General features: G+C 42.4%; 1 protein-coding gene across 1 annotated transcript; it reads left to right on the top strand.

Annotated features, from left to right (window-relative positions):
• Positions 1-690: 690 nt before the first annotated feature.
• On the top strand, positions 691-49,365 carry LOC111272424 (N-acetylglucosamine transporter UNC93A; the record flags this gene model as incomplete). Its single annotated transcript, XM_022853874.2, is given in 6 exon segments — positions 691-934; positions 8,338-8,557; positions 9,117-9,287; positions 33,007-33,162; positions 40,169-40,448; positions 41,819-49,365. Coding segments are annotated over 6 exon segments (1,301 nt in total), but the record flags the coding sequence as incomplete, so codon positions are not given.
• Between the last annotated feature and the right edge of the window lie 9,844 nt (positions 49,366-59,209).

The raw sequence follows: 59,209 nt of genomic DNA, 5'->3' as shown, positions 1-59,209 counted from the left end.
GCAGTTTTGTACATCCGCACACAAACGTATATATATATATATATATATATATATATATATATATATATATATATAGTATATTTTCAGCATTGGCTCGACAAGCTATCGAATAGCTAGCTATAAAGCGAAAACCCAAAACGAAAATTGATCATGTTGAAGTCGACAAGCCAGCTAGTCCGGTAGAGACACCTGTGGTATTACTCACCATTTAGTTCCGTAAGTCAAGTACGGCTTTCGGAGTACAAATGGTGGAATTTAGTTAATTACGGTTAATTAAAGAGAGCACGCCTTTAAGCTAGTAAAATGTTTCCTTATACGTACGCGTACTGCCATGAACTTCAGTGTCTCATATGTAACAGTCATTGACATCTTGCAGTAACGAATTGGATAATATGTTGACTATTTTCGAGTCTATACGAGAAAGAAAACAGCATTTGATCGGTTTGGCCATACTAGAGTTTTACTTTTCAACCGAAGTTCCTATCCCTGAATGTCGTAACATGTACACCGCAGCTTCTGACGCTTAGTACCATGTGCAGCCCCTCGTACAAACACCATGAACGAATACGTTCTGCAAATCCGCTATATACGTGAACATAGCAGGTTAGCTGCATTGTCTTCGTCATTGTTCTTGTTGTTGTTACTAACGACAGAATGAACTTTTTTTTTGTTGATCTTTACTTGGAGCAGGTACAACCAGTTTAGCTCTGTTGTATGGTACGGGAGCCTTGTCCTGCTGGTACGCGCCGGCATTTGTACAACACCTCTCGCCTTCGTGGGCTATCGTTGTCTCATTCGTGACGCAAGCGGTTTACGTGTCGACATTCTTTTATCCGAAATCCTTCACACTGTTCCCGTCTGCCGTGCTAGCCGGCTCTACGCTTGGACCCCTGTTTTCGGCGCAGACGTCGTTTTTGATGCATCTCGTTTCCAGGTTAGTAGGAAATGACACTGAAGTATAACATGCTAATTGCTTTATCAGGCCATCCCAGAGACGGTGGTAACGGCTGGACAATGGATGTGTCTGCAGCAATAACTGTTCTCAAATAGACGTGACTAAATATAGCTAGGAGAAAGCGGGGCCTCTGTAGCTTTATAAAGCAAAATAATCAATAAAACGAAAGCAAGCCCAGCTTAATATTCTTATCTTACTATTCTATACTTCGTTACGAAATTAATATGGGTACTATATACTTACGGTTCCAATTTTAACTTGCATAAAAGCTTTTTACTGGAAATGACGTGTCTGAGAAACATTGGGTCTGGGTAACAAACAAAGATGAAATCTGTCTAAACATTCTAACGCTGCTGAGCGTTCTTGCTACCAAATACCGTGTAGTCCCGCTGCTCCTTTGTAGCCCATTAACGACAAAATAGAAGTTGCATATATACAAATATCATATATATAATCGGTTACCGGTGGCTAACTGAAGGAGTAAGTTTTCTAATTTAAAAAAAGAGACACATGCAGAGGCATGCATTCCTTCTTCTCTCTCATTTCACCCTTTGCTGTTCCGACGAGAAAGCGTGTAAAATCATTGAAGACGGTAATGCTTTCACGTTTAATTATAAAAACCGAAGCTTGTATTTGCTGTTTTCTTTTTGTAGAACCGGAAATCTATAGGTATTCAGCATTAAGAAAGTTGAATTTCATCAAAGAAACATTTACATTCACAGACGTTGTTTGAAGTGGGGCTTGAATGGCAGACGGTAAAACTTGAAACATTTAAAAGTGTACATCCACGAGGTCATATGATCATTCATTCTCAATTCAATAAATCATTTCTCAACTCAATAAAACTTAACAAAGTCGATAAATTTCGCAAGTTAATATTTACGACCCTCTATTAACCTAACTACTAATTAATGCCCACTATTAATTCTAATCAGATCGCGAAGCAGCTAAATTTGGCTTCAAGCTGTCCTCTTCAAATGGTTTAATAACGAACCGAAAAGGTCTTTTGTGGGACTTCGGATCATTGGATCATGATTAAGGAAACGTCTAAAACGACTTTTCTTTCACTGAGGGTAAGCTAGATCATGGCTCTGCTTATCGTTATCGAGATATAGAAATGACAGTCATAGAATTTCATTTTAGAAGATAAAGGATATAGAGAAGCACTTCGTGTTCAAATCTTTGTGGGAGGAACTTGCATATGGCGTAGGTACTTTGAACTAGCTAAACATGGCAACAGATGCCAAGACAAGCTATCGGATAATGAAATGCAAGTGTTGAAAAAAACCTTTCAAAAATGAGCCATCATTATAGAGTGTTATATACAATCTAACACTTGTAAAATAGCTTTTCAATAATATCAACTTTAGCCACCTTTGTGAAGAACTTTAACCCGACCAGATTTTTTTCGCCACTGTGCAAGACAATGTTAGCCATGGCTAAGGATCAACTGGGATCAAAGAAGCTGTTTGCTCACCAGAATCTTTACTAAAAGGCGCCAAAGAAGACATTGAGAAGGTCCCACAACCGAGGATAGAACACATTATCGAGAAGAGTGGAGCGACAGCCTACGTGCAGGCGGCTCAATCGACCATCGTGTTTTTATACCTTTAGTAAAAAATAACATTCTGCTATTCAGCATAGGTGTGGTAGTGTGCGGCAAATATACCTTAGAGCTGAATCTCGATTTACCCATATAGAGACATTCTTTAAGCAAACAAGAGCCCGAGACATTTTGACGTTTAGGTCGTTTAGCTAGTAAACTTTTGGCACTATTTGCCAAAGACCTATGAAGTGAACTTAATTTGCAAGTTCAGTTAATGATATACTGTTTACGTACAATTGTGTCGGTATCTGCCCATTGTCGCTGTGGAAAATCATATGTTTATTGCATAGCTCACGGGTATTATAATGTAAAGACTGAAAAGCAATGTCGCATAGAGAACATTTTGTTTTTTATATTTTCCGAGACGGGACGTGCGGGCGCATCCGTAAATCTTTTTGCAAGAAATAAAGCGAAAGCTCTATGGACTATGTATTTCAAATCGTTTCTACGCATGTATGACAGAACTGATGATAATGAAGTACCGTATGAACATTACTCAAGAAGTACCTGAAAGCTTTCCTTGAGCGTCATGAGCCTTCTAGATAATTTGTAGATCAAGATCCTATTGTACAAGCCGACGTTGATGAATGGCGCTCTCATAAACTTCAAAATGGTGCTATATTTTCATGTCTAATTAAAATATTTAAAAGCGCCGAACCTGTATAAAAATGCGAGGTATTAAAACCGTTACCAGCAGACACACTATAATTCTGTGCATTTATCGCCTGGGATTCAGGTTTAGGTTTTTCTGCGAAAAAAAACACCCCTTCAGAGTAGATAATGTGTTACTCTGTAAAGCCATACACCCAGCGGCCGTTAGTAGCCTTAAAGGTTTTGTCGATGAAAAACATAATAGCTCAAAGGCTATGTCGAACAATCGAGAAATTCGCGCACTCCCGTTTATAGAATTTCCGATACGTTATTCCTATTTGGGTTTATATCAGACGCTTTTTCAGGGACAGACGTTTTTGAGGACGAGTCTAGAAATGCTTATAGCTAGGAAAAACTAATTCTGGACCATCGCTAGACATATTTTCAGGAAAATCATTCTCAGCTCTATATTAAAATTTTGCCGAAATAGACAAAGAAAACGGACTGTCTTTACAAAGAGTTTTTATCTTGATTGAAGAACGCTTTATCTGAAGAAAGAACGCTAAGTGTTAAAACTATTACAGTTATACTCTAGACAGATTGGACCGTTTACTACATTATGAGTTTATCGTGATATCAAGCGGAACACTCAAACCATTTACTGCCGTTTCTTTCCATGAACCGTATTTCTCTAGATCATATCTATACTGGTTTCCGAGAGAGATCAGCAAACAAGCAGAAGTGATCTGAGGACTTCAAATAATTTTTTTCCTAAGTGATACAAGCTAGGCGAACGTTTACGCGTTCCACGCTCCATATAGCATTGACGGTCCTGACTAAGAACCTTTTCAATTGATTTACAGAAGGCAGCTACGTCTTGATTTTTCTTAACCATTGTCGTCCCTTAGGTTGAAAGAACAATCGAAGGTCGAGAAACTATTATAACGAGATTTGTCTAAAGAAATGCTACTTGCGTATGAAATTGCGTCAAATTCTATTCACGCCAATCTTTTTCGATCATTGTTACCTTCATAAGTGTGAATCTACTGGATTAGGTACATCGTCAACTTACTAGGCAGATAGGCAGGAACGAAATCAAGGTTTATATTCGGCAAGCACACCAAGGACGCGCAAGGAAGTCTTTTTTGCAGAAGAGCGTTTCCGTAAGAAAGACGTTTTCGGCACTACAGTAGACTAGCCTTTCCTTTCTGTCACATAAAAGTTAGGTGGCAAAATGGAGGTAGTGAAAATTGTAAGGAGCATCCTAAGATGGCTCTAGATAAACAACCACAATCAGTGGAGTTGCGCTTCGACTACGCGCAAAAGCCATAACACGTATAGCAGTTCACCAATATTGACCAATTGATTGATTGATTGACAATAAATACAGTTCAGTCAGAGAAAGGAGAAAAACATGAAAAATACAGGTGTTAGAAGCCACATTAATAGCGGGTAGGCATGTCACATGTTCAACTTTGATATTCTACTTCCAAGGACTCATTAGTATGTATAGTATAGGCGTAACACGGTAATTACAAGATGATTTCCTCCTTCCCTAAGCCTTCACACCATGTTCTTAGGTAACGTCTAGTTCTCTTCCGGCCTTTCTCTCTTTGAGGTAAAGTTCGATTTTTCTCTACAGTAGCTATCGACTTAATTTACACAAATACTTCAGTCATGTATCACTTAACACCTGGCCTTCTTTATACTGGCAAATCCGTAACAACCAGAGTATTAAAAGGGGGTTGGGGTACTCATCATCACGGAGGAATTTCCTCTGGCTTGCGTTTGCTTACTTTTCCGGAATTTGCGTGCGTTTTTGTCCCATGGAAAAGCCGCATTCCATGGCTTCTGCCCATGTTCCCTTCGCCGCTTGTTGCTGTTGCAGTTGTCGCCAAACTACATATGGGTGCAGCCTCACGTCGCGTCATGGATAACTAGAACTTGAGGCGACACAATTAGATCGCATGATAACATAGACAGTCGGGTTTCGAGTTGATCTTGAACCATTTCATTTCGCAAATTCGTCAACGCGGAGCAATTTTGGCTGATGCCCCAGGACCATTAGCAGCCACATCCTCTGCGAGCAAAGACCTTCGTTTTGCTTATACCGACACAATAGCGGGTATTCGTTGGAGCGGTGATGATGGGGGAGCCTCTCTTTGATCAAATCGTGGGCGTAGCCCGTGGCGACAATATCATTGCCTTCCATTCATTACGTCTCATAGCGTCTCCGGCGCTACGAAGAGCAAGAGCCCCGCGATAGATTAGCGCCGAGGCATGGCAGTATGATATAGGCGAGCCCAGCCAATTCGACCCTCACCAAAGAAACGCAAAATATAAGTGTCGTAGAAATGGTAGTTCCCATAGCCGCTTGCTGCCGACATCGCCGATGATGTAGGCTTAGGCATTGCCGTAGTGGCAGCAACACCGTGTTTGCCTTATACGTATGATGGTACGAGCAGTACAGGCGGAAGAAAGCCGTGCGTGTCCGGCTGTTTTAGGAGCAGGAAAGACCGACCACTATCGCAAGATAAGGCTACTACTGCTAGCGTGACGGTAGGCGAGCCTTCGTGCGTCGCCTTCTAGCTTGGCCGGTTCTCCTCAGGCAGAAGCGAGAGTCTGACCAGACAATACTAGACTAGTTTTGTCTGGCCAGAAGTCCTATGTGAGCTTTAGTATCACAAGCCAGCAACATGCAGGCCCATTTGCTTGATTCTGTCAATGATGATGGAGTGGTAGACGCAGTCTTTTGGCCCTATATTAAGCCGCTTAGCCGGTGGATGGACGCTATTTATTCGGCATACACAAGTCGCATGTAACACTCTAATTTTTTATTGAAAAGTGCGCTGACTTATATAAATGGACACGTTGGCACGCTTAATTCAAGATTATTTTAATCAAGTTATCTACAGGCGTATACCAGTTGGCATTCCATGTGTGGTTCCCTTAACAGTAATTACGAGAAAAGAGCATAACAGGATAGTTCCGCAGACCAATATTTGTATGGCAAATATATATACATATACCAATCCAGTTGTTTTCGGAAAGCATGTAGCTGACCTTCCTCACATGTAACGCGTGCATATATACACAAGATCTGTTCAAGCTGGGATTTTCTTTAGACAAAAAAGATATTTGAACGAATTTTATGCAAAAAGCTAATTCTAACGTTCGTGTTATCTATCCGATACAACTTCTATTCAATTCGATTAAAGCTCCGATTCGGGGCCTACCACTAAACCACTTTTAGGCTAGTTTAAAAATTCTTGTTCCAAATATGTGAAGGGCTTGAAAGCACAAGTGAACTAGACCACGTTGTTAGACCTCCGTTCAATCGGGTTCGATCCATCGTACTCGAACGGGCCTAAATCTGCACTGTACGACGACTGTATTAGCTTACTCCAGAACATGCTCGTAGTTGAAGACGCGCGGTCTCCCACAAACCGGTTAGTATGAACAGACGTACTATCCTATTGGAGAGAGATATGACCCTAATTTGACGCTTCAGCTTTCTACGGTCGTATAGCAGTGCGTAGAACATACCGGCTAACTTCTTCAACGATGCGTTCGCGTTCGTGAAAAAAGCATAATGACGTGGCGCACTTTTTCTGTGTGATACCACACGCGAAACACGACGTTCGGCCGGAAATTTATTTTCACTCACGATAGGCCCATCCTCTAAATTTTGACCGTGTCACCGGCAGGTTGATTTTTGCATTGGTGACGAACATTTCTCCGTCAAAGAAGAATCAAAGACGATTTGCTGTTTCATCCTTGAGGGAAACGAGGTATAAGCGACACCAATCCAATTTCCTGGTTCTATCGCTTTCGAAAAGCATATAACTGGCTGTCATCACATATAACGCGCAGCCGAGGTTTTTCTGAACAATCAATAAGCCTGGTAGGCGTACTCACACGACATTGCTCTTGAGCGACCTGGGCAAAAGGAAAATAATCCAAGAATATATTTTTGCAAGGTGTAGGTGAATTGTGAAGTCCGCGCTGGCCTAAAGCCTGCTTGTGCTATTTCTACGGCTGTATACATGTTCGCGATGCAGTGCACTATCGATATGGAGTAACCATAGAAGTTGATAATTTCGGCGGTGGTTCGGCCCACGTCGCGAAGAAGTTCGCTCGTAGTTGATTCTCTCGTATTACAAGAACAACGCCATATTGCCCGCCAGAGCTGCAAATTTATTTACATCCCCCTTTGAATGAGCTTTTCCTTAATAATACCCGTTCTGGATGAACGCGTTAGCCCAGACCTTCAACGACCAGTTAAAAACATCCCCTCTGCAAGTTTACCATCCTGCGTATGTATATTGCATATATGTGTTACTCACCAGTGGAAATGAGATTCAAGACTTCGCAGCCCAGTATCGCAGCTCGACAAGCAGTGACTGCCAACGTTTCGAAGGCAGTTGCATCATACAGAAATAAACAAAAGCGCATTATAAGTTCCGAGTAAGCATGTTACTTTTGAGTCTTCTAACGGCATATCGCGTTAGTTTACTTGATTGGTTAGACTCTGGTTAGGGAAACCCGTCGTCACTTTAAACTACTATACTCTATGTATTTTAAACTCACACCATTGTATCATTGTAGAGTATCTTCAAGGTGGCCTTACCTTTCCCTGGGTGAAGCTCATTGAAATGAACTCTATCTACCTGTAAACAATGCCTGTTGACAATGCGCGCCTAACAACCTGCTGTTTTGCGACCGCACTTTTTAAGCAAATCGGTTTATGGTGAGGTCAAGCAAGCAAACAGTGTTTCTCATTTTTTCTTTCGTCCTAATTTCTAATTTTAGCATTTATATTTTAGTTATCGAGACATTCGAGTCCTATTTAGATAAACCTTTGAGTGTCCTGGATAAAAATTTAATTGTGAAAGATTCGCTGTTCTGTATTCCTATAGGACTCGCATAAAGCAATAGCTACCGACATTTAAGAACAACCTACCAATATTCTATCGTGTTCTAATAATTTCCAGTACTAATATTCGATCCGTAGTAGGTGGTCAGATTCTATATATTCACGGCAGCATCGAACTGTGCAGTACGTAAGGCGTGCTTGCTCATCGTTTTAGGCCCACACCTAACATTGAATTTTGTCACTGTCTCCGTTTTTTTGTATTAGCAATTGGTGTGTAATTCACTCTTTTTGGTCTGTTTGCACGTGCAGGGTGAGCGCCCTGACGGACGGTGCTCGAACCGGAGTCGAGCGCCGATTTCTGCGAATGTTCTACGCGTTAGCGAATTGTTCCCGTGTCATCGGAACCGTGTCGCTTTTGTTCATGGTCGCGTGTACGGCGGACGTACAAACATACGAACGTCCACACAGTCACACGGTGCACTCCGAGTATTTCAATGACGTCAACGTAGAGGCAGGAAGAGTTAGCAAGGTAGGCAAAAAGAAAAGACACTAGACAATTTTCCATAGGTTTGGGATTCGACAAATACGCGTAGACTGAAACAGATCGAAAATGATGAATGAGTGCTGCATTTAGTTGGAACTAGCGTTTGCATCAAACGAATGCAACAAGTTGAGGCGTTTTGTTCGTCGAAAAGTTATTTTTAATAGTATTCCTTTTTGCTGCTGCATTTTGCTGCTACTCATGCTAATATGGATTTTGCCTACATGTTTCACATAACAGGTTTACATCTTGATCGCGTAAAAACCACCGTCTGGTTGGCAAACGCTATCATTTAGGTTACTATCCATTATTATTATTATTATTAAACGACGATAAATTTAGCGAAAGTGTAACTATGTGTGGCTTAGCCGTTGGTTAAATACATAGGTTTCAATTATACTTTCGTCACGATCATTGTGACAAATCGTGTCACCATGAACCCCGTGTATCTGCATCGCAGTAGTCTCGCTGTCGCATTACTGTGCATACGAGCATATACTAAATAGACCTTTGCTGTCTGTCGGTTTCTCCTGTGTGCACGTTGCAGGGCTTCGTAATGTGCAGTTCATCGGCTTGTCCATCGGGTCGAGTGGTGCGGAGTCCACCCACCTTTAGCATTTCACTATCACCACTCGTATCGCTATTTGTTGTTTCCGTCTTTCTCGGACTCGTTTTCACTGGCATAGCTCTCGTCATGTCGTTACTGGACAAGTTTCAGGTAAGTATTAAATCTCGTCTTACGAGAGGTGAAGACGCAACTGCTGGGGTTCTGTTTCTCTGTTGTAGCCTTCACACTTTTCTTCTTATTGTCCCCAATGTGGGGCCGTGGTCGATTCGCAGTTCGCGCATTCGTTTGTTAGCCACGAGACTTCGCGGGACTGACATTGCTACCTTAGGCGCCGCTGTCCAACGAAAACGTCTTGTTGCTAAAAATTTGAACCGTCGTAAAATGGATGACAGTCACCTCGATTCTGCTCCCCGCTGAAGGCACAATTGAAACGACTTCTTTCCCAGTTTCTCGATAGCAGCTCGCTTTCTTCACATGATGTACTCCTTTTGCCACCCCTGCTTCATGGCGAGCCCAATAGTTCTTCCAGGGTGTTGCAGACCTCTCTGATGGCGTCATTGTGGCGCGGACAAAAAGGCAGCCCTGAAGAACCATACTTCCCCAGCGGCGACTAGTAGCTATCGACAGCATCATCAATGCAGCAAGCCTCCTGATTCACAGCCGCTCCTTCTCCGGATCGCGTTGTATCTCACTTGGTCAGGTCGCTTCCCATCATGTTTTCGATGGCGGCCACGCTGAGTCGAGGGAAAAGGACCGGTAGCGGAAACCATGGAAACTCATTCCGTAGAGTTGGGGTCGAAAAAGGGACGAAAGCATGTAGACAATCGGTAATGCTTTGAGGACCTTGTCCTTACAAGCCGCAAGTAAGGGAGGGGAAAAACGGAGAGAGAAAGAAATCCCGAAAGAATCGTCTATAGAAGAGCAACCAATAACAATCCGCTACACATGGTGGTACTAAGTTGGGTTCATCTTTGTTGAATTATTAGAATAATATTGATTTAGCAGTACCAGAGAATTGTTGAAATAATGCTCGTGTTTTTGATTAACCTTAAACACACGTCTATGAAGTAGCTTTAGGCAATGAATGTCACCAATGATTGAAATGGGTCTTGAATATTTCAAGAACAAAAATTCTACTTAATTTTACTGCCGGGCGTTGTTTTTTTCCGAACGTTTCATTATCCTTACTCTGTTACTGCGGTACAATGAAAACGAGATCGCAAGTCCTCGTATGGTCTCACTTCCTGTCACACTTAACTAGCGGCGCTTTCCTTCAAAGCATTAGAGAGCCCATTGTGGATTTGTCCGCCATTTGTGGCATCGCTTTGATTACATTCGTTGCAAAACCCGATACATTCTGCACTCTGCAACGTTGTGGATTGTAGTGCGTATCAGTAGGCAATATCTATCAGGACAGATAGCTACAAATTACCAAATGGACTGCCACCTGCAGGTTTGCTTTAAGTGAATACATATTTAAATTGCATGCAGGTGTCTAGTCAAAGTATACGCCAAGTCTAAGTATAGACCATATCATCGCGTTGGTGGCGGCATGGAGCGCGCTCGGCTGGTGCGAGTAATATTTCTTTATGATGAGACTGTTGCTCTACCCATGACTACCGCTAGCACCGTTCCCTTGGCTGTAGTCCCGGGCTTGGCTTGAACAATCCACACTGGAATCTTCATATGCGAGCAGAATGTTGCGCGAGAACAAATTTTCCCGCCCGTGAAACGCTCACACATGCGCAGTCATTACTGTGCGACGACGAAACGCCCCCTTAGGTGCGTTGTTATGTGGGAATGCAAATGGAACGTTAGGGATGCCGCAGATATCAAGTTGTTCCATTGGAAAAGGCCGTCAAGAGCTTGAGTGAAAACCTGTGGGCGAGGTAAACATGGCAAAGCTAGAAGTCCGCGCTAATAATAAGTTTCTCTCGTTGGTTTTCTTCCTTCTTACTTCGTCATAGATATGCTTTTGGACCCATTGCACTCACATACTATTATAAGCTCTGTAGTACGCCAAAGGAAGGAACTATTTACGAAAAGGAGCGGAATGGTGGGCTAGCTAGTTGGTACGTGGCAAAAAGGCATATTGCGTTAGTTAGATTGAGCACCTAATTAAAAGAGTAACTGGAGAGGTTTCTTACTGTGCAAAATAGGGCAGCGTTAAGTATAGGCTTGCTTCGATTTCAGAATTACTTACGTGTTTACCAAAAAATGCTGACCTTTTTTTCAGAAAACAAACCCTACATACAGGCAACTATAGAAAATGGACGATAATTAGGCATAGGTCGCGTCTGGTGGTCATTACTTTAAGGTCCGCTTTAGAATAGGATCTCTCATTCTTTGCCTGTCCTTTTATAACTACTAAGAGATATCACTTGCCAAGTAGGCCTCTCAGACAAACCTACACAGGGAGCAGCTAGATGATCGAGTGACGTTAGCATGTCACCTAGCGTATTAGGTTTCGTTTAGGCGTCGACCACCAGACATTACGTGGCCCGTTAATTGACGTTCCAAAAATTTATGATTGCCTTCTCCTCTTCGCTTGTTTTGAATGATGGAACTGCCCATTACAAAGCCGCCTTCTTCAATTCAACGAGCGACCGGCGGATAAACGCCCGTCGTTGTGGAACATCGAAGCAAATCCACTGTCGCGTAGCAAACAGCTTCGAAGGCCTGGCTTGATGTCACATTTCTGCCGGCCCAACCGCCGTCCTCCCACACTCAGATTTAACATTCCCTTAAAGCTTTGTTCCTCTTGAGCCTTTCGACAACATCCCGAAGACACGGATGTACGAAACCTCCTTATCTGTGTACCCATCATTGCTGCCCCCGCTTTATCGTTATTCGCTTTCGGCTAAATAAGGCAGCACTGAAAAGGGTTCAATGCGGCATCGAGTGTAACGAACAGACGTTTGGGTTAAGCGGTCTTTGCCTGCCGTTTTAAAGGCTTTTGTCGCCACCATCTTCCTGCTTTGGCCGTTAGCTCGAAACATTGTTTCGCTGCATTTGGGATTTGCAATGCTTCGGCCATGTCTGGGTTTATTTTTCCATTCAACGGGTTTGCTGCCATTGGCTCTTTTTCCTCGTCCTGACAGTATCTCTCGTCCCCGCCAAAGCTGGTTTCCCCTGCAGTTGTTCCGCAGCAGATGTCGCTGCCTTTGCCGCTATTGTTGGTGTTAGCGTAAACGATCTTTCCTAATACTTTGGCCATGCAATTCTGATAGCTCCTCGTCGATAGTGCGTTGCTTGCCTCACGTCCTTTGCAAGCTTGGCCTGCTCGTCTGCTCCGGCTGGCTTTGTAGGACCATTTCGGGTAGTCGAAGCGGCGATGGCCTTCGGTTGTCCGTCGCTGGATCTCGGAAGTCCAGGGTAGTCGACGGAACGAGGCCAAGATTGAGGAAGCTCGGGGCAATCAGGAATGAAGGGGTGAAGTTGCAAGACGTTGTTTTGTCGATGCTGCCTTCCGTTAAATCTAACATATTCCGTCCATCTGCTCGACGTTGGAGGTCTTGTCTCTCCCCCTTTTTCAGCGTAATGGCTGATGACGTTATATTACAACTCATATTTCAACTTCGCTGAGTCAGTCCCCCGACAGTTGGGTCGGTTGGCCAGTAAATGAAATCGAGCAAGGGAAGCGCAACGTGGTGCTAGCGAAGGCACATTAAGAAGCTCCAGCAGCCCAAAGCAACACCAAAGACCGAATAGATTATTTCTGATGCCGGCAGCTTGGCATGATGGCTTTGACCAATAAGGAAACCTGGCACTAGGGGAGTCTACCCATTGGGAATTATGGGGGGATCAGAGCCCTGTTGGAAATATGAAGGAGGTAAGATGTATAGAGAAAGGCAGGTCGAGAGATGGAAAGCAGGAAAGAAATCCCTCTCATATCGAATTTTGTATGCAACCATGGGTCCTCACGTACCAATCGAACAACAACGTTGTTGATGTTATATCGATCACTCGGTTACGATACTTTAACACTGTCCAATAGAAAACGCCAGCTGGCAGCAGGTTTATGTGGGAATTCATATATATTATATAACATAATAGATTCTTACTGCTATGCCATTATGTCAGTGTCAAGTCCAGTATCGTTTGTCCTGTTTTTGTCAACATAAAAACGGAATGAATGCCTACAGCGTGTAAAGGGATCTACTATTTATCGCACAATTGTGATCCGTTTATTCAGCTGTACACTTGAAGACCTGGTACCGACAAGTTTAAGGGGTTTATATTGGTAGGATACACCTATTGTGCTACGTGTGCCATAAAATAAGCGTTGTGCGGCATTTGTCGTACACTGCCCAACTAAAGGTAATGAAAAACCATTATCCGTGATTGCGCAATTGATTGCCAGAAAACAATCGCTAGCCAACGAGTGTATAAAAAGTAGGTCTATTATTTCAACTGTCTGGAGGGTCGCTGTTTTATCACGTATTGTAGGCGCGGATAACGTCAACTGATCCAATTTTCTATTCGTTAAAAAACTTCGTAACTTTGCGAAATTATAAACATAGGTTATAAGCCAGCGTAAAGGCTATGAACAAAAGAATAACCCGTGACCCATTTTTACCATTATCTAGTTTGCCAAAACAGAGATGCCGAAAATCAACGAAATTATATCTATATACAATTGTGATTTTTTTCAATACTTGCTATTATTAAGAGAAACATCACAATACGGTGTTTTATGCAGGTGCGCATTAACAAAGTATCAGCAAATATGAAGCTAACAATGCATGTATCGCGTGCAGAAAGCGCCTCCGAATCCAATTAATCCAAATATCGTAGGCCTAGCTTGTATCCTGCATCTGCTTCGATGTTTAACTAAAACTTACGAGAAACGAAGGTTAATAACTTCCCGCCAGCCTTGCCTTCAATAGTTCGAATTTATTAGAGAAAAGCTCTTTGAAAGCCACAGTGTGAGCCTGTGATCAAGTAGTATAACAAGCTAAGAATTTTACACATCCACCATAACTCTTCAGCCTGCCAAACCAGTACTTCTCTAAGTAAGTTCTCTGTTTGATAGGGTAACTTGACTGCGCTAACGATCTCCATAATCTGAGGTAAGGGTAGTTTAGGAGCTGCATCGACACAATAAAAATTCCCTCTATGGGTTCCTTATTTAAAAAGGAGGCGCGAAAACTATAGATGAACAAAGGTTGGTAAGCTTAAAACAATACTTCAGAATAACCACAATATATAATAAGTGACCCTTCCATCAAGGAAAGGATTGGAACCAAGCCAAGACGTTAGAGTTTTGTTTTAGGCAAACAGGCAGCAAGGGAGCTAAAGGTGTAACTAGGCAGGGCTTCTAGCACATCCAGGACCAGTGAAGAAACACCGGTCAAAGCGGCACGTATCAGCTATTGCTGCCTGTACCTCAGAGCAGCCTGGAGGAAATGGGAGACAACAGAAGCCCTAATACGAGAGTGTGATCATTCTATTATGCGTCCCCTTCCGAACAGCGATTTAGAACAATTTAATCGCCGAGCCAAACACAGTTCTTATCAAAGCCCAAAAAGCTGCAACACCGTTTCGAGCGACGGACACTAAGGACCACCTTACAGTATTTCTGCTGTTGTTTACCTTGCTTTTGATTCCAAATAGGCGCGCATTTCACAGCGACGGCTCAATATTTAAAAGCATGGAAAAGATAGAGGGTTAGATAGGTGGACGGCAAATCACTAGCTGGATCTGCAAATGTGCAGATCTGGCCAGCGAGATCCTTGAAACTGTTAGAAACAGTTAGAGTGAGCAAAAGTCTCTTAATGGTTTTGCTGTGGCGGAAAGGTCTGAGTTGGGAAAGCGACGGGAAAAATGAGAAAACCGGACAATTACCGCCGTGTACCGAGCGACGCCGAAGCGGTACCGCGAAACATCGCGCGCATAATATCCCAGCCTATGGTCTGCTGTGCTAACCTTCTCCGACTACATTCCTCTTCTATAAGAGGCGGGTAGTAAGGATAGTCGTCAGGTGCAAGAGAAACTTGTTCCTGATCGGTTCTGGCAGACCGATGCCGTCGAAGCCGCACCCTTGCAGGACTTTGGTGGATTGCTGGCGGGAACAATACAGGTAGCTAGCACCAGCCAGTTTGCCAGTTGACCGGTGAAGCAAAAACATGGCTAAGAGAAAAAGAGGCAAAAGCAAAAGAAAACTTAAAGAATAGGGCACCCAGGGCAAGCACTTTGTCCCAACGAAGAAATCGTCGCACAACGGCTGCTTTTGCTGCTGCTGTAACTCTAGAGCGACGGCAGTCTGACACAATCAATTCAAAAGGCAGAGGCGTTTCCTTGACGCTGATGCAGCTTTGTATTCCTTTTCTCCTTAACCGCCATTCGTCGAGTGAAGAATGACGAAATATAGCTAAACAAAGCTAAAGAATGAAAGACACCTAAACCGCTGCCCTGTAGTAGTAACGGTGTAAAGGATACAGTACAATGACAGCGCTGGTTGATTGTTAAAATTTTTTGAGTTTAAAAAGCTGCGGCTTGACGACGGCCAAAGGAAGGAGCTAGGCGAAAATTCAAAAAAAAAAAAAGAAAAAACAACGGAATGTTTAGCTATAGAAGGGTCTTAGGAGAATACGCAAAGGGACAGGCATGTGATGGCGAAGTTGGACAACGGAACTAGGAATCGTTGCCGGATAAGGCCATAATGTGGGGCAAAGGACTTCTATCGCACGTGTTATAATATATGGGTAGCACTGGGAGACAATGGAGCAAAAGCAATACAAGCATACAAACCAATAAACAAATGGACTTTGGCAGATTCTGAGTCAGACGAATTACTAAGTAAGCGTAGATAATGTCAGTGTACAAGTATATTATTAAAAAAAATCATCAATGGAGATTGATAAGTAAGCTGAAGCAAGCCTTAATAAGGGCGATGGTGAGAAATTCCAAAGATAAGGAGTAACTAAAGAACGTGACATGGATGGACGAATTGGGTCATAGTAAACTATGCCGATTAATACACGCTTGTAGATTTCTATATAAGCGCGTCTGTGAAGTAAGTCTTTAGTACCTCGTCCTTACATTGCTGTGTCGCATTGATTATTTAATGGTGTACTTCGTTCAGGCTGGTTTAAGATGATTCTACCCTGCTACAATTTTTCTAGTGTAGTAAATAGAAAAAAGTCGAATGTAACGAATTCGACAAAAGACTCTATTGTCACAGCCGCTTTGTATGTAAATGTTTTTACAGCTTTAGCCGAAAGCCAAACGTAAGCATGTTTATAAATTTGTTAGCTTTAAACTAGTATAATTTCTAGTCCGCAAGGGTTACATCGCGGCGCGCTTACTTTTGCCGTTGCCTGCGTGTGCTGTCTCCACCGTTTTTCTTCAATCGCCCGATGAAGTCAGCATAAACTCATTACTATTTCAGGCAAAAAAGGGCTCTATAACGATGGGAAGACTAACTAAGATCTGAAATGGTTTTATAGCTCCAATATATATATCACGAATGTTTTAGCCCAAGAACCATTCAGGAGAATAATCTCACATTTAACAATAGGTCCTAAAGTTATCATGGATCTTTCGGCTTTAACAGCGCTGCCCGCTATCCTGCCTCGAGGAGATTTATGTTATACTTTTATACGATTAGAAAGAAAATAGACTATCCCTTTTAAATTTTTGTCTACAGACAGAGATGTTTTAAATCCTGTGCCATTCTATGACAAATCCAGTTCAATAAAGGTATTTATAGTTAAATTGTATCGTATAAGCATACATAAGAGAGCTTCAAAAACATCTAAACAATGTATATCATCGCGCCGTATGACTCAGCATATTACTCAGATGTAAACTGATGAATAGAGTCTAGTAATCAGGATTGTTTTTAAAACTACAATTGCTTTATCATGAAAGTGATGCAGCTGTAGACCGTGGCAAATACACGGTTCTGTAAGTTTCACCAGTTTGTCTATTGGTACTCAGCTGTGTTCTCGGCTGGTGCCAATTCTAAGACATGACTTAATTTACATCAAATCATTATCTTTATAACGAAATAATAAGGTCCGAATAAACCACTCCACCTTCTTTGTGCGCACGTCCCTTCTCTAAACATGTCCTCTTTCTGCATTTCTAAGAGAAAAAAGAGTTGATCTGAAACGCAACGGTCTTAGTAAGACAGAATGAATTTCCCCAACTAAAAGTGGTGTGCAAGGAACAGAAAGATAGTTCGTTTTCGTGGCTGGCCCATTTCTTCATTCTCCCATCGTGTCCTTTGAGTTTCTCGACCCACCGAAGGGAAACCCACCAAAACGTGTACGAGGTGTCCACCATACAGTCTACTGTGGCTCGCGATGTGCAAAACCGCCCGGTCAGGTTAATCACTACCGACTTGCGCTAATGAGCGGACGCCAAACACAGGCTCTCCTTCTGTTCGACCAAAACAGCAGTCAGCGTAGAAGACGACGGCAACAGTGACACTAAATAGGACGACCTCTTCGCTTGCATGGATTAACCATGCAGCAGCGCCAGCAAGAGTAGAATTGTGGCGCTGCAAACAGAGTCATAGGGGCGATAACTGACGCAGTGCCCGGAAAGGTAAAACCGAGTAGGAGCAGTGGCAGACGCTGCTCGTGCCGCGACCTCAAGCAGCCAAAAAATAGCAGTATGCGCTGTGCTGTCGAAGTCGCCAGCAGCGCCGCGTCGGTCTGCGTTATCGCAATTGTTATTGTTGTTCTCGGTTCCGTAGCATATACACCCTCAGTAGCAGCAGTGACAGCTACAATTAACGAAGGCAGCAGTCAACGGGCTAGTCGACCATTCGACCAATTGCTATTGTCAGGAACACTCTCGTAGAAGTTTAGATTGGAGCGCATTGTTGGCGTCGACGTTCATTCTCTCGGCAAGAAGTGCCCGACACACAATTCAAGAGGGGCCATCAACCATCCATCGCATGGAAATCTTCGGGTGGTGGCTGCTTCGGCCCACCACGCAGGTCACTCCCCCCAACAATAAAAAATCATCCCTGTTCGCGGCCTGTGGCAGGGGAAGTAGCTCTGGGCAGCACAGGTCTTTCTGCTTCGTTCGGCACAAAGAGTAACGAAACACGGCGCGTACGATACCTTTATTGCTTCCTTCTTTCTGGCACCCCCAATTGCTCTGAGAGACACGCCTGCTTGCTTTGCTGTGATTCGTGACAAGGGAAAAGTGCGCGAGGTGGAACGGGCTGACGTACTGAAGACTGCGCTCGCAAATAGATACGGTTCGGAATGGGGCTACCGGCGAAAGTAGGGCTGCTGGTCTTGTGGCTCGGGGTAAGGACATAGAGATGTCGGAGGAAAGCAAACGTTGGGCAAGAAGATCTAGTTCGTTTTGATTCGTCCTGATCTTTCCCTTTCTCTTACAGTTTCGTCTCTGTTGGTCGGCGTCTCCTCAATTCTGTCGACGTCTCATTCCTTCTTTAAAGCGGACGGGAACACACTTCTGCGCTTTCTGTGGTTGGATGTGGAGCAAACCGGACAGAGCTCAGGTGACTCGGCTTACGAGCATCACGGCGTGACGTCATTTAAAGACTGGGTTTTTGGGGGCAGTACTCGGAGTGGTACAAGCAGGTCAAACTCAATATGTTTGAGAACGTTGATACCCAAGGGTTGCTTTAATCAGCAACCAACTACGGGATTGAGAGCCCCACAACTTTGCAACTGGACAAACTTGTGGGGCAAGAGATATTTACGGGAGAAACGCTATAAGGACGAAGAGAAGTATTAGAGCCAGAAGGAGGTAGGGAGCTGGCATGGATATGGAATAACTCTAGAAACTAAGCCAACCACAATAAAATTCAGTTGCGTTGTTACATTATGTAGTAAGAGTCATGGCCTCCAACTTTGCTTTCACCTCAAGCTCAGCTCTGAACTCTGCCCCGATTACTCTGATTTGGTGGTAGAAGCTGATTCAGTCACTGTTTCTTCTACCTGTGACTGTGACTAAGTGGGTTAAAAGCGTTGAGTTCACCGTTGAAGTGCTTAGTTAGGAGAAAATGGTACAGAGGTAGTGAGGGAACGAGAACTCACCAAAGCAAGTGTATAGAAAAAAAATATAAGTAAAAGGGTTAAGAATAAACCATGTGTATTTGAGCGAGTCTTGTATGACTGAGGAAATAATGATCGCTCAGACACAGACAGCTCAGTAGTGAATGGCATGCGGCCCTAAATCTAATGAATATTGATTAGTCTAGACGACTAAGTTTTAGGTTGACGAGGCACGTACAAGCTGATTTACAGATGAAACGAAACACACGTATTTATTTTATGCACCCACGGAATGAGAAACGGAGGGTAAAAATTATATTTAATCAATAACCCGGTATAGAAAAAAAATATTTTCTAACCAATTTATTTGCCTAATTTTCCAGCTGCTCTTAGTAAAGTGATAACACAAAACTGAAAAGCATCAAAGATGCAGTTAGATTAAATGGCCCTATAAAGGTGCAAGGCAAAACAGAATAATTTTTTTGTCTCAACGCAGACCGCGAACTCTCTGTTTTCAGCTTTACAGTAGCGGAGCCTTTTTTAAAAGAGAAAAATACACTTACTCGTATAAAACTATTCGTATTTGGCTTTCATCTTTCAAAGGTGGTCTATGTTACATTCAAAAGAAAGGGCGAAGTTTTCGTCGGAACGATCTAAATAATGGCATAGCGGCATTGGTTACCGACAAATAGAAGAAAGTAGGTTGGGTAAACGGAATGCACCCCACGTAGCAGCCTCCGTCCTAGCTAAGGCCTTTGTTTTTATTTGTCTACTTTTGGTTTGAATTGGTTGGCCTATTAGGCTATCACAGCTAATCCTGCTTTGTTTACCAGCCAGCAGCAATTTAGCTAACTGGCACGGACAAAAGCCTATTCATATTCTTCATCATTGGGATAATGAGGTACCGTTCAAAGCAAAGGCGCTGCATTATCAAACTACGACTACGAAGTATTTTCACGAGGTATAATTAGACCCACAGAACTGTCGCAGTTACCGAAATTCGTTCAGTACTTTTTTTCTCGAATGGGAAGATTTGCAAGACATCACTTTAGTTGTAGAGAACGCCAGAAGTGCTTCTAAATCTATTGCGACTGATTCAAAGAAATTCTAATGAGTATACATCAACGAAAGCTCTGAGTGCAGAGATGTTATGCAGGTCCAATCAACCTGTTATGTTTTATCACGTTTTTACAACAGTTGTTTCAGGTCTTGCGTAAGTAGCTACCCATATACGTTTCCCTAAAACCAACTGCCTAAAGGAAAAGTTCAGTATATATAACTGTTTATTAATTAGTCAAATATTTCCGATCTACTTTAATTTTGAGAGACACTCAACGCGACTTCACATGGAACGTAAATAGAAAATACTAGCTTATTTTGTCCTCCGAGATCTGTTACAGGCATATCACATAATGTCTGTAAATACGTTGGAACACGCCGCGGGCAATGAGACTAGAAGAAGCATCTTCATACTTCAATAACATCGCGTATGCCTATCTTTATATATACATATCAGAGCGATTATGCAGCGATCTTTATTTAGTTTAATAATTTACTTAGATACGCGAACAAACCTCTCAAGTTCGACGCATACAGTGCAATCGCAGAGCGAATTTCGGTGCCACCAACTACGGCAACAGCAAAGCCCACTACCAAGAAACCATACTAGCTGAATAAATGATAATGAAGATATACATATATATTGCCCCCAAGTACCACACTAACTTACTAAACATACGTCACCAATGTGCATATCTGGGGCAAAGCAATACTTTGCAGAATGTCACCTTATTAGCCTGTTCGACATTAGAACAAAAACGAACTGCGACCGATCAGTCACAAAATATAATAGATCAATATTGATTATAACGTTCTCTACATGCAGAAATGACGAGGTGTGTGTCATCGGCGGAATTTAAGGCAGTGCCACTTCACTTTTTCAAGTAGAGGTGTTTGGCCGTGCAAGCGAATTTCGAATTTTTACCCTCAATTTTCATCGTTGAAACAGGTTCATTTCTTCGCACTAACCTATACCCGGTAAAGTTTAAAATAATAACGGAAATCTCTATTGCGTTGGAACGACAGCTGACATGGCTACGTGTTTGGTTGAAAGCGTGGTGAGCCTCCCTCTTTCTCAGCCGACGCCAGTGGCCATTACTAAAACCGCGCAAAAATCTAATGTCAAACGAATTTGAGAACTACTCGACACGTGGGCAGACAATATGCCGCCGGCAAAATGGAAGCGAACTAAAGCAAACTATATAAGCCGTAAATTACGTCAACGGATTCGGGTGTTTCTCTGCAGCTTCCGTATTTCTATCACTAAAGTTTTCACGGTTCGCCTCGACAATTCAGATACAACGGCCTTTTCGACCAGATCATAAAATCTTAACTGGCGAACTTTTGTGAATTAAATTATGAATAAGTAATTATAATTTTTATCTTATTCTATATATTATTCTTATCTACATTATTACATATATATATATATATATATATCATTATAGCTCTAACTTTATCTAATTAACCGTTGCTGAGGGACTCCCGAAGTAGGTCGATGTTTAAGAATAACGAGTACCGCTGCTTTTTTTAGAAAAATAAGAGACACGTGAGCATTGCTTTATATCCGACCTGCTATATACTGTTGCCAGAAATAAATGCGGTTAATTACTTTACATTGCGGAAAGCATCTCTGATTTTAATTAATATGTCCTGACCCTACGTGTATTCTTTAAACATCAGGTTTTTCGACTTATCCATATACTATACAACTATATATACAACTAGGGACCAATGGAATACCTGACACTAACTAACCTATATAACATTCAGTTTTAAAATACGCTTATCTTTTTTGCTGAGGAAGTTCAACACATGAGCTTGTCCGCGCTGTATTAATTGCGGAAAGTCTCCAGGGGAACGCCTTGAAGCGATCTACGTCCCGTGATGACACTTGACGGCGGCGAAACTGCCCCCACACACTACAATCTACAATGAGGCCAAACCTTGTTTTTCCATGTTTGAGCAAGAGTTTCCGTTTCGTCGATTCGGTCATGTTTTTGCCTTCGCCCTTGCCTCTCCTCGAAACGATCCTGCTGCCTCTAAACAGGTCCCAACGGGCACTGCTGATTAAAGCGGGCCACGTTTGTCTGTGCGAGGTTCGCGATGTTGACCGGCCGTTCGTATGGGAGGCACCCAACTCGCAAGAGCCTCTCCCGCAAGAGTCCTACCATCGCTAACTTTTTCCAATTCTGCGATCATTTTGCAAATACAAACAAAGAATCGTGGGGGGGATCCTCAGATGACTCGGTTGAGCTCACATCATCTTTTGCCTTTCTAGCACCCGACGCCTAGGCTACGACGCCGACGGAAACTTGCTGAAGGTGCAGACAAGAAGAAATTTAACAAAAAGAAAAGGGAATTAAACGCTGTTACATCTAGTCTCATTCACCTGCATACTTATTACATGGCTCAAACAAACCAAGTTGATTCACAAGTAGTAAAAAATATTGAGAAAGCTCTCAACGACTCAGCGGCTTAGTGCTGACATCATAATTGTACAATTCACCTGTTTCTGTTCGTCTGAAGGCATCCCAGTGCACTGCACCGAAGTCCTGCAACTTTCGCCTAAAAAAGATATTTAGGCGAGCTTCGTGTTGTTGCTTAGCATGTATAGTCGCACCGCCAAGGCCAGTCAAACCGGCCGCCTTGCGTTGGTTCTTCAGGTTGCGCAACCATCATTACAGTTGCCACGGTCACGCAGTTAACAGTAACGGTAGCTCGAAAACTCCAATTACATAGGTAAATTATCGTGCGCTCAATGGGTAGCCCTACGCGGTGCTAATGTCCCATGACACTAGAAACGCTTGGAGGACCCTTGGTTATGTCACAGTTTTCGTGTGATTTACAGAATGAAAATTATCACACTATTGTATATGGTGGTAGCATATTTAAAAAGGTACATAGTCGGATTGCAGTTTGCCTGCGGACCCTGCGAGCTCCTACTACGTGAATGAGCTGCGTCGCGCAAGCGAGCGAATGTTCAGGTGGTAGCACGATGCATGATACTGCTATTCTATATGATATAAAATATCCAAAAAAATGTACGATGCGCATTATTTGATTGGAGAATCAATATTTAAGACAAACAGAAGCTCACAGATTTATCCCAACCGGGCTGGTATAAGCTGTATAGTGGATTGACGAACCTGCTCCCCCCCCATCAACCTTGTATCGGTGCAGCAGTTGATTTATTACACCAGTAGCCCCCATTTTTCGCTACTGTTCTCGTCGATTTAACTGGCCACTGGTAGCAGTTTTTGCTCAGCCAAGCAGAAAGGCTTTTCTTTCTTCCTTTAAATATAATGATTTGCCTTTTGAAAGCGCTGCACGGCTTCGTCCCCAGGTTCCCATTGCCGTGCCAGTGCTCACCGACGGCGATTGTAGGCGCAAAAGCTCTCTTGCGGCTAGCAGCTTTTCCAGTCATCCTCATTTGAAATCGTTCCTCGTTCTCGTCGGACGCATTTCTGGACCTCCTGTCCGTCGGCCACTACCATCGCTATGGCCGTTTTGGTGCCGATACACACCCGCTTTTCCGGAAGTCAGCTTCATCATCTTGTCAAAAGCGTGTTGTCATGAAAGAATGCTTCCCTTCTGTAGCTCTCTACTCGGCTCCTTTGCGCAGTCGCCCTTGGATACACATCCTACGGCGGCGACGACTATCGGCGAAGCTCGGCAGGATTCGATGTTCCTTTTGCTTGTCAACTATCGACATTTTCCTTGGCCATTAGGTGTTTCCATCCGAAAATTACCCTAGCGTTTCGGAGCTTCATTCAGTGAGATTCGTTTGTTGAGGATGAAAGAGGAAGATACGTACGTTGCTCGTGGGTCGTTGAGGACAAAGCAGTCTACGGAACGCGCTGGGCTCAATTGAAATGCTTATGTAGAAGACAAGATTACAACAGAGACAAAGCGGGAAAGTGAGCGGACAAAATAAAAAAATAGTATAGGGAAGAAAACGGTTCACGGAGTCCTATACGGCCATGGCTGTTCAAGCAGTCCTAGCTTAATTTATAAACCGGACCCACGTCCGATGGGAAGGCATGAGTAGATTGATATTAGTGACAGATTGATGTATGCACGTGTGTTTGACTACGCCACACGGTTGTACCTGGAATTCTGACGAGACGCATTGCTTGAAATATGGCATAAATTCATTAGCGATCACTAATATGATTTGCGGTGTGTGTCATCTATAGAAAGCTTCGCTCAGAAGCTTTATGTAAAGGATACGTGAGCCACTACGCTTAGACGTGATAAAAATAGATAAAGTTTGTTTCACTATGCATCATATAATGGGCGTTTTTTCTGGAGACAATCACCCTTGCCATATAGCATATTGTTTTTATTAAAAATTAGAAAGGACAACGTCAATAGCCCTGTTGCATGCCCGGCAGCTGTGGCCTGATGTGGATCAATTTGGAGATGTATTGTAGGACGTATAGAGGGAAGTAGTATGACAATTTACTACTTTACAATATTTACTAATTTTTATGGACAAGGCCTCCAATTAGGCCTCAAAATCGCTAATTGGCAAGCAATAACACTTACATGATTAGAAAATGATCCTGGTACGTGCCAGCGAAAGCTTCCGTTAAGTATTCCTAAATATACAATATATCTCCATTTGAACGGAAACGTAGAAATGTCTATCAAAGAGACACTGTGCTAGTACCATTATGATGATTATCGTCGGAAATAACCGTAATGATCTTGGATAGAACGTTGTTGTCTGCCGTCATTGGATAAAACCTGGGTCCTATCTCACGACACTGCCAGTGCGTTTGCAACGGTTTGCTTTTCGCAGATCCTTTTTTTGCAAGTTTATTTGTGTGCTTATTGATGCATGCGCCAAGGAGTAATACAGTTCCGTGCATTTCAGTCGACTCAGACGTCGAGGTAGTCAGGGATCTGATGTCTTTTCGTGGCCTTCTCTCTTTCGTTCTCCTTGTGTCAGCGATTCTGCGTGCACTTACATTAAACGTCGGAAACGAGGGGTCTCCGAATACTCCAGAACTTCACACAGTAGGGTCGGGAGATAGAGTACAGCTGGCATTTTGGGTGGCCAAACCAAAGACTGTATTAGAGAGGTGTTCGTATGGGATCAAGACCATGCCCCGACAAAACATAGTCCAGCGTTCGCAAAAACACCAAAACCAGTTTGTCCGTTCAGTCGTTGGTATTGGTGCCCGCATAGCACGTCTTATGGTAACCACAATAGTAGTTGTGGTAACCACCGTGATACTATTTGTGTGCTTTTGCCTTTCATTTATCCCCGATTCGACAGTGGACTAGTAGGAGCGGCGAAGTTAGCTTCGACGGCGGCTAGAGGCATTCAGTGGGCATTGCCACATAAGGTGTCGGCCAAACAACCGGACCAAGGCAAGGCAAGTTTGTCAACAATCTGTCCTACAGACCCCACGAAAAGAAGGGAGCTGCATCCTTTCACCTAGCTTCACCGATGACCGCATGCAGGCTTGCGGCTTTGCCGAAGGGAGATAAAGAAGCAGGTTGCGAACCACCGTACGAAATTCTGCTGGCTAACCTAAGAGTTTGTTGGGCTTGTATTTCCTCGAGTAACAACAGTGCCTGAACAATGCTCAGTCAGTTGCTCTGTCTGCGTGTCCCATCCAGTACTACCGTACGGCACAACGATGGGTCGGTATCGTACGGCCTATTACTACTTGTAGGCGATGCGCGACCATCCTCTCATTATGATACAAACGTGTCCTAACATGATTGACACGAAAAAACATCCAAGTAACAGTGAAAGCCAGGAGATTGCAATATGTAATACATATATAGAAAGATCTACTTGCTTACGGATAATGGCTGATGTTCAAATACATTAAACAACCTTTGAACCTACAGAACACCTTTGAACGATCTGCGGCAGCTGGTTGTTTTCGCTGTCAGGAAACTGACAATTGCGTTAGCAAGTTAATGAGCAGGTTTACATTATAATTATTCTAGGTTAAAAAAAAATCCTCACACTGAGTTCATTTGTTGAATTATTTAATGGCCAAAGTTCCTAATTGGTGGTTTAGGGAGCGTTGAGGCCGACAAGAGAACGCGTCGTTCGATTAATTTTTTTTTTTAATGAAAGCGCCTTGATTTCTTCAATTGTATACGATCAACTCAATCTTCAGCTTCACCCTACTCTGAGCCGCTGTTTTAATAACGAATGCTAGCTAGCTTAGACGAGTCCGCATTGCAGAATGGTTCACGGACTCATTAAGACGGCTCGTTCCATCTGGGCACAAGGCGCTGCGGCAGGTATAGACTAGACTGTTTTCAATGTTAGTTTACGAGTTTGTTCTAACAAGTTTTGTAGATACTAAGGGCATACAACTCATGTCGACCATCGGCTCTCTTAATGTTAGTTTAACACTGAGCAGAGATACCGCCTGTCAATTGACCGTGTTATCGACATGTGAACGACAGCTTTGGCTAAAATCGTTGACTGCGACCTCACTGGAGAATAAAACTTACACTAGAGCGACAAATTGCATCGCTTGATATAGGCCCACAGAGCGATTCAACATAGAAAAGATCTATACACACGTTTTTATTACATATTATTAAAAGTATGCAGTACGTGGTTTTCACTGCGCACACTCCCATACAGGCGTATTGATTGGCTGAGCAGGGCCTCTAATCTTTCGACCAGGAGGTTCAGTTAAATGAGTATTTACAGCATAGGTTCAAATCACGTGTAGACTTGCTGTGTGTTACAAGATGAGTCGTAATGTGAGTCAGTATCAATTCGCGTCTTGCTTCTTTAGCATTGATAGGCTCCGTGCTGACGTGCGCGCACGAAGGTCAACGCGTACACTGATTACGGCGTCTACTATCAGCCGGAAGAAAAGAAAGAGGCGCAATTTTTCGAGGGCAGGTGCGCGAAAATACCCACAGTTCCGTTACAAATTCGAAATGCTAGAACATTTATTCGCGTTGTTTCGTCTGTGTGAATACGGTTGGACTCCACAATAAATTCCAGTCTAGGCAACTATGAAGAAATAAAAACTTCAACCTTAAAATGAGTCTTACAGTATTGCTAAAATGTTTAAATGGTCGAAGAAATGCGTCTGATACAACAGATATGAGAGACCTTCAGTTGGTAAATAAGTTATACAAACCCAATGTAACTGCGAAATAAAGCTTCATAGAGTAAAATCTAGTAGAGTTTAGAGGGTAATGTCATGATGTAACGCACGAACTGTGTCGCAATTGTCTAGTATTATAGCGGCGGTAAACGATTCGGCCCGCGTTCCATCGAGTACAGAATCACAAAGTTGTCTAAATCTATATAGTTGCACGTGCTGTTTCTTGAAGCGGCACGAGGGCTCCTCTCACTGGCCGCGTGGTTTGCTGCACGGCATATATACATAATTTCAAGGAGACATATGGTAACCTACAAAGGTGCTTAAGTCAAAAAACAATGAAGCAGATATTAAGCAATAGGGTGACATACATCCCACACTGATTATCAAGAAAGCCAGCGTCTGTATCTGAACTCATGCCGTTATCACTATTACCCGCTATTACCATACATACATCGGGAAAGCTATACACAGTTGAGCTAAACTAATGTACTATCTTAGATATAGCTGTCTTGCCCGCATATGTCTCGAGTTGCAATCGATCGTTAAATAGCCTTTCCCATTGGCCGTTGATTGGGTAATTACCAGCTAGGCTAATTTAAGGTTTAACCAACAAGATCCTAGCTTTCCTGCACTAAATATCGATTGGAGGCCAAATGTACTGCGCAAGAAGACATCCTTTCGTCTTCAGCAAAGTCCTCCCCTGTTGCCTTTCCGGCAGTTGATGGACGCGACGTATCCTGTCTGTATGGTATCAAAGGAAAGGGCTCATATCCAGCAGCCGTGCTTTGTGTCACACGACGGTACACGGCCGGATGAGCAAGCGAGTATAGACACAAACGGCTTCGTGGTAGTGCGGTGTTGTTGAAAGGGGGCGCTGAAAGGCTAGTGGGCTTGCTCGTCTTACTGGCCGGCTAGGAGCAGGCTTTGTGCACTGGACCTTTGGGACCGTTGATGATTGAGTCATTCGGTTCCGCGTCAAAACGAAAAGTCGAGGTCGTCTATCGTCATGTCTGGATGTCATTTTCCGGAACGCAGGCAACGACGAACCGGGGAAAAGAGCCAACGGTAAATAGGACACCTAGACCCTTGATCTTTCTCACGGCCACACAACTGCTAGTGCTGTTCTCACAAGGACAACAATTCTTTGACAGTTCTGCAGGACTTAAAATCGTCGGAACCGCTGGACCTGAAGTAAGGAAAGAATTTACTTTTCGCAGCCGCTGCTGGTATGCTGTTTCTATAATAATAGGATGGTCAGGCGGATAAGAGTTTTCCCAGCAGCATTCATTTCCTGGAGCCCGCCCATAAGAAAAACGCAGGGGACTCACGCTAGAGGAAAATGTCTAGACAGTAATAGTAATAGCAATAGATGTAGTTGGGGTATTAAGCTGCCGTCGCGTGCACACGATGAACGCACATACACTACAAAAGTGCCGACGTCAGGGTCGACGAAGCCTACGCGTTTTCCGTCAGGCGGTACTCTACTCTGTGCAGCTTCCTAGAGTAAGTCCTACACAAAGCTCTAGAAAGATGACTAGACGGCGATCAATCTATGAAACTACGATGCTTTGTGGCGTTATGTGTACGTCGATGTCAACGTTGTCTAGTATCGACTCGACCGACTAAGGGGTGAACTAACATGGGGCCACGCTTTCGTATCATGCTACACAAAGGACACAGGAGGCTGCTTGTGACGCAGGCAAAAGGCGCCTCAGTAAATTATCTTAGATCACTTATGGAGCATAACGCACAACGGTGTCGTTCAGTTCCGCTTGTGGAGACTTCGATACGAACCAGCAGGCGTCTGTGTCAGGCTACAAAGAAGCAAAGAGCCTAAGAGTTGCCCGACAATAACTTGGCGCTCTTAAAGTAGTGAACAAAGTGGTGAAACCAGGTGACGAGATAGGAGGCAGAGATAAAATTGCACTGGCGTGAACCATCAGAGTATCACATGCTGCGTTTTCTTCATAGAAAATTAAGAAGAACTTATATAGATAGCAAGGAAGTGCTCCACAGTGCTGCAACGGCGGCGTCTCACGCCCCTTGTGCGTGCTCAGTATACAGACGTGGCAGAGATCATGCAGCCTCCTGGTACTGAGAGGTGTAAATTCCGTTATAGCCAACTGTTTCGAGAGTGCTTTTGCCTTCCTTTTGATGCGCCTAGTATTCAGAGCAGCATTCCTGCTTGGTATGGCATGCGCCCGTTCTGGACATCGTCACAAAGCCGACCGACCTACTTTTGGGATAAACTGAGTCTTGTGCTTAATTGCCGGGATCTCCGTCGTATCGGCTCGTGTATGCATGGAAAACAGGCTAGGCAACGTCTTTCATGTGTTTGGGTGTGTATGTATAAAGATACAACGGGTTAAGGCAGTTAAGAGCCAGTAGGCTTAAAAGCGACAGTAAAGGCAAGATAAGTTCTTGCCTCGTATCATGTGCAGCGTTTCCAAGGTACGTTATCCTGGTAGCTCTTTCGACTCTTAGCTGATCAAGAAGTATAGTAGATCAGGGCCGATCTCATCTATAGAAGGCTGAACAAAACAACCTTATTTAATCAGTAGCTGGCAAGGAGAATAACCGTGGTAAAAACTGCAAGGACAAAGAGCGGACTTGCATTACCACTGTAGACTAAATTAGTGGAGTAGACGAGATGAATGCTTTGAACAAAAGGCTGTTGTGATAATCGACAATAGAAAGACCAAATTTATAAAATATCACATATATGATAAAAAAAAAATACTTGGCAAAACTTGTTGCATTGGCTTACATGTACGAGACAATATAGGACAGGTGACAGATGCAAACATCTCCTTTCGTGGATGACGAAAAAAGCTTTATCTCTCAATTAAATTTCATGTAGTTAAGAATTAGCCTTAAAGTCGGATCAGGGCTGCATAGGTCTGAATCTGACATGGTGGGCGAGAAATTGGCCTTCCTTCGAAAGTACTGATTCGTTTTTTCCCGAACTCTTGTACCCTTGTCGATCAAAGCTGACTATTCTTGGCCAAGTTGAGTGCCCGAGCCGTAACCATGAAGAAATGTATTACCTTCACATTGATGGCCTGCTAACCACTAGGAAATACTGTATTGAAATGGAGTTTCAGTAAATGCGGATTTTTCTACGCGCAAGCTCGAACTTTCATAGGATCCATGCGTGAACACTTAGATTACCCGCAAACCAATTTAACGCAGGCGATTGCGGTACGACTAACACCTGAAGGTGGTCGGGCAGTGATGAATATCTACGCTTTTTTAGAGCTCGATTAGCGTAATACAAAAAATATATCTTACATCGACTCATTATCTGTAATAATAAGCAACACAATATTTAACTTTATTTCGTAAGTTCGCATCTGAACAAACCACATTGTTACCTAATAAAAACAGGCAAACTTATTTATTTTATTGTAAAAAAAATTTCTATATGTAAAGAAACACAGGTAATTTGTTTATGCTATAATAAAATTAATCCATTTGGACCCCGAATTTAGATGTGGCCATTTATGAAGTTGACCCACCAGACTACTTCAGCTATCGATGCGCACGTAGAAACAACATAGCCAAGAAAAAAGAGATTTTTTTTAATAGCGACAAACTCGACAACGGATTACTATATTTATGAAGTTAGCTTGTCGCAGGGAACAAGATCCATTAACAAGGCCACCTACTGAACATATATATATATAATTGTCCTGCTTTACAGTAATATTACTAAGCTAAATATACGCCATGTTAAGTGATGACCTTTTACCATTTTTCTGATAACACTATAATCCAATCATTGTAAAAATTTTAAGATCTTTAGATGAAAAGTTGTAACGAATAATTTTTGAATTCCTCTATTAAAACTAAATGGACACCGTTAACGAGGTTCTATGGAAACCGAAAGAAACAATAGCCTAAAGTGTATTATGCAGCGGACACATTGAAATTTCCCATCGAAGTCCTTTCAATCTTCGTCAAGCTACGGACAATATACGTGGTCTAACATTGACATGGTGGAAGACGACACCTTTTCTATTACTGGTTCCGGTCAATTTTTAATGACGTTTTATAGAAGTCTGAAACGCTCATTTTGCCAGTTAGCAGCAAATCCTAATTTATGATTCCTTTCAAATTTTACTGAGTACATAGCATACATCTTCTTGGCGTCAGTCCGCACAATGGCACAGATTTATAATAAGTTCCGTACAATTTCCGTATGTGACCCGCTTCTTACTACCCATAATCAACCACTTTAGAAATAAGCCGATTTCGTTGCGTTGGCAGATTAAGAAAACGATCGTGAGAGTTATTTTGTATCAGTACCCAAACATGAATTTTCTTTTTATAGCCAGCTTTCTTCAACTGGCTTAAAACTATTCAACGGTGAAAGTTTACCATGGCTCCTGACGCGACGGTTTTTGTCGGCGTTCTTCGTAATTAAACAACACTACGAAGAGCATTTTTTACATGAAAATTTTCAGAATGAAAGCGACAAAACCATACTCGAGCCATCTCTTTCGAGGGCGCACCTTGACCATAAAGCATTTTTTACGGGCCGAAGCAGCATTTGTGCCTTCATAGTGATAAAATTGTAAATTGCAAGTGTTATAGCAAGGTTTTGCATAAATTTCAATTTACTCTATGTTTAAATGACGAAAATGCAACAATTTGGGACATTTTCTACTATCAGGCTTCAGCTTTCAAACGACGCCAACACTGACCTAACGCGAATCTATATGACCCCACATATATGTATATATACGTGCTGTACCATTACATATACTATATATATATATATGTCTGTGTCGGCAATTAAGCATAGAGCTAAACGTGGTAGAACACAGGAATGATCCCTTGCATGACTTTGTCCATAATAATCGACGGTTGTAAGTAAGCCACACCGGTGTTACGACGAAACAGTGTAACCCAGTATTCTGTAGGATTTTTCTAATTACGCGACTCACGCGAAAATCTCACAACGCGACTAATTACGGTGTTCTGTACCCTGCACGATGCAAGACACAGCTTCACAGCAAGTGGTGTTAGTAACGAGGGTGAGACACAACGCAGGCGCAAATTTTCCCACCGCCAATGAAAAAAGCAGCTCCTGCATAGAGTCTTAGTGTATTTTAACAGCGTTTTGTGTTAACTTTGCGCTGTGTCTTTTTTCGAGAGGACGCTTGTAGCAGCTATAAGATAGCGGGGCTCAGAAATGCACTTATGGCACACAAGATATCCCTTATAGTACCCAACTAAGTTAAGCCGATTCTGTGCGTTAAGTTAACGATCATTTGCATTTTTGGAACAATGCCTTAAGTAGGGCAGCTATCTAGTAGTTATAGTTGCAGATGATTCTAAAGAGAGACTAAGAGGATTCAACAGGTTAGATGATTGTGGTCCTTAGCTCTTGGTCCTGTGATTCTATCGTTCAATACCGCAACCGAAAACTCTGTTATCTTTAGATGAAAAGTTGGCAGTTCGAAGTGCGAGAATTAGAATAAGGATTGGAAAAAAAAAAACGAAAAACTAATCAGCACAATGCCGCTGGACTTTGAAGCTGCAGTACAATTAGGAAATTGGTTGCAGGCATCCTTCTATGCTACCTTTGGTGATTAGCATAGTGAACATATATTCACTTATATCAGCTGCACGGGTGTGTTGTGATAGTAGATCTGTTATATAATGCTTTTTTGATCGCTTGTCTTTAATGCCTGTGTCTTTTCCCGCTTGTAGATGTTCGAGTATCAAGACCCACTGGAGCGCGCTGTATGTGGACGTTGGCTACGCGCCGTCGCACATTCATTGACAGAGTCGCGCCTGAGACTTCTGTTACCGATGGCATTTTTCAGTGGTCTTCAACAAGGAGTCATGAATGCTGACTTCACGCAGGTGTGCTTCTATAGTACGATAACAATAGATCAAAAGGCGCTGCTTCCTATATATAGTATTCTCACGTCGTTATAATTTACAAACGTTTGCTTAAATAAAGTAGAGAGCCTTTTGAAACTGTTGCTTCTGATAGCAGTCGCTTCTGCGTGCCAGGATTCGAACTACTGTTCACGTTCCTTCAAAAATTTACCTCGGCCTTCATGCACAAATTATGAGGTCAGCCATTACATTTCTAAGTCTATACATGTAACCAAGTGTTTCTATTCTTATGTTCGGTACTGTCTCTAAGTGCTACTTACTCTAGTGTATATATATATATACATAATTGGCATTATTCTGCATGACCCTTAAGACCCTCATCAAGTCTGTTGCCATTGAAGGTCACTTACGATGATATGCTTGGTTCTTTTATTTCAAGCCTCACATAATCATAAACATGACAAACTCGCATAAACATATAGAACACACATGTACCTATAAAGCACTAACGCTATTGGCTAAATATAATGTTTAATTCTCTTATTTATTGCATATTCACATAATATTATATACAAATATATATATATATATATATATATATATATATATATATATATATAAAGAGTAAGCGATTGGAATCCACCTGATGGTGTCCCTCCCTATAGTCTATTAGGGTTATGGAGACGTGGTCAGCCAGCAGCTCTTTTCGTTTTGCAAAACTTAATCGTTGCCCTAGCATCAAGTTAATGGTCAACGAAAAATTAGTAGATGACCGCGCTACTGTCTCCATCAGAACCGCTGCATTATCGTGCGCATCGTTGTTTCTATTGTGTTTTTGCTGTTGTTGGTGGTGACAATATCATTAGAGCTGTTACCAGCATCGGCCATCCCTGACCTAAAACTGGTATTTATTCAAGTGCAAATGGCGGCTAACTCGGGTCGGCATTCAGTGAGTGACCAGCGAGCAACGGTAGCAGAAATCATGGCAAAGTATTATGATTCATTGCGACGGCAAACTGGGCTGCTGTTGTAAAGCCCGAACTTCCAGTCGACTTCATTTGCGATTGACGTATAGGAGGAGGCACTCTCACCTACATTGGTTTCAATATTCGTTCAGAATTGCCTTAAGGAACAATGCTGGGCAACGATCCCTGCAACCGCGTGCGGACCCCCAGCCACCATCATCTTTGTAGGTGGCACATATTTCATGCCGATCAAGTTCGTAGATGAACTACCTTGCTAAGTGACCATAGGTGTGAACAAGGAAGCGTGTTCGTTTTCGTAATGTAACATTTAACATCGCAATAGGTAGTTGTCCGAACGGACCTGTTGCCAGGAACAGGACCATACAAACTACTGGCGCGGCCAGCCTAGAAACTTTCGTTCATTGGTTACCTTGAAACGAATATATGTAATGGGTTTGCTGAGAGACATACAATTATCGCTAGACAGTTTTAGACAATATTTGATTTTTGTAAAAGTCAAACGTGACTTGTGGTTGCGGTTGAGGCACCAAACGCATTTCTCTCAGCTCATACGTATTAGCGGCAAGCAATTAAAAAACTACTACGAGGCCAACGAAATCTAGAATGAGCGCTAAACAGTGTATGTTTTTCGTTATCGAACTAGTCATAGCGTCCACAAGTCCTGTCTCACACGATCGACTTTCGTTTACGGCTTTCTCGGATTGCGTCTCATCAAAAAACCTCTAATCTATTCCTACGGTCTACCAAATTTTCGAAAGACCATAATTTATCAGAATAGGAGAGCCGTCGGGCCCAGCGCTTCGTCTGTTTCTTTGCTGCTGAATTCCATTAATAATTAAAGGCTAACGAGCAGTGGTCTTTTGTCTGTGATATATTATTGCTGGGCCATCCTCTTTAGACGCTCTGAGATTTTGCACCGTCTTAACTCCCTAGACCTAATGAACTGATGAGGAACCTCAGATGATTGGACAAGCAGCACCTTTAATTCGTTATCCTGTCTTGTTAAAGTCGAGGCATGCACGCGAATATTTGGAAGCGAGCGGAAGAGCTAGAAGTATCATTGTAGCCACATAATGGCACAAGAACGGTTAACATTAAACTCCTAGCCTAAAGCAAAACGATCGAATATGAGCAGAAGATATCCGTACTCTACGTCGAAGTCTTCTGAATTAGAATAGAGAATAGTAGTAGGCATTAACAATTTACCTTGTTACTACATACTGCTATTAACATGCATGTGACACGGCAAATAGGGATCTGAAACATTTCCAGAATATACGTATTTCCCACTTTCTGAGCCCTCAACCCATTCGTTTCTTGCTGTTGTTTGGTGAATATCAGCGTAAGCAGAATACTCTTTGGTGTAACACGTGCGCCATGCCTTGGACACCTCAGATAAGTCAATCCATTCTATTCTAATCGGAACCTGATGGTTGTACACGGCCACGAGCTGAGTCACGCGTCTTTTACGTCGTGCGTCCGAACCTAATATATAACCGTCCGAAATAATGCGACATCTGAGCATTTTGCCACAGTACAATCCCAATTTTAAGCTCACTAACGACTTGCTCAAAAATAGCACAGAACTTTGGGCAATCTCGAGCTTGCTATCCTTATCAGTACAATGCAGCGTTCCCGCGCAGTCTGTCCGGGACTTGACAGGGAGATTTTAAAGTGCGGCTCAGCGTTCCCTGGACTCCTTTGATATCCAGCGTAGGAGATGTTTGGCCGTTTCTGATTCAAAAGTAGCCTCTCGCTTCGGCAAATTCACCATGAGATCTACCGGCTGCAGAGTCCAGCCCCGCACGGGTGAACCCGAAGCTTTGACCTCTCGAAATCAATCGAACAGGCAAATGCACTAGCAGACGACAGTGGATAGCAGATGGTGCAATTGCACGACTGAAACGCATGCGCTATCGTCCTCAAGCGTTTTTTGAACCTGTATGCGCATGCTGTGTACCTCTCCTGGGGCGACGTCTCATGCATCAAGTGAAACAGCTGAGGGTGGACGAGGCAGAGTGGCCTGTCAATATCGTTTAATGATGCGCCTTTACCCATTTGCTAGGCTGGCCAATCCAGTCAGTTGTAACTAACCGTTAAGCTCGATCTCTCCTTGACGATTGACATCCAACATGAACTGCTCTGCCAGTCAATACAGGTAAAAACTATTCGACCTCATGGAGCCATTCGACAGAGCCTAAAGGACAACAAACATAAGTAGATAGAAAAAAGAAATTCGACAGGAACACTCAACGTTACAGGGCATAAGCAGTGCAGTAGAATTTTATGAGAAAATAATTGCTCCAATCGTTCTTATGCAGACGTTTGTTACCATGTAGCATTTATCATATATATTAGCACTATGTTTTGTCTGCTACGTTTTTAGTGTTGGATTGTAGCGAGACTAAAATGTTCGCTATTATTTGCTGAGCTGAATCTTTATCCTTCGTTTCCTCCTCGTCACTAGGCGTCTTGTATGCCGCTAGGAAGCAGCTCCGTTATCCTTTTTGCTTGAATTCTCGACTTATACGCTACTCTCTTATATATCTAAAATTTCCAAGAACATAACTATTGATTGTGAATAACCTCAATCTTCAATCGTCATTTTACCAGATTCACTTGAGAAATTAACAACAAACACGACCTGTGGGCGGGAAAAAACAAAAACATTAAAAGAACGAATAGGTAAACAGCGACCATAGGTGACAACATCTGTGAACATAATATATATTCAACATGACCCTACTCTCTTTCTTTCTCCTAATATAACAATAAGGTTCGTAAATGTTTCTGTGCATTTGCCACGTTAGTGATTTACTCAGATTCGAGGCCTTAGGAGAGAGCGTTGTCGATGAGCCCATAATTATTTTCTGATTAGGCATCACAGGACAGATTTAATCAGAAGCTAAAGACCTAGAAGGCAGCCTAATCAAGGCCGTGTTGCAACCCCTCCAGGAGTCTGCTGCCGCTCCACTTTGCTGGATAAGCGATGGTAAAGAAAGCGATGAAGGATACGTTCATTCACTGCATAGGACCACCTTTTTGTTAGGACGATGTTTCCTTTTGGCTGGGTCGGCGTTATGTGCTATTCGTAGAGACAAACTATTGTCGCTGATTGAATCTAACTAAAATGAACATTGAAACCTGCATATAAACAACTGGTACGGAAGTGCAATTGCACTCGGACCCATCGATATAAGTGCTTGCTTTACCAGGAACGAAGAAAATGGGCAAATAATGTCTATTTATAAAGGAAGCGATGTTCTTTTGTTGGAAAAAACAAATTTTTGCTTCTTTGGTCATTCTAGACTGATGAATGAGAATTGTCTCGAAAATTGGGGGACATAGGTTCTTGTGTTCTACCACCTCAAAGCTTGAAGCCGTATTGGCAGGAATAGTTCTTGGAGGCGTTGGAATCGCAAGAACGCGAGCGGCAACGATTGATTTATCTTTGAATGTCGTGCATTAACGTAGTCATGGGTGAGTAATAATGGGCACAGTCCTTCTTCGACATTGAAAATGAAGTAAGGGCCATAGAATGCAGTAACAGTGAGACAAGGTTGCCCTTTTACATGCGCGCACTATGTCTGTGCGCGCAATATGTGTTTCATCGTTTTTGTAGCTACTACGTTTTTACAGATAACAAATCTGAACTGCTGACCCTGACAGAACTTACTGGCCAGTTATCTTTGCTCAGATGTACGTTTAACTCGCATCCGGTGTTCTATGCATCCAGTTAGACATGTTCTTTTACCTAGGATAGGAGCAGTGGCACTGATTGCGTGTCACGCTTCTTCCTCTCTTTACATTTCTTTTATTTCCTCCCTTGTTCCTTAACTTGATGAAGAGTGCAGCATGACACACGCCAAATAAAACGGCAGTGGTGGCGGCAGTAGCGAGATGGGAACGGTCAGCAACGTAAGGCACGAAAAACCGTTGTCGAGGAATTGCCGCGCAGAGGAATCGTGCCTGCTGTTGGCGGTGCTGGCTATGCACGCACGTGCTATATGATTGCGATCGTGTGTACACGCAAATAATTTATGACAATGCGAACAGGCAATGGCCTCTGGCACAAAGCTAAGACTGCAGTAAAGCGGGTCCCCGTTGTAGGTTGGCGTCTGCGCCGACGTCGCCCGTTCTACCTGGAGACGTCCCAAGCGTTTCTTAGGGGCTAGACCGAAAACGACACCTCAGCAGAACGAATGGGACTCAGCACACTGGGCAACAGTGTGGAGGGTATGAAAGTCGAAAACTGTCCACGGGCTCCCACATGGAGCTTAGCTATATACCGTGGTCGTTGTCCTTTCTGTCGGATAACAGGAGTCTGTTGTGGGGAAAACAGTAGCTAGTGAGGAGGCTAATGCACAGGTATGAATCGCTATAGCGGCCTGGTATAGCGTGGTATTGCTTGTTTTTTTGTATGGTGTATGCTTCTATTTCTACCGACTCCCTTTACGTGTTTAGTTCGAAGACCTGCATTGGCGGGTGACACTGATCCTGCTACATTAATAATACGCATTGGATATATTCTGGGCTATGTCGACATCAACGCAGAACCCAGATACGAACTAGGTATCGCCTTAACCAGCTCCGTTTGTATAAATAATATGTCCACTTAGTACTGCTGAAAATTACAAACTATTTGATAGCCATTTTGGCTAAATATGCCAATCGGTTAGCTTACCGTTAAATTCAAAAATAAGTACAAAGGTTAATAAATGACCGGGTCCTTAAAAATGCAAATAATTATTTTTAAGCGTACATAATTTCAAGTTAGTCAAATAATCGACATTTGCTGATCTCATCTCGAGTAGGTCACTTGTCTCTATGTAATTTCAAAGGAACTTCAATTGTGGTAATAGGCAAGTTTGGACGCGGTCCATCAGTGTGGTCACTGGGCTCCTCAAAGCTACGCCATCTCTGAAAGTATCAGCCTATATTAGATATAACGATTTTCAGTTAGCAAATGTGTAGCAAATCGAAGAAAACGCTTAGGTCCATTATTAACTAAATGCAGATCAACACACAGATTTGAATATGAGTTAAATATTTTGTTGGCATTAGCATGAACTTTTCAATAGTTTCGTTCAGCTAACTTTGGATGCTGCCAGGCTATAATGTCAATTTCAGATTACCTCAAGAATAAAGCGTGTTTCCAATGTAGGCCGAAACGACAGACGTTTCGCTGACGCAAAACTATCAAAGCGAAACGTAAAGCATTTCCGAACAACTCCCGCCGACAAACATCCTGTTTACGGTGACAACTCGACGATACCCTATCCTTTCCGTTGCTCATCAGTTTAAATCACGCGCGTCTCAGTAGTAGTCCATGGCAAAGCTGCTTGCTGTGCATACTGCGTATCTAAGTTCTCGTCACGAATATCAAACGTAGATCTGTTTTCAGAAGTATTCCGTGATGGTAGGCATCTGTTGACAAACAGATTAACGTGACCGGCAGAACGAACGGGACGCTCTGCTGAAGCTTTGCTTTAGTGGCTTTCAGTGTGTTGACCTTTTAACGCTGTAGACTGCCGTTCTCTCTTGGATGTCCTATGTGAGCACAATGGCACCACATTGTCACTAGCTTATATTTCACTTAGTGGCTTAGTAAGTCTATTATGTAAGCTTATACATGGCTTTTAAACAATAGTGCAAATAGGAGAAAAATGAAAACACTACGCTGCCAACAGCCGAAATTGTCAGTGATAACGACGACGAAATAAACCAATTTTTATTCTTTAATAACATCAACTAACCTATTAAACACTATGTTCCCTCCCCTGCTTCTTTTCTCCGTCATACTCCACCGGGCCCTTGGATATTTCTCCTCTGTCGTGCGCTATTTGGTTCCGCTGTGTGAATCGTCATAATCTACCCGTTTTTATCAACCATTCTTCTCACGCTGCTGGCTTCACCACGCCGACGGCGTGCTTCACCATCGTTTCGCCGCTGACGCCATTACCGCTTCTTGACACGCGGGAATTCAACCAAATATTTGCTTTCGTTCAACACGGTGATGATGATCATGATGATTACATTAGCTGTATATTTCATGTGCTCCATCATTGTATGCGTTGTCGTTCGTCGTCCTGTTAGCAGCTGTTCTACATCTACTAACGTCGCTGGTCCTGTTATCCTGTCCGGGCCTAAATCGGCCGGCTCTCGTGTTCGGCACCCTCCTTCTCAACGCACTCATGCTTCTATTGATGTCCTCGTGGAGTCCACAAGCAAGCGAACATACAGCAGCCAGCAATCCGCTCTTCTTTATCGTTTCGTCACTGTGGGGTTTCTGCTCGGGCGTGTGGGAGACTCTTATGATCAGTAAGTACTATGGAAAGGTAGATATGCAGACGGTAAAGGTAACTTATCTTGTGCATGCCCGTTACGTGGCCTGCAATACTTGGTTGAGGCTGTAACCTTATAGACCAGGATACTTTTTACTATAACAATATAAGCAGAGCACTACTCTTTTGTTGCTATTGCTGTTATTGTATACCTTATACGTAAACTTCGGGCTACGTCTTAACCCGTACAGTATCTCCGTGACATGTGTATATAGGCAACCTTCACATTGGCGACCGGTACGAGACACGTGCAATTACTCTGTTTGCATAGGCCTTTTCATGATTATCCTCACATGTATATGAGGTTGTAGAGCTCTAAGTAGATGCGAAACATGGCTCGCATGGGATGAGCTACCATTCTGTTGGGTTTTGCGTGCAGGCTTAGGCCTTGGATGTGGCCTGGGCAAAAAAGAACTAGGCGGAAACTTTTTCATGCCGCTGTGAAGATGCTACCAAATAAGTGTCTGCAAACCTACTCCTGACGTGAGGCGTCACATGTATGATTAGAGAGAGGAGGGCACAGGGCGGGAGAAGATGTGAGAGTACATACGTTTTTATATTAGCCGTGTTCAAGCAAAAACAGAACTATAGGAGCATGTTGAATCGTCGTCAAGTCATCTTTTGATATGTAATTCGTCTGCCTGTGCAGCTTGCTGATCAACAAGATGCCAACAGTGCGGTGTGGCTATTGTGAGATAGTTTTTACCCGAACCAAAGCTACGATCCTGTTTCTCTTTCAATAAATATAATAGTGTAAATCAGTCCTGATTTGATGATCATGTATATTGACAGGGAGACACGTCCTGTTTGCCGTGTTGGCACTTAGAAACACTATCCAATGCTTGTTTTGTGAACATAGCGCTTACAATTATCATTATACATACGTTGTGTTCTACAAATCAGGTAACAGGCTGTAGTTCGTCCTGTGACGCATTGCTGTATACGTACTTTAGTGTTCAACTTTCAGTGCCTTTGAGCTTCATAAGTGATCGCTCGTAACGTGAACACGTTGCTCTCAATAAAGAACAAACACGTGCACCTCTGTACTATGTGACTGCCGCATTGGACCAGTCAGACTATCGAACCATCAAACTTAGCGCAGAATAGATCGCTGCTCATCGGTTTTCTAGGCACTCTTCCTGTTTCAGCCGCTAACATGGCAATGTGCATGTGCATGCGATGGGTCGTTTCAGTATCGTAAACTTAACCACAATTACTAATAGCAGCCGTCTATTCATGTCGACCAGACCTGAATCGCTATACTAACTAACCGTTCTTATTTGACCGTTTTCCTTTCCGTTGCTTATCTTCTTTCTTCTTCTTCTTCTTTTTTTTTTTTTATTTCAGCGTATCTAAGCGGATCATTTGAGTGGCATTGGGAAGCGCCGTTCTCAGCAATGTTTATGAGCCATTTTGTGGGTATGACCGTCGCCTTTGGCGCCTCGTCGACGTTGTGCCTTTCCTTCTCGCTCCTTGTGCTGTCGTTTGTGCTGCTAGCCGCTTCGTTACCGTATGCGCTGCTCGAGAACAAGCATCATCAGGATATGCTAGCAAAGCTAACTGTGGCACATCTTTGAAACAACAACTAGCTAATCTTTTCAACGTTGCTCGATGAATTATGCTCCAGTAACCGACCGTAAATATGTTAGATAAAAGTCATCAACACAATTAACCTTACAAGATAAGGAGTATTTAGGGCTAATTGGTCTCGCCGAGAGACTTGTCTAGGTTGTAGTCTGCTACGGATTAACTCTCATGGTAAATGGCACATAACAGATAATCATACCGCAGAGTACACACATATATTGAACACAGGAAAGAACCAACATGTATTCTAAAAGCTTAACGGGAGAAGGATGCTTTTGGAGGGCGCGTGTCAATGGTTCAACGACGGTAAAATCTACCGGTCGAGACGCTGTCACGTAAGTTGACGATATTGGACGGTATTGGATATATGAGGACAATGATTTTCGGCAAAGGTCAGGAAAAATGTTTAAAGATTCGTGCCTCTCTGTGACTCCGGTCGCCAAACTGCCATAAAAAAAGTAAAAAAAAAAAAAAAAGGTAAACACGACGCAAAAAAAAGACAAAACGAGATAATATAGCGAAAAAAAACGTCTGTTCGAGTGATTAACATTGCCATGGACACGATCCAAAGGAATGAGAACGAAGAATACATTTGCCATTTACTTCACTGGCGACGACGCGATGATCTACGAAACGCAGACGAATAATATCTCGGACATCAAATGCATAAAAGTAGAAACAAACGGACGGAAAACGCCGTACGGTGGAATAGCTGACAGCGGTGAAAAAAAGGAACGGGAAAAAAGGAGAACGGCGAAGAGCTTTAAAGGACAACGAAGACGAAAAAGGGATGGAGTAACACCCTAAACCTCGTAATGTCTCACGAGGCATTTAGCGAAAGCTAGTCTCCTAAAAATACAGTATGTGATTATGAATATAATAATGGCTTGTCGGTGATGGCAAGAAGGCTGCAATGACGGCGGTCAGGGGCATGGCAGACAAAGTGAGGCCGAGCATGGCGGACAAAAGCACCCCCGATTCGCGCAGGTACCAGAGGAACTGCGGGTTGATGACAGTGGTAAAAGGTCGAAGACTTTTGGTAGAAGGAGGTTCAGGGCGCCCTCAGAGAGTGCTCTGGCCCTCGAAGTCTGGATTGAAGTTGAGCTGACAGTGCTACCCCGGGGATGGACGAGCAAACTGACGAACGTCCTTTTGTTCGCACCACCGTGACACTAACGAGCTACTGATCCGACCGTCGGTGGATGTGAACGGTAAATGGTGTGACGGTAGTATAGTCAGTCCCCACTCCAGCCAGCTGCTTGTGTGCCTCTGGGGTTGTGAGTCTTTGTCTGTATGTACGTGTACAAGTGTGCGTGGCCGTCTCTAAGCAAGCACTGAGCAGCGGACCTTCACTAGCGACGGTGCTACCGAAACTGCGGCCTGCTGCCACCTTCTACAGCTTCCAGTGATCTGTAGCATTGGAGGGTCCGTTCCCGGGCGACCTTAACGCCACGACTCACGGGGTGGGCACTAGAATTCGAGAGAGAAAAAAGAACGAAAGAAGCCGACGTTTACGTCGATGAATCGCCGATTCGACCCACGTCGCATCATGCTCACTCTGACCGGCTCTTTCGGTGCTCCCCAGTCGTGTGGCTTTCTTGCCGCTAGCGTCGGTCGTATGGTTACGAGACCGGCAGCGCTGCCCGAACGGTTAGAAGAATACGAAATCGGGGACAGTCGGAGAGTAGGATTCTTTGTGTAGGCGTATGTGTACATAGAGTGAACTGGATGAGAGCAAATTAAAGAAGGGTAAAGAGCAAGGGGGACTGAGAAAAGCCCATGGAGGCAGTCGGTAAAGCGGCTGCTGCTGCCGAGTGATAACAGCCATAGGAACGTTACTATTGGAGAAGTTGTTGGGAAACAGTCAGGAACGTTCCTATGGGAAAACAGAGCGAGCTAGTTGAAAGCGGTAAGCAGTCTTCGCGGTAGCGATAAGAGAAAACCAACCCAGAAGCCGGCCAACGCATGGCCTCGGTGACGATATTTTCAAAGACAGCAAGGAAAACCCACATGGACATCTTCCACTCGTAAAGTCAACCAGACACAGAGCGTCTACAGGGACGAATAGAACATTATTGTAGAGCTCTAGTGAAAGAGGCTTTTGGCGAGCAGGTGATGGCTCAGCCGCCGCAAGAGTTGCTGCCTGAACCGACCTCGCCGGCCGTTTCGTTAACATTAGATGAAGCGTGAACGTAGTCCGGTCATAGTCGGTGGACGCTTAAGCAAATGGACGCTCCGTCCTAACTAGATAGGCCTGGGGCTTGGCGCTGTTACTACCTTTTACCTATTTATTAACCTTACTAGGATTACTATGACACTGATAACTTTTGCCGCGATATCTGAGTGCTAAATTGCAAAGGCGCTGTCCGCACCAGGAACTGTAGCTATGGCAGTCACGGCAGAGGCAGCCAAAGGATGAAAAAGACATAAGAAATGAAGAGCGTCCTAGAGCAAGTGACGTAAAAATGTAGGAGAAGCAATCTAGAAGTACTTGAGCCGAAAGACGCAGCGCAGCATCGAAGGTCGGCGCCTAATACACTGGCAGACATTGAATGAAGCTCATCTACGGCTCCCCATGGAACCACCGCAAATAACCAAGATAGAAAAGCAAGCAGGCCAGGCTGGCTGACCGAGTCGAGAGTAGCTCCTCTGAATGTGACTCGACAGAATGGGCGGGGGGCTTGCCGTTTACTAACCTCTTTTTTATGCGTTATTTAAGTCCCAGTGTCACAGCGGAGACCCGCCCCCGTGCCCACGCGTCTTAATACGAGCCACACTGGTTGACGGCTGTAAATGATAAGGTCTCCTCATTTTTTTGCTCAATTCGGAAATAGCCTTATCAAGAACTCTACGTTGCTGCGTTCAGGTTCTTTTACTCGAATGATGATGATAAACGGAAAAAGCCAGTGGCATCTTGTAAACGATATAGTGATGGGTGCTGCATCATGACTGAGACGATAAGGATTTAGGTCAAAGGAAATGAGAATTCAATCCACTAACTGCCCGACTAGCTTCTATATATAGCAGCTGGATTTCCTGGTGCAGTTATGGATGTGGTAGAACAACATCGAATCGAACGCGGTGGGCTGAATACGATTAAGAATACATAGTGCCCCAAAATGTATATATACGGATTAACGGGTTAAAAGTTTCTCATTGTTCATTCTCTTTAGAATGTAATTCATTGGAGATAACGAGCGGACCAAGATTAACTTTTGAAAAAAGAAAATTTATTTTATTGAAGGTATGAACATGTAGCGTAAGTATAAAGACAATATTACAAGAAGTTTCAGGCAGATCCACATACGATTAATCAGACCAAAGACAAGTCTAAAACGGAACGTTTATAACCAACGTCCCGAAAGAGCAAGAACATCGACGAGCAAAAAAAGTTACGGCAAAGTTATCGCGGCGACATTTCCAAAATCTGTAAGACAATCAAAGTGAGCTTAGCGTCGGCATATCAAGTGTCCATCGCGTTTTAAGACGTTGTGAATAGAAAAGTTACATTTCAAAAACTATGATCCGGACCAAAGAAACTAACAGTTTTCGGGAAAGATTACTTGGAATATCAAGTTACATTCAAATTGATTCGCAAACGAAAGCAACTATAAGTTCATACGTTACACGAACCTTACGTAAATTTCACAGTTTGGTTCCGCAATTTTCGGTGAAACGGACCATTCCTTTTCGGTAGTACGATGATTAACGCCAATGAGCTTACTACAAGAATCTATTATACCACGTATTCGGGAAGACTTTGGAGAACATGGCAAATTTTATTTTCAACAGAACGGAACGCCTGCACGCTATTAACGTGATGTAATGATGACGTGATGAGAATGTTTCAAACAGAAGGGTTGAATGGAAAGGTCTCATCAAATGCCATGCCTGTTCCCCGGACCTGACGCCAATAAACCTTTTTTTTGTGGGAATACCTCAAAGATGAAGTCTACGTCTGAAAACCAACGATGTTCGAAGACCAGGAAGCCTCAATGGAGCAAAAAAGCAAGTAAAGTTTTTGTTGAAGTTTGTGAACCAAGAGCCCACCGTCATCAGCAGTATATTGACCCGAATCCTAATCATTCATTTTGGATATTTACACTACATATAGGCTTTATGTACACATATTTTGCAAATTAAATATGAATTATATGTAAACAAAGACTAAAATTACAATTATTTATACGTTTCTACGACACACTGTCTTAAATTGTACATGAGACATACATGAGATATACTTTCAAAACCTCAAGCCATTACCAAATAGCAGTACAATAAGCAGGAGGAAACAATATCGCAGCGAAATACTGATTCAAGACACCCCTTCTACTAAACGTAAACCCCTTCTACTAAAGCGCCGCAACGAAAAACTAACAAAGGACCTTCGGCATTAGTGTAACAAATTGTTCTTTTTTTTCCGTTTTCTCTTCCTAATAGATAGCAAAATAACGGTCAACGCTGAAACAGATCAGACTGAACATGCAGGTTCCCTTTCCGTATCCGAAGATGAACCAATATTTTACACGAAGTGGACTCGATCATGTTTCCTAGATAATTTGATCTAGACGTTGATAGGCACGGCGTATAAATGGCTCTGTCGGTTATTTGAGTTCGAACGAAAGCTGTTTGATGTTGTCGACAGCTTCTAATCTGGAAATTGAGAAACTGTAAATATCTACCGAAAAACCGCGTCCAGTTCAGAGTTTTTGCCCTCCAATCAAGATTATTCATTACCGAATACAAGAAATGGCCCTCGCAACGTGGCGCAAGGTCATATAGTTCACAGCATACGACTACCGGATGCTAGATACAGAATAGCAGAACAAGACATTGATGCAACAGCGAAAACAACCATTACGAAGGGAACTGCAGTAACTCCGTTACAATGAGAAAAACCGACGCTCTGTGGTGGTTTACCTACACTGTTGCCATGATAAGAAACTTGCTTTTATCTGCTCGCGCCAATTATGCTGACACGACGCCTTTGTTCGCTCATTTGGAAAGTTGAAAATAGGCAAAAGCCAAACAGATTTGCTCTTCAACCGCAGATAGAAACATGTTTTGGCCACCAATATGAACTCTGATTTTTTCTAATGTTAATGCTGAGGATATTAGAAAAAAAACAACGTATAATTATTACGCAGATTCTTTTTATGATGGTGTGGATGAGGGTTATACATATGGCACAGCACGGTGATGGCGAAGGATGTACAACGCAGTTATATTTTGGTACACTGGCACGTGCGAAGATTGCGGCTGAACGGTCTATAACTACAGAAATATGCAAGCAGACAGCAGAAACGCTTAGAAGGTAAGTGAGCGCGTGATGATGGACGGCACGAGACCCGGCAAACATGTTTGAGAATACCTAAGGTACCGCTTTTGGCCATCAGAACGTGACGTGTGCGCTACGATCGATGACGCGCTTCACTTTGCGCGACCGCCCAACCCAGGAAAACACATAAATGTGATAATGCATAAAACTATATATATATATATATATATATATAGCTAGCTCCCAGGCGAGTAAACACTCTCAGCTCCATGAGTAATCTCTTTTTGACTTAGAGTTGGGCCTTTCTTCTGTGAGCTATTAAAATAGCTAGCTAACATTGTGGGTCAGTGTTTTGTGAAAGGTCAATACCCTTACCATGTGATTTGTATTATGTTCTAACGTGTATTTGAGTTAGTGTCATGAACGTATGGGATGCCCCTTGATGCATTTACGAGAGTCCCTCTTAGTGTATGTATTAATGCCGTATATTTGAGCGGACAAACCGTAGCGGACAAGTCCACTAGAAGTAACATCGGAAAAAAACTTACAGATTAATTTTACTTCAAATTAATTTTTATATCTTTCATTCAATGCAGCGATGACTGAAACACTACGGGACCTATTTTACGCACCATTCTGAGTCAATCGTTGTCGCCATCGTTTTGCTAGTGACCCAGGGTCCATTACCTAATAGAAGAATAAATTCACTTATGCATTAGGAAGTTTTGTTTTTCAGGCAGATCCGTGTTACCGCTGTATCTCATAAAGACTGTCGAATGTATCTTAGCTAGCTATTGTATATAGGAAACAATTGAAGCGTAATAGGAAATACAAGGTGTACTATTGTAAAATATTTACGCATGTCGACATTGGATAAGTCTTGTGCTGACGAACGATACACAGTCGTAATCTCATTTGTCGGCTAGAACTGAGCTTGACGGTGCAGCAGAAACAAAACAGAAAACAAAAGAACGTATAGTTTAGAAAACGTGTCGGCAAAGTGTAGCCACGTGTAACGGTTCGAATCTATTGTATGTTTAGCGTTATGCAGTCTATGTGCAGATAATCATAAGACCAGTAAACCAATAGCAGACAGACTTATTTGGCTCTTGCTATTGAGGGGATGGGCAGGTGGTCGTAGCGAGAAAGGGAAGACTAGCGTCGGCATGCAGACGATTTCGGCTTGTAAATAAATGCATTTCGAGAGCTGAACATATGATTATACTTTATGACAATATATAACACATGGGTAGATTATATAAACATGTAGACTTCTACGTGCAGATCCCACACTACGCACACGCAGCGAAACACACATACAAAATTTTGTTCAGATGGCGTTAACATTGTGACATTAAACCATTGTGAGGCAGTCACGCTAGGTAATACTGCAATGATTTTCGAGCATGGCGCCGTATGGGATAAGTTTCGTGTCTTGTACACGTTGAGAAGAACCATGATGATCGGACGCCGTTCCAACGACAAGACCAGGAAGACACAGGCGATGTCACAATACCTGACACATGTCAGAACACTGCATCGAGCTGACACATTGCTCGCCGGAACTGCGTGGGCCAGAAGCAACTTTATAAGAGTAGCGTTAGTCAACGGGAATGATAGTTGCACTGGAAAAAAGGAGTTGGCTAATTGCTACAAGGCGATGAATTATTTGATTGTGTGTTTAAAAAAGGACAGCGGGCATGCGTATATGTGCTCTACTGTGTGTCTATTCATTGTGGAAATATAGAAACAAAGAAAATGCCTAGATCGAGGGTGAAGATCGAAGATAGCGGCGCATAAATGATGAGAGGATGAGTCGGGTACTATATAAATGCAAACCAAAAAGCACATAAAAAACTTCTCATATATATATGAGAGACCATGAGACTATGTATAATACAATATAATGACATCTGCAACAATGTTGGTGGAACTATGTATTGATTACGATCAACGGACTACTGAAAGGACTAAAGAGAAAATTTTAAACCTGTTCTTGTGAAATACATTGTGTACTAGCAATTCTTTATATACTTTTTGTCTTTATTACTGATGTAGATAAGCTGTACAAAGTAGCAACTTAACTAGAAAGTCCATTAATTAGCGAGAAATTTAAAAATCATTCCTTGCTTCTGCAGATAACTTCATGCAGGCCTCTGATCAGCCCAACGCGGATGACTACCATCTTTCCTGCGTCTGATTAATCCAAATTCACACATAGAGATCAGAGGGCCGCCACAAACTGAGCGTCGTATTAGATAATCTGTGCTTTTATATTGCTTCGAGGTACTGTCTTTGTGATAGGTAGGATGCCTCTATCAAAAAATCGTATTGATTTGTGCTATCTGCGTACGCATGTGATGCTGTTTAAGGGCTGCGATGGCCATGGAATGATGTAGAAGATGTTAGTACTAGGACCATTAGCAGATACGCAAGCGTGCTCCGTAGGCACGAATTATTGAGTATTCGCGTTTTATGTTTTGTACCCGTAACAAAGGGTATGACTCATAAAACCGGCAGGTCTTTGTCAAAGTATTGTAAGCTCAATAGCTTGACGGCTTCTTTTGATTGCTTTCGCGTACTCACAATGTAATAGAATGCGTTTCATATTATTCACTAAATTCAGTTCATCTATGGAGTTCATTCATCCGGAAAATATCGTAGTTGAAAGGAAGATGGTTCCTCCTAAGGCTTACCCTTCGCTGATAGGGCAAACGCCTTTCTTGCCATCGTTTTCAGTAAATTTGCCCACGAACATACCCCTTCAATGACAGGTTATGCCATATTAGAGACATAAAGCTTCTTAACCCGTTTATACTAACCAGCACAAGACAGCATCTGGGAAAGATGTCCACTCGCATTGCCTCTTACAATCGGAACAGCATACGTGTGCCTGACACTTTTTCTGTCTACGCGTATTTCTTGGTCTAAGAAGAACCGAGGTCCTATTCTAGATGACAAACCTTGAGAATTTAGTTAAGGACATTGCATGCCGCGCTAAATGGACTTGCAGGATTCGTTTCCTTTTCAAAGATGGGAAATCAATGGGACCGCATGCAATTCGGGTTTCGGCATACTATAAGAGACATTATATATAGATATGTTCATATTTACTTTCAAGATTCAATTGCTATTTAATACTGCGCAGAATTTTTGATATGGCTAAATGTCCAGTATGTCGATTAATCGAAAGGTAAAATAATACTGCGAAAAAAAAAAGGCCAACGTACAGTTATTCTCGGCAGTTCTACAGTGATTTGAGCTTTAAAAAACCTGTATACTATATGTATTTATCATCCGTACAATACCATTGACTCCACAAGCTCTGATGGGTTCGATATCTATCTAGCTACTCAAACAAACATTAGTAAGGAAACGAACAGTTTATTTCGCATAGGTCCTAACGTTTAGCCTTTCTCGCACAGTAGACGAACTAATTTTCTTTAACAACAATCCTCTTAACTATATGTATACGAGGCGGGTTTGCAAACTGAGAATTGTCGACGCTGGCAAAATTTCCGTAACAGTAACTGCCGCGAGTCACCAGTAGGTAAAACTAATTCAGGCCCATGAAAAAAGCTTGACTATCTTATTACAACCTGTTAAATATTTATATTGTATCATTTAGGTTTGGGTATTTACATATACCGGGCACACGACCAGGGCAATAAGATGGAATCAGGAAAAATGTTAACCAAGAAACTTACCTGATCCCAGATTGCCGATATCTCACAGAAAATATATTAAGATTTATCAATATTCTATCCAATTCATTCGTCTAAAATCTAGTTGGCACTTAATGAACACTTGTATTGCAAGCTTGTCGAATATTATATAGGGTGCCTCGATCGAAGCTTGCCTCGAATTAAGTTACAGCTAAGTTTATTGGTCAATAATTGCCAGCGGTACACTATTGAGGAGAGTCGTCCATTAAAACCTTTTAGAAAAAAACAGATTCAATCTCGGCCCCTCACCAGAACATATACAGGTCATGTTTAAGTCAATGTACATGTCGATCTTAGAAAGGAGATCCGTTCAGTTGGAGACAAGTACACGCATACGGAGTGGTTTGATTTTATTTTGACCCACAGATTCGAGTTGTGGATGCAGTCATTTAATTCGTACAACCTGTAAAGGCTGTTACCCACAATTCCAGAATAAGGCAATGAGAAACTACTCAACAGTATTGTAGAAAACAAACTAAAAAATTAATGTAATAACGGACCGTTTCATAAATTCGCAGTGGAGTTTTCAATTACTTTTGAATAAAAACAAGTTTTTGCCCGCACAATTTCAGCCAATGAAATACTGAACGTTATTAGAAACGATCCCCGCCCACCTTTCCAATCGATATCGAAGAGTGACGAGGCGCTAGCATCAGCATAAAAGCTATTTGTTCGAGCCGCGCCTTGCGCTTGTTTAGCGACAGGAACGCCTAGGGGTTCCAGTACAACCCGCCCGCAATATTCAGCTGCGCTACCCACGTACGTGACCACATTCGGCCTAAAGCCGTCCGCGCTCTCAAGTCTTTGCTAACCTTTGAGGCACGATGTGATTACAAGTTGACAGTGTCACAAAGTTTGCTGTCACGAGGGCGTTCATTTATGTACCGCAATGTCGATCCGTCATTCTGACTCTACGACGTTTCTTCTACTGATCCAAGTGAAAACTTTTCGTTCGACTATTGAGTCCACGCTTGCCAATGTACGCAAGCACGCACCTCAACATTTTCTGTCGGAAATGTCGAATTAAAAAGTGGTAGTTCCGAAGCGCCACCACAGACCTCAGCCTTACAGTATAGCCGGCCATTTCCTCGAATTAACTCGCGTCTTGGCTTCACCCATTCGCTTTTCTCTCGCTGCCAGCGGTTGTAGCGACGACGTACCGATACAAATGATTTACTCGAAAGGCGATCAAACGTAAAGTGGTTAATATGCATCTTTCACACCTTCTAAAAATGTAAAGTGCTTCTTATTCACGGATTGTTATCAGGATCGGAAAAAGGCAATAATTGAAAGAAGCAAGATCGAAACTATAAGCCGGGTCACGCGAAACATCCTAATCAAACTTCGACAAACATTGTTATTAAGGTTATATAAAGCCGACTGTTGTCATAATGTAATGACTCCTTTCCTATTGACGAGAGCCGGACGCTTTTCTCAGATGCTTTGCCTTAAACGGCCAAGCTGTTCATAGTCACAACTAAAATATCGCTTTGTTTATTTGAGAAAAGCTCACAAAAGGGTAGTTTCCTGAAATCCTACCAAATGCAAAACACTACGTCGTCCCCGTCGACAAGCGGCATTATTTCACTTCGACCATGATCTATCTTAAGTGACGGTATAGCATCGTACCCATCTGTTATAACCTGTTAGCGTTTTCGCAAAGAACGATTTTCTTCGCTCACTTTTAGAATATGTCTACTCATACGGTGCATCAGTTGGTGGCAGGTGTTCACCTGACCTACGTAATCGTTACGTACTACATCTCCGTAACCTGTCAATTTTAAGGATCCTCTATTTCCTGCGATTTGGCGAAGATTCATATGCGGATTCCGATATCATGTACAGTGATTTCAGCTTCCTCATCGTCAGAAAGTGGATCTGTACATGCCTTATGTGCGATGCTGAAATCACAACCTCAAAAACAAGTGACGCACACTTCCTGACCGTGTAATCGGTTGTAGTATTGAATCTATCTACGCTACAAATAATTTTACGAATCTGATTGGCTGCCGGACTTTCCTAGAAACAAAATTCCACAACCAACTTTAGATAAACCTTTGAAACAAGTTATTTTAAGGGCTTTTGCAATTTGGTTGAAACGTATAATTGACTCAAGTACGGCCCTAAAAAAAAAGCCATAAGATAACCCTTATATCTAGTGAACGACGTTTCTCCTGCCTCACTCAATTGTGTTTGTTACGCCGAGCTTGAACCGATTCAAGATCGACTACGAACTACAAAAACTATATAATAACAGCATCTGAAGATTGTAATTATATATCTAAGTATGCTATACGCTTTATACACACGTGTTGACAATATTCGTTTTTGTGGTCGCCACTCATTATCGCTAGCTGTTCGTTACGTTACGCTACACACCCTTAATTCGAAAAATGTCAACAGCTGATCGGCAGTATACATTAACATCGACTGAGTAAAATTAAGGAATAGTTTATGCATATCGGCTTTCCGAAAACACCTTTTAGCTGCTTTACATAATGTTTAAAAACCCCGATTTTTACAGGACTTTGCATATCTAAAATGCCGTATTATTCACCCTGGCTTAAAAAAGCGTATATATTTATTGACAGGACGATCAAGAGTTAAATTATACGAATGAATTGAAAAGAAGTATTATTAGCAATAGAAAAACCCGTCAATTTTCGTTGTCTACACTAAAAACAGTTTATTGGACTTTCTCACATTTTCATACATCACCATAGTTTTATCATCTCTTGATGCTGCTATTGGCACCGTTTGTGGCGATGAATTTTTCAATTTCCATTTTTCATTTGTCATGCTTTGCCTTATCACTCCGAATCATTCGTTGTCACTCGAATCTTCATCTGTCTTTAGATGTACTGGTCTCACGAAGCATCCTTTCCCTTTTTTCCTGCGAAATGCTTCTCGACGCGACCCGCAGCTAGAGCTCAGAGCGTGACACTGCATGATGGCCTTTTTTCTTATTTTCAAAGAAAAAAACCCTTATATGCACTGTTTGTCCAGCTTTTGTTTAGTATCAATGCTCATATGCAGTGGCGCGCCATCAGCTTTAGCTACGGTTGCATATTTTTTCCCGCCTTTTCATCCAATCCCACTTGATTTCAACATTGGGCTCAGAATTCCTGAGGATCGGTAGTACTGACTGTGTACCTGTGGTTTGCCTATTTCATTGTATCAGTTATCTCTTACTTTTCCGTTTCAATTCCAACCACAGTTTGCGCAGTGTTGCAGATCCCCGGGCTTCGAGCGATGTAACATGCGCACCCGAACGCTTGCCCATTCCGCTCTGCATGTTATTGTTACTGGCTCTGGTCTACGTAAGTATACCTTGATTCGTTTATCGACGAAAGGCGGACTCAAGACGTCACTCCACCATGGCACGCCATGATGCAAAATTACTGATACAACTTTTCGTCTAAATAGCTCATGTCATTTTCGAGCAAATTCACTATTTATAACAATAACATTGTCCGATTGCTGGAAGAAGAGCGGAACGCGCCGGCCTCAAAGCATGCGGCATGTTGCCCACGATTTTCGTTGATTCTTTTGCCTGCAGTCCGCTATTGACTAGTTAGTCAGATTCGGAACGCTGTAATATTGCGTTTATATACCTGCTGCTGTGTCCTTTGTCCAGGTTATTATTCCTTGTTGTCCATCTCTCCTGACTGGACTCATATAGACGAGCTACGAGTAAATTCTGTATCGCACTACGCTCTACTCGGTTCTTTCCACCTCAGAACATCTTCACGCTACCAGTTGTCAGCACGATTCGCTACCGTCGGACCCTTTTCCCCTACACGTTATTTTTCATTGTTCCATTCTTGTTGGTTTCATCAGTCCACGTTCGTTACTAGCATAGTGATCGTCGTCGTCGTCGTAGCGTGTCATTACAATCAGGCTCAGTTTATTATTATCTCGTATATCTCAATGTATTTTTGGCCACTACCACCACCGCTACCCTTATAAATATCAATTATTTCAATGATCTTTAACCGCCTCATCATTGGTTCATAGCAGTATAAATAATAACGTGTTTTTACTAGGTCGTTATAAGTTATTATCAATATTATTAGTTAAATAGTAGAAACACTTGGCCACGTTACTATCTAAATTGAAGTTCTCCGTAGCTTTCTTCTACACCATTGTTGTATCATTTCTCACATACGGCTGCTTGTCTTCGTCTTTGTTCCTTCTTATGTTTCGCATTATCTACGACATTTTGCTCCCCGGCATCGATCGTATCCTGTCTAGCGTACGCTCATAATCTATTTCATCTTTCTCTGATAATTGCTTACTTATTTCAATATAATGCTTTTAAAATCTACACATCATTATGTTTCGTGGCGTATTATTATACTGTCCCATTCCAATTTGTCATTCTGGTTATATCCTTCTTACTTATTTGTTATTCCTTATCCTACTTCGTCTTCGTTCTATTGCGCCTACGCAGAGCCAGCGTTTGAGCGCAAGACGCTGCTAGCGATTGGGGCGCTCACCCGTTGGGTAAGCGCCTGTTGACGGCCTGTGTTAGGCAGCCCATTAATATATTCTGGACCTGTCACTCCTGTTTTACCTGATTGTGTGTATAGGCGTGGAGCACCCGGCTACACAGCGGGGGCCAGCGAACGCCAGATCCCTTCCTTTACCGTCTTTCTCCAGCACTCGTGACGCACGTATTACATTCATTCCGTCAGTCTGACGCGTATCTCTAGTTGTATGAACGAGTGCTGTATGTATCGTTTCAGTGACGTTGTCGTTTTTGCTTATACCTAATATAGCAACAATCGAACACACGCACGTTAATAACAGAACGGCTTGTCCTATGACTACAACGTTGGTTCACCCGCCTGCGCAGGTTCGAGTCTATTTGCAATCTACCCAATATCCACTCACTGAAACTTCTTTTTTACAAGATTGTGGGCTCGTTTCAGCGTGGCAAAAACAAGTGACCTGATATTCGAAATAACTCGGGAATAGCTACTTTTTGACCAGATACTCGCAATCACTTAGCGTTCTCCTGCATACAATTTCAGCTAACGACTATTTAGATCGTAATCCTCGTATCCGTAAACGCCTTCGACCGTGTGCAACGCGCATAGTAATGGTGCTCGGTTTTCGTTTGTGTTATCTTTTCCTATTGACCTAACATCCTGCTGCCTCTTGTCTCTCAATTCTGTCTCTACTCGTTTCGGTGCCGATCGTCGTTGCTCAAAAATGAATCAATTGAAACGTATCTATTCCAGGAGCAGATTTATTGATGGAAAAACATTTAAAATGCAGCACGAGATCGAAGTCTTGGCAAAATATCTGCTATGATAACGATCAATTATCATCACGGCAATAAAACCTATGAAGTTCCACTAACTAATTGCAGCACACTTTGTATGCAACTCCCGCCGACCCTGCTTGCGGACCCTAGGACTCGTCGAGGTACGAGGTATTTAGATATACCAGAAAATTCTTCTAGTTCTTACTGATATAGCCCGGCGACGTGTTGGCTAATGTCAATGTACCGAAAATAGCTAGGAAGAATAAGGTGTTTCATTGACAAGTCGTAACAGGTGCAACCCCCCTGCTGAGTGTGTCGTTTAGAATCATAGTTTATTCATCGCATATACGAACAATTTACCATTGATGGTGCTTGTTTCGATACATTTGTGTACTGCTTAATCTCAGAAGTAATACATGTAGTGATATAAACTTAGTCTCTATATCGGTATCATGTCATGCACTCATATGCCAAGCACATGCAGTGTCCCTAAATTGATCATAATACCAGATATTTGACCAACAACGCTTCTAGATTGAACGGGGTCTTTTAGGCAAGATCCCAGTTTCGTTGGCTACATTCGTACGGGACACTGTAGCTACACGTTCGAAAATCAAGGCTACGAAAGTTTAGTTCTGTTACTTACTAAAAGGTACTTATGTAAATGTCGGTCTGTCATATAGCCTTGTCGTTCACCATACGTCTAACAAATGTTTGTTTTAATATTCAGCGGTCTAGTTGTGGACCGCCAATTACCATACAGTCATAAACAAACTCATAAACGGACCTTTTCGATATGGTTCTTGTATTAATAGTTACAAAATTGGTGATCGACTTGTTTTGCACCAGTCACTCGTGATACGATTGGTCATCGTTGATAGTAAATTTACGTGGCCTTTCGGACCTGCAACCTGGGACCACAGCCTTTTACGAACCCTAGTCACCTTCAACAGACGTTTCAACCCATTGCAAGCTGTCAACAGCCTTAACCTAATCAATAGCTTAATTTATAAGGAATCCATGTAAAGGTTGAGATTAATGTGAAATTGTTTTAAAGAAGAAATTAATTCCTAAAAGACAGGCCATACTTAAAGTAAATGAATGTTCATTAAACGAGTAGATAAATCGCTTGAGAGCGTCCGCAAAAGTGGGTCCGAGCAGAATTTGTCTAAAATGACCGTCTAAAGAAGGTACCGGCCAGGCGGCATTTCGACCTACGTTACGCATGGTACAAAAACTAAATTACCCACGATACCTTTATATCTTGTCGCATGTCTAATTAGTTCTTTATCATCACCATTGTATAGTTTTAACACTGCACAAATAATATTTGTCTTGGCAATAATGGTAGTTAATCTTTAATATAATAATAAATGATATTGCCATTTTCATGAAGACGTCTATATGGCAAAGTTTGCCTGGCTGCACAGATCAGGCAAAACACGCACCCTGATGCCTACGTGTATGTGATAATAGGGGTTGCTACAGTATATACGTATATATATATATATATATATATATATGTACCTTTTCCTATAATGACACTGTCAATGAATAATTAATGTTAATTATTATATATCAGCTACACTATGTAGTAATACTACGCAAGACTGTGCAGATAATTTTATTAGTAACATCCTTATATTCTGGTTGGTAAATTCCTAATTGCTTTTGTATGTTATCTTTTAGGAGTATAGGATATTCTTTTTTCACCATCCTATTTAACTTTTGGAAGTTAAGCCACACTATAATTCTTCCAATATCGTTTTTGAAGAACTTGTAGTGAATCTAAAAGGTGCTCTTCAAGAGCCCATCTTTTTCAAAATACGATTTTTGTCGATCTTTTTTTTACAAGATCAGTTATTTTTCCCACGAATATTGTTAGGAGTGGTAAAAGCTACATCCAAATGCAAACCAGCTGCAATTTGAATTGAGAGAAACTTAAATTACAAGTAATATAATCTTGACGTGTCTTAAATACGCAGCTGCAGTAATCGGAGCTCTTATGGCCTTCACTGGCCTGATGCCGATAGTAGATCACGATACATTAGAGGCTCTGTTTGTGATGGGAACGGGTCTATTGTTCGAAACCGGTAATATTTTCCATCACTGACCTCTGATACATATAGGCATCTAATACAGATTCCGACCGAAATCTGTATTAGATGCCTATATGGTTTAATGGGAGCAGCCAAGGAACGATAAAACTATTGCTCGTGCTTGTTGTATCTAATGCCCTTACTCTTCGTCGTGCAAAGTTGCAGCCATACGTTGTCCGGCTTTTTGATAAGGCTCCATGTTTTCCCCTTTGCTTCTCTACTATTATTTCTACAAAAAATGTCGCGTCGTGTCACTGCCTGCATCATTTACTGCAATCTGGTTAGCTCTAGTGAGCAGAAACATTCGAGAACGTATGCATCGTCCGCATAATACCTGAGTACGCCTGTTCCATTAAGATTGCACACTGATTCAGCAATTTTTTTATATACTCATCGGTAAGGCTTATAAACTTCAGTATGTTGTTCTGATTTTTATCTTTTTATCGGGAGAGACAAAACCGCTAGTTATGTAGGAAAGTGTACAAAATCAAAATACGAGTACTTTTAATGTCAAATATTCATCCAATTAAGACAATTCTATCATATTCTTGTTGCAAATGATAATACTAAAAATATTTTTGTCCTCTTGCATGCCCGAAACTTTCAATATCTTTTCCGAAGATACTTGAATTCACTTTCAAATATCATCAATACGTGGCCGTACTGTGTATGTTTGTCATTTCTAGTATTTTTTTTCTGTTTATATTTTTTTGGATATACACGCCTGTACGAGATGTAACTTTTTCAATTTTTTGTTTTGTGCTGTATCTTTTATAT

Source organism: Varroa jacobsoni, unplaced genomic scaffold, assembly GCF_002532875.2.
Source record: "Varroa jacobsoni isolate VJ856 unplaced genomic scaffold, vjacob_1.0 contig02217, whole genome shotgun sequence".
NCBI lineage: Eukaryota > Metazoa > Arthropoda > Arachnida > Mesostigmata > Varroidae > Varroa > Varroa jacobsoni.
This window is presented reverse-complemented; position numbering and strand designations above follow the sequence as displayed.